At 38.8% G+C, this 72,089-nt stretch overlaps 2 long non-coding RNA genes across 4 annotated transcripts; one reads left to right on the forward strand and one right to left on the reverse strand.

The window, feature by feature from the left end:
• Positions 1–19,281: 19,281 nt before the first annotated feature.
• LOC110938933 lies at positions 19,282–31,356 on the reverse strand. 2 transcript variants are annotated; one of them, XR_004893785.1, is made up of 3 exons: positions 31,216–31,356; positions 20,745–20,827; positions 19,282–19,487 (listed from the first exon to the last, which is right to left on the reverse strand). It is a non-coding gene; the product is annotated as an uncharacterized LOC110938933 (long non-coding RNA). The 2 variants fall into 2 exon arrangements; XR_002591829.2 differs by lacking the exon at positions 31,216–31,356 and adding an exon at positions 29,251–29,391.
• A 5,877-nt stretch (positions 31,357–37,233) lies between these two features.
• Positions 37,234–39,661, forward strand: LOC110940798. Of its 2 annotated transcripts, none has more exons than XR_002593560.2 (2): positions 37,234–38,170; positions 38,597–39,661. It is a non-coding gene; the product is annotated as an uncharacterized LOC110940798 (long non-coding RNA). The 2 variants fall into 2 exon arrangements; XR_004893786.1 differs by having other exon boundaries at positions 37,234–38,166.
• The last annotated feature ends 32,428 nt before the right edge of the window (positions 39,662–72,089 follow it).

Consider the following 72,089-nt stretch of genomic DNA (forward strand, 5'->3'; position numbering starts at 1 on the left):
GACTCGTCAACATTCGAGGGGGAGTTTGTTGGTGCATGCGTTTGTCGACTTCGTCTTGTATCGAGTCTTGTATAGAACTAGATAGTTCAGGGCACGAAAATCTAGAAAGTGGAAATTAGGGGTGATTCCGCTTGAAATGACACCAGGTCAATTTCAAGCGAAATCAATTAGTTCTTATTCTGCTTGAATTTATATGTCTAATTCCGCTTGAAACAATCATGGTGATTCCGCTTGAGACGTGTTCAAGCGAAATCACAATGGCTATATATATGCCATTCAAGCGAAATCATATTCAACAGTTTCTGGTTCTGCAACGAAGTGCTGCCGAAGTGTCGACTCACTGTATTTGTCATCAATATCAATAATATCGACAGTTAAAGTGTATACATTGCTGAATTGACCTCAGTTTGTCTGTTTCCGCCGTTCAAACTGAGAAAAACTCTTCTGATCGACTTGTTCGGGTCTGAAAACGATCCTACAATGATGCGCTCGCGAATGCCACTCCTCCCATCATACTTAGTTGTCACCAGCTTGAGGATAAGGGTACTAGCGTGTGCTTTAGACGTCCCCTTGAATTGTGCCTCCACAGAAGCCAAGTAGGTTTTAGCATCTTCAGAATCAGGAATGGCTCCTCTGATTGCATTGCTGATGGACTGCTTCATAAACATGAGAGACATGCGGTTATACCTAGTCCACTTTTCATGAGTCAACTGCTCAGCAACAGTACTTTGTGGAGTAAGGTCCGCTGGCTTATTCTCTCTTAGAGCATAATCAAAGTCCAGCAGTCCAAGCGTAAGCATGAGAGCTTCCTTCCATTCAGCAAAGTTATCACCAGTCAAAGGTGGAATCCCGCAATTGGGTGCTGATAGTGAAAATAAGATGAGCAAGTTATGATACTAAAAAAGAAGTCCTAATGTGATCTAAGGGCATGTCATACTAAGGCAGGCATAAATAATGACCATTTTAATTATGAAGCTGTGATATTGTCTATTACTAACATCAAAATAATAGACTTAGTTAAAATTCTACTTAAACGAAGACAAATCAGCTTTGGCCAGCAGTGTAATCATTTAAGCATGTGTGCAAAGTGTTTGTGACAAATCATCTTTGGCCAGAAATGAAACAATCACTTTAGTTATGCACTTGTTAAGTATGCTATACATGAAAGAATTAAATCAGCTTTGGCCAGATATTAAAACATTCACATTTGTAATGCACACTTAACATATCTTTCGCAATACTTGAACGATATGTAGATGTATCAAATCAGCTTTGGCCAGAAATGATACATCAGAAGCCCATTCAAGTTAAGCTATTTTGGTTTTGTAAAACATTATCTGATTCTGATTAATTAACTAAGTATTTACAAAACCCAATTATTTAATAGCAAACCACTTGTTAGTTCACATTAAACAGCCTAAAGCAATGAGGTTGAGACATCGAGTTAGTCTTTGGTTTCGAGTCAGATCTCGACTCAGTTATGAGGTCTCTACTCAGTTATGAGGTCTCGAGTGAGATCTCGAGTCGTAACCTTGGTCTCGAGTCAGAATCATGGTCTCGAGTGGTAAAGATTTGAGAACCCTTATGATTTCGAGTCGAAACCTTGTGGTCTCGAGTCGAAATCTTAGTCTCGTGTCGCAACCATGATCTTGAGTCATGAAGGACCGAAAACCCTTAGGATTTCGAGTCGAGACCTTGTGGTCTCGAGTCAAAATCTTAGTCTCGAGTCGCAACCATGGTCTCGAGTTGTGAAGATTGAAAAAACCCTTATGATTTTGAGTCGAGACCTTATGGTCTCGACTCATTAATGATGATCTCGAACCTTCTGTAAACAGGTGTTGTTGTGAAAACATAACTGAAAATTCAAATTCTTAGGAATTGTGATAGAGTTTCTTATTTTAACATTGATCTAATTTTATCAGAATATTTCGAAAATCATAACCGGTTTATCCTTTTAACAGATTTCGAAAATTCTTATTAGACAAAACAAATCAAAATTAGGAAAAACATTCAACAACTCAAATTATATTCCAAAACATAAAGGAATTTCGAATTTTCCTAAGAACACATGATGAACCCTAAAAAAATAAAGCATAATTCGGGAACCCGAAACCTGAAAATTTTAATGTTTCTAAACAGATTTCGGACATAAAATTAACCCATTTGATTTCGAGTAAACATTTAACTATCCTTTTTCTGAAAACAGTGATTTCGGCACATCATACTCGAAACCAGCCGTGATGTTCATTAAATTTTCAAAACTTTTGTTTTCCAGATTTCTATCCGAGAATAATGGATACGAAAACAGAACTGACTAATCAACAGATGCTCTGATACCACATGTTGGTCAGTTCTGTTTTAAGCATGATGGAAAACATGAAAACATACCTGTTATAGCAGACAGTGCAGAGGAGAATCCAGTGAGGGATGATGCCATCGAGTTCGACATGTTTTTCAGTGTGATCTGGTTCCTCCTTAGGGTGCAAACTAATGATGGTGATGATGAAAACTGAAAAGGGTGTCGGTTTAGGAGAAGAGGGCCGATTTTTGATGTTATAATAATTAGGTTATGTGTCTAACCTTAGAACCTCTACATAAGTCTTCTTATATAAGCACCCAAGAGGAAACCTAATTAGTTAATAAGGGTAATATGGTCCATCAACAATTACCAACTAATTATTTAATAGGTTATTAAATATTTTGATCTATATTATGTAAATGATTATAATGGCTACTAGATTAAATATTAAGTCATAATATATTTAATCTTACAGTGAGACCATTTTTAGAGTTATTACATGTGGAAAGTGTGTTACCTTTTTGAAATTGTTCATAAAAAATTTAGTTACTATTATGTTCAACTAGGTTTAAAGAAGTTTGTCGCGTTGCGGCGAATTTCTTTTGTTATTTAGTCTGTGTTTAGATGTGTTTTGAAATCACTACGAGCGTGTTGCGAACGGAAATGCTGACAAGAATAAAAAGAAAATGTAGAAAAAAACACTAAAAGATAACCGAAATAAAATCAACCAAAAAAGTTGTATGGTAACGATGTTGTTCGTATGAAACCCGTGGACAGAGATGAGCAAATTGTTCTGGGTACCGGTACCAAATTTGCCGAACCGGAAGATCTTAAGTACCAATTCGGTACCGAATTTTGGCGTTCATGGTACCGGTTCACTACCGTTTTTTACCTTCATATACCGGTACTGTAACCGGTATTTTCGGTATCAGTGTCGATTCTGTATCGCTGGGCACCGAGCTCATCCCTAGCCCTGAAACTAAAAAAAGAAAGAAATAAAAGTTGAAGAAAATCAACAAAAAAAAGTTATACGATACCGTTGTTCGTACGGTAATCGTGATCAGGGATGAGTAAATGGTACCGGGTAGCAGTACTGAATTTCCCGAACCAAAAGATTTTCAACATCAATTCGGCACCAACTTTTGGCGTTTTCTGTATTACTGCCGGTTTTTACCTATATGTACTGATACCAAACAGAACCCTCCCGGTATTTTCGATACCAGTACTGGTTCGATACCGGTTGACACCAAGCTTATCCCAACCACTGATATTAAAAAAGATTAAAGTTAACAAGCAAAGAAAATAACTATTATTATAATATTAAAATAATAAAAGTATTAAAAAACTATATATTATTATAATAATATTAAAATCACTATTTGGAGAATATGCTTTTGTATTGATGAAACCATTTACTCACTATTATGTCAAGACTTTGATTGCGAAGACTTGTGACAAATGCATTCAAGACAGGATAGGCCAGGACAGGAACCGCAATTTTACACAATACAAAAGAGGACACTCAATTTTACATCAATGGTTCACCAAGTAAAGCAATAATGAGAGTAACAATAACACGAAATTTGGACTCTTATAATTAGATAACTTTAAAAAAAGATGCATAACTCTGAGCCTACTAAAGCCAACCAGCCTTTTAACTAATAAGGAAATTAGGACTCTTTATCATTGAATAACCTAGAAAAGATGCATAACTTTGAGCCATACTAAAGCTTACAGCGAAATAGAATTCATGTATCAGTCAACAGTAACTACTAACAAATCTTAACATAAAGCGACATGTGAAGCATATGTTGATTATATCTTTAAGCATGGGTTAAAAACATAGGACCCTAATCATGTTTATTCAATCATAATCTAAATATAGATACCATGTTAGAGATACTTACTTGTAGGGATGATTATCTTTAAGGATAAAGATGAAGTCATGATTCCCGTTATGGTACCTTGTGTTGATGGATCACACTAGAGAGAATTTCCGTATTGGTCTTCTACAAAAGTTTTTGATCACCACTTATCATCAATATATAAAGATCAATGAAAAATGGTCATCAATAATGATCCGTTATAAAAACTCTATGTATTCTCTATTAATGGTACCTAAAGGGAAATCATAATTGCCCCTTGAACTAATCAATATTTATAATTACTACCATCAAGTAATTGTCGGGAACTAGTTATGTCATATTGGTAATGTTACCAAATGATCCGTAAGGCCACATCAACAGGTCTAATATTCTCCCACTTTGCCGAGTGATCATTTGTGATAAGTATAACTAAGTTTGGCCAAGTTAAAACATTAATCAATGTTTCAAATTGAAATTGCAACAGAAAAATACAGTCATTGAGTTACTTTCAACTCAAGACCCCCATTAATCATGTTACAACCCCAAATCAAAACATACGTAAATTTAAAACCAAAATGACTAAGGTAAGCCCTTTAAAATTAATTTGTATAATTCTTGTCTATACGTCATTAGGTGCACATACGTATTTATAGACAAACAAATAGTATAACTGAGGAAAAATAATAACTAATCATTTATATGTACGATATGCTATTATGTAAGGCCTTTAGTAAAGCCCGTCTTTATTATGAGCTCTTAAAAAGACTTTGGGTGTAGACCTTAGTTATCGGATCCGTAAGCATATCATTAATGTAAATGTATTCGATACAAGTATTTAGGTTCCTTTTCTTGTTCATAAACGAACAATAATTTTGTATCGAAGTTTAATGCAACACCTCTCGAACTATTACTACTCGAGGAAATAAGATAGCTGAATTTTCACAGTAAGTCTTCAATATAGTATTTATATGGAGTTAATAAGTTTATGAGTCCACTAATAAATTTTCAACAACATTTAGTGACAATTGCGTTGTTAATTAACAACATATTATGTCATTATAATTTATGTAATTAACAGTTTCTTACATGAGATAGATTTGTATGCAGACATAAGGTTTACCCCAAATTAACTTTTAGTTTCTTTTGAATATTACAAAATCAAGGTAAGAATAATCAACCTCTTCTTATAGTCTCTCCTGTTTCTTAAAGATATTGTAAGATGCTTCACAATAATCTAGAGTGGTCTAATGTTCATCAATGTGAGCAATATCTAAACGAGTATAGACTTGAACCTTCGTAAGGCTTCTAACTAATGAAGCATAAGTAAGTAATCTCATTTATCATTTTATCCTTTAGAGGAAAGCAATATTGTTTGTTACACATATAAGAGCCCGCTTTAGAGTAAAGCTTATGGGATCAAACTAATGTCCCGTTGGGTCTATCTCTGTATATTTTGATATCTCTAACGTAAGTGGTATCTTCGAGATTCATTATATCAAAATATGTGTGAGAAATTATTTGAATTGTGTAACATATACCTATCAAAAGAATGCGATCACTATAAGGACAAGTTTACATTAGTTGGGACAAGTCTACATTAGTTGCTTCCACTCATCTTGAGGTAGGTACATAAATACACTTAACTCTTGATGAAAAGAATTGCATTAATATTTCATCATATTTTGATGCTTGCTTCAACCTATACATGGAAGTTATTGACATACAAAATAAGTGTTCTTGACCTTCAGCTTAGAACTTTCAGGCTTTTTATGAACATTTAAGTCTTTGTTTAGGGAAAGTTGTTTTAATGTTCATTATAATGTAGCTCTAAATGATTATAAGCCACTAGAACAACAATGATCCTCAAAAAACTTTTTGTCAGAAAGGTAAGATGATTCTTTGATAACTAATTCTCTTCTGAGCATAACCTTTAACAATCAATCATGCTTTTAGTGTCTTAACATTTGCATTTGGATTTAGGTAATTCAACCAAATCCCAAACGTTATTTTGACACATAAAATCAAATTTGCTAATAACAATTTTTTATTCCATTTAGAAAATTGATTGATGCTAATGGCTTAATTAGAAAATGTAGGATCAGTAAACTTTCTAATATCTATTTCAACTTCAGTCAGGGAGGATACATAATCATCAAAGTTAGTAGGCTTTTAAACCTAGATGACCTCCTTAGTTGATTATTAGGTTTTATAAAGAGTTTTAGTTTTATGGATTAACTCTTGCCTAAATTGCTATCACTTTCATAATTCTAAGCGTGTAAGAGTTGGTGCAGTATGTGTGCAAGAGGTGTAATCGGAGTAAAATTTAATAGGTCTTTTCCCCCCGCCTCTTGCACTCCTGGCAAGTCCTAATAAGGACTTTTACTGCTCCCACTGACTTAGAAATCTTTAACAATTTAGCATGCTTATGGTCAACATTAGAAGACCAATAAATTCTAATAGAGAAACAAATTAATGAAGTTACTCATTGTAGTTTCTCTGTTTCAGGATTACAATTTTGGCAAGAAATCTGAGTGTGCCCACGTTTAAGCAACAATGAAACTTTTGTTAGAGTAGCAGTATATTCTTAAAGAGAAAAGTCATGAAGGAGCAATGTCTTGTACAAGAGGTACAAATTGAGGTAACAACAAGTTTTCACTCCCCTACCTCTTGTAACTCTTGCAAGTTAAGATTAAAACACTTAATGCTCCCACTAGCCTTTTAGATCTCTAGGAATGCTACAAGATAAGTTTCATTAATGTACGTGTTGTGGGAACCTGTCATATATGTTAGACTAGATTTCCTTAATGTCCAGATGTTATAAATTTTGAGGGACATATTTAGAAGGAATCATAGTATATATGAATTAATTTCTTTAATACCTTGATCCATAAGGGACATGTTAGACACAACTAAATATTATTTGAAATGATAAATGACTTATGATTGAATATTCTATTTTGGGATAAGTTCCAATGAAATATAATTTCTGATGGAACTTGATTATTCCCCTAGCCATTTAAATATTAAGGCTTTTAACACATGCTCGTAAGTCATTAAAAATGAGATTTGATAATATTTCATCCTTCATTAACCTGGTCCAAATTTCGCATGCAATTTGGTCTTAATGGATGAAGTTTGTAGATCTCATTTTTCTTTTGTTAAATTTTCGTTTTCATGATAACAAAAGTTGTGGAAAATGTAGTATCATCTAGCTCTATCTTATAAGGTTTCTATCCAGATTGTGATGACAAATAATATGAGAGTTTAAGGTAAGAGTAACTTTGTCATGACCATGCAAACCTCACAACTGTCATAATGTAGCTTTCGTATTGATACTAAATTCTGAATAATTTACAGAATATATAAGGTATCATAAAGCCCAATTATAAAACAATTTATTATGGTTCTTATAGTCTTAACATAAAATTTTGCCACTAACTCTCATATTAGTTATTTGTTGATTTCTAGTAAGGAAACACATAGAACTAGAGTCAACTAGTCATGTGTTGGTTAGAATATTACCATTAGCAGACTTAAATATCATAAATATCTTACAACTTATCTTAGCCAGCTGTTCCATTGAATTATGGATAATCTCGATGCTCATGCCTAGTTTAATGGCATAAACCTGCAGTGAGGCTTTCCTTTGAAGAAACTTATAGTTGGAAGTAGTACTTGTACACTATCTTTGAATCTTAAAAGTATCCTCCTTTCAGGTTTAGTGGCGGTGAGATGAAACAATATCTAATTTTCCAATTTCATGCATCCCTTTTCCTGTACATATGCTGCTAATCAACACACTCATTTTCCTATGGTACTCTTGAGTGTAATAATTGATTCTTAAGGCAACTTATGGTATTAGTGGAAAAGTTATATGTAATGCACCGGAAAAGTGTACTGATTTCCATGTGTAAACCTTTAAATTATGGGTCATGGTATTGTACATCATGATGTATTCACCTATGCCACTAATCTTTATAGTAAGAATCTAGAGTAATGCATGCGTCTTAGGAGTTATTTTGATTCTTCAAAACAAAATAAATTAGTCTTAAAAAAATTTAGAATCTAGAATGGCTCACATGATAGCAATAATTTAGTGGGTTCTTGATTATCATAAGAGATATAATGTTTGACTTATCCCACTAGTCATGCTCTAGTTTTCTTCTGTAAAACTTTTATCAGAAAAGAGCACTAGCATTATCATATCTTAAGAAATAATCAACAATCCAACATTCCAACAAGAGCAAATTTTGTAGAAACTCTTTAGTAAGCAAAAATTTTTAGGTTTTGAAATTAGAGTGGATGAAATAGATGAGATCCAAACTTAAAAAGAAGCTTGGAGTGATTTACATTATGGGTAAATCAAGTAAGGCAGACACAAATTATTATATTGAAGATATAGTCTACTATAACACAAAAATAATAGACTAACTTAAGGTTCTACCTGAATTTTGGCTTCGCTTTGGCTTTGACCAAAATTCAGACATTATGAACGTATATAAATAACAGATTGTCTTGATGTTCTACATAAATTTGGCTTCGCTTTGGCTTTGACCAAAATTTATGTATTATGAACATACATAATCGATTGACTTATTGTTCTACGTGAACTTTGGCTTCGCTTTGGTTTTGACCAAAATTCATGTATTATGAACATACGTAAATAAATACCAACTTAATGTTCTACCTGAATTTTGGCTTCGCTTTGGCTTTAACCAAAATCCAACATTATGAACGATATAAATAATAGACCGTCTTTAGTGTTCTACATGAATTCTGACTTCGCTTTGGCTTTGACCAAAATTCACATATTATGAACACACATAAATATAGACTTTCTCATTGTTCTACATGAACTCCGGCTTCGCTTTGGCTTTGACCAAAATTCATGTATCATGATGGACATACATACACAATAAGGTAAAGCACATAAATATAACATAACACTTTTGGGCAAGAAATGCTATATTATGTAAATTAGGCTAGGAATTCACTTTGTGTATAATCAAATGAATAGTCGAAAGTTTCATTGTTCAACAATACACATAATTACATAAAATGGCTAACTTAAACTTCAATATTAAATATTAAATGATACTTTATTGGTTCAATCATCCAATCTTACATAAGTTTCCATGAAAATTTCATACAACAGTTCTAAGGTATGCTAATGTTTAGTAAAATATGGCATTCTATTAGTTATTGCCACTATTAATTTTAATAATAAACAGAAATTACCGCATGAGTTTATGAGTTTGATTGATAATATCAAAATTAATATTCACTAATATTATCACACATATTATTTGTATCCGCATGCGATAACTAAAAGGTTTACTACCAAAGTAAATTACTTAATGTAATTCATATATACTTATCTAAATCTTTGTCACCAACAAAAAATAAGCCAAAAGGAGTTTAGTGACATCTTGTCATATCATCAACATAACATGAGGTAGCTAATTGTCACACCCCCAAAATCCACCATGCGGAGTCCCACCGCTTGGAGGCGTGACGTGACCATGATCGAGCCACCAATCATATTGAATGACGTAATTAAGTAAATAGAACCAAGCACAATACAATTGGTGACCAAAACCTAGTTAACCAAGTTTAAATTAAACAGCGGAAGCATAAACGTAAATCCAAAACATAAGTCCAAAGTTTATAAGTTTAAAGTCCAAAGCGTGAGTTTAATAAGTTCATAAGGATTTAAATATTAAGCACGGAACATAACAGTCTGTATCCCACAACGACTCCTTCCTCGTGCAAGCTCCAAGCATTCAACGACCTGTAAGGCATGTAACAACGAGTCAACAACAAAGTTGAGTGAGTTCACGGTTGGTTGATTAGTTTTAAGTTGTTTTTGAAAACGTGGTTTGTCTTTCATTGGCGTAATTGCCATGGGGGTTACCCCGTAGTTGAAAGCATGATTAACCAGTTCATTCTTTATTACCCAAACATGTCTATGATTAGTGGGGGCTTCCCCATGTGAACTACTAGACCGTATGATATCGACTATTACGCAAGTAAGTTGTGCCCTACATCAGTGTCTATCATCACTGATGGTTTGCCATAGTCCATTAGTACACGCCCGTCCGACTGGCACGGTGTGAGGTTTGTTAAACCTAATAGCGCTATTAACTAATGACCCGCTCGCCATTGGCCTCGGCGATTAAGTCGATATAAAATGAGGGACTTAATGATAGAGTTTTGTCTAGTAAGTTTGAAGGTTGTTGTCCTATCCAAGGAGGACGAACGTACGTAGTTCTACCCAAGGAGAATACGCAGGAATAATATTGGCATCCTACCCAAGGAGGATGGCCGTACATATCCTACCCAAGGAGGATATGTAGATTCAGTTTTAAATTCTTTAACCCATTCCCAAACCACCGGGAATCCCATGCCTTAGAAAGTGTGTGAACTCACCTCGGGTTATTGGCATCCTACCCAAGGAGGATGGTCGTACATATCCTACCCAAGGAGGATATATAGATTCAGTTTTAAATTCTTTAACCCATTCCCAAACCACCGGGAATCCCATGCCTTAGAAAGTGTGTGAACTCACCTCGGGTTGCTCGGTTAGATTCTCAAATATAGCTAACAGTCAAGGTCGGTCAATCACGTCCTAATATGATTACCAGTTAGTCATTTAGTGGTTTTCAAATAGATCACAAAGTTCCTACACGTATTTATCACATAACATGTATTACTTTAACGGTTTATGCCCATGTAAACTCCCCATCTATTCCCATTCACAAATAATCATACGACATTGCACATAACACTTTTATCGACACACAACATGTTAGATCATTCACAGATAACATACTCGACATTTAGACACGCAAATTACTACTTATGTCATTTCATCTTAAATATCTAAAATTGGGCTGTTTTCGAGAATTTTAATAAAATAGTCATCTTATTTCAAAAATTCCCAACTTTTTACAGAAGGTGCTAAACGATCCAAATATTATTGTGTAAAAATCTCAGGATCCGATTCATTACCAATATTTTACTAAAACTCATTTTCCGGACTACACTCAGATTTATCTTTTTCTGACTGCAGTCCACGGAATAATTCATTAAAAATTCATTGTAAGTCGGATTGATGAAATTCTAGTGGGACAATTACTACGACATCAGTGTCCATCAACAGTACCAATTTCATGATCTAACTCTACACAGAACTCAAGTTATGACAGAAAACAGAATGCATATTTTCAGCAGTAAAAATGCAGCTCTAGCTGCTGTTACAAAATGACACTTTAAAAATAGTAAACGAAGTCCAAAAATTACGATTCCAGTGCCATTAGAACCGTATTTCATAATACATAACTCTAGACTTCAGAAAATCAGTTTTTCATTAAGTTACAGTGTGGTTACAGCCAACTGAAGTTGGCTGTAAAAACCAAACAGCCTACTGTTTCAGCTTTTATCTTTTTAACTTGTGTTCGATTGATTCCGTTAACATGTTTAGTGATCACAACAACATCAAACATCAATATTAAAAGTAGATCAGCAAAGACAACTTCAGTTTATCATCACTTCATTATGTTTCATCAATATTTCATTACAAGTTAGTTTATATGCAAGACTTTATTCATGGTTCTTTAGTGTTCATGAATTTTCATCATCAAATAACTATTAACCACTCTAATAACATGAAAAATGAACGGATCTAAGTTCTTACCACTAGTTCGAGACTAGGCAAGGTCGAGTGAAGAAATGTGGTGGTTAAAAGAAGATGAGAGTGGTCCTTGATGATCCATGAGTTCCACCTTCCGTTATTCACCTTTGTGCACCTAGATGTACACTTGAAATGCTTGAACTTGGAACAAGAATGGTGGTAGTGTGGTGGTGAGGGGGCGGCCGAACAAGAGCAAGAGAAGAGAGGAGAGTGCAAGTTTGATTGTGTTGGTGAAAATGAAAGGATTAACCCATAGTGCCTATTTATAAACTAATCAATATTAACCATCATACAATGTGTCCAAAATCCCCCAACATGTACCATTTAAATAATCAAAAGAAATGTGGGGATGTCCCCCATATCCATAACCGGTTCGAATGGGGGGGGGGTATGGGTTGATTTTCAATGATCTAGTTAATTATTACTTATGTTTCAAATGTCTAGTTAGTTTATTAAGGTGTGTTATGTAATATAAGGTGTGTTAGGGTGTTCGGGAATCCTAACTAGCTCAGAAAGGTAAAAACAATGTGTTTGGCAATATTTTTATGTTTCGGGTAAAGTCCGGTTATTCAGTTCGGTGTTGTTCCGTTAAAGTGCTTAATTAATCCGTAACGTGTCTTATATATATATTTTTGTAACACTTTTAATTTCTAACACTTAGGAAATCATAACAGACTATTTGGTAACTTTTCTGTACATTACTAGTATGTTACCATGCACATGTAAGTATAACATAGATATCAGAGAGCAGTTAAATGATTCAGCACAGTCATCAAGTACTTTAATTTTCATTAATAAATTGTACGGAATACATGGAATTTTGGGGGTTGTCACATTCTCTCCCTGTTAAGAAAATTTCGTCCCGAAATTTAGCACGTGGTTACTGAGGAAGCTAGTTATGTTGCGTTGGTTTCCTGGTTTTCCTGGGGTGTCACATCATCCCCCCCCCCCCCCCCCCGTTGATTTGGAATTTTGTCCCGAAATTCTGTTGTAGCTTCAGCCTCAGTAGTGGTTGCACCTTTCTTAAACAGCTGGGGATATTTGAGTTTCATTTGGTCTTCTCGTTCCCAGGTATACTCTGGGCCACGACGGGAATCCCAACGAACTCGGACAAGAGGTATCCTGGTGCGCTTAAGAATTTTAACATCTCGATCCGTAATCTCTACTGGTTCTTCGATGAATCGCAGCTGGTCGTCGATAGTGAGCTCCTTGAGAGGAACTATGAGGGTCGCGTCTGACAGGCACTTCTTCAGATTTGACACGTAGAATACGTTGTGAACTCCGCTGAGTTCTTCAGGTAGATTCAACCTGTAGGCCACCTTGCCAATTTTCTCAATGATTTCAAACGATCCGACATAACGCGGATTGAGTTTGCCTCGTTTGCCAAAACGAACCACACATTTCCAAGGTGAGACTTTGAGTAGCACTCGATCCCCAACCAGGAATTCGAGTGGCTTTCTTCGCTTATCAGCATAGCTTTTCTGACGGTCACGAGCTGCCGCCATTCGTTGTCGTATCTGAGCAATCTTCTCGGTTGTATCTACTACGAGTTCTGGACCAGTGATTTGACTGTCACCAACTTCTGCCCAACAGAGAGGTGATCGGCACTTCCGTCCATACAATGCCTCGAATGGAGCAGCCTGGATGCTGGTGTGGTAGCTGTTGTTATACGAAAACTCCACTAGCGGGAGGTGCTTTTCCCAGCCATTACCAAAATCGATTACAAATGCCCGAAGCATGTCTTCAAGGGTCTGGATGGTGCGTTCAGATTGCCCATCCGTCTGTGGATGATATGCCGTGCTCATGTCTAAACGTGAGCCAAAAGACTTGCGCATGGCTTGCCACAGTTCAGAGGTAAAACGCGCGTTACGATCAGAAATGATGGAGGTTGGCACTCCGTGCCTTGATACCACTTCCTTTAGGTAGATGTCCGCTAGGGTAGAAAACTTATCCATTTCCTTGATGGCCAGAAAATGTGCGGACTTGGTCAGTCGATCCACGATTACCCAAACGGTATCATTACCGTGTTGAGATCTAGGCAGGCCAGTAACGAAATCCATGGAAATTTGTTCCCATTTCCATTTCGGGATCCCTGGTTGTTGAAGTGGGCCTGATGGTTTCTGGTATTCGACCTTGACCCTAGCACAGGTCAAGCATTTACTGACGTAGGTTGCTATGCTGGCATTCATACCAGGCCACCAGTATGTAGTTTTAGGTCGTGGTACATCTTATCCGAACCAGGATGTACTGAATAACGAGAGTTATGTGCTTTATCCATCACAAGCTCGCATAAGTCTCCATAAAATGGAACCCAGATGTGTCCGTTAACATAGTAGGCGCCGTTTTCCTTTTGTTCTAGCCGCTGCCTCGATCCTCGTAAGGACTCAGCCCTGATGTTCTCCGCCTTCAATGCTTCAACCTGAGCATCGCGAATCTGAGCGGGGAGGTTAGATTGGATGGTAAGCTGTAACGCACGTACACGCTTAGGTATAGTATCCTTTCGACTGAGTGCGTCGGCCACAACATTGGCTTTTCCCGGATGATACTTGATCGCACACTCGTAATCATTCAAGAGCTCGACCAATCGGCGCTGTCGCAAATTCAATCCCTTTTGCTTGAAGATATGCTCGAGACTCCTGTGATCGGTGTAAATGGTGCACTTGGTACCGTACAGGTAATGTCTCCATATCTTAAGTGCGAAAACAACTGCTCTCAATTCCAAGTCGTGTGTAGTGTAGTTCTTTTCGTGAACCTTAAGTTGGCGCGATGCGTAGGCAATGACCTTGTCACGTTGCATCAACACGCAACCAAGTCCTTGGATGGAAGCGTCGCAATAAACCACAAAATCATCTGTGCCTTCGGGTAATGAGAGGATAGGTGCGCTACAAAGTGTATCTTTCAAGTGTTGAAATGCAGATTCCTGTGCATCACCCCAGCGATAGGTGACACCCTTCTGAGTCAGTGAAGTGAGAGGTTGCGCAATCTTTGAGAAATCCTTGATGAACCTTCTGTAATATCCTGCCAAACCCAAGAATTGGCGGATTTCTGTTGGTGTACGGGGTTGCAGGCCAGTTCTTGATCAAGTCAACCTTGGATGGATCTACATGAATCCCATCCTTGTTTACCACATGGCGTAGAAAGTGGACTTCGCGAAGCCAGAAGTCACATTTCGAAAACTTGGCATACAACTGCTCTTTTCGAAGGAGTTCCAAAATAAGCCTCAGATGTTGCTCGTGTTCCTCCTGACTCTTAGAATAGATCAGGATGTCATCGATGAACACTATGACAAACTTATCCAGGTAAGGCTTGCACACTCGGTTCATGAGATCCATGAAGACCGCAGGTGCATTCGTCAATCCGAAAGGCATAACCAGAAACTCATAATGGCCGTAACGAGTCCTAAATGCTGTTTTAGGGACATCCTCGTCTCGGACTCTCAGTTGATGGTAGCCTGACCTTAGGTCAATCTTGGAATAGAAACTCGACCCTTGCAACTGGTCGAATAAGTCGTCAATGCGTGGAAGAGGATAACGATTCTTCACGGTCACCTTGTTGAGTTCGCGGTAGTCAATACACATTCTAAAGGTACCGTCTTTCTTTTTCACGAATAACACTGGAGCTCCCCATTGCGAAGAGCTAGGACGTATGAAACCCTTTTCCAAGAGTTCTTGTAGTTGTGTAGACAATTCTTCGAGTTCTGATGGAGCTAGACGATAAGGTGCTCGAGCTATGGGCGCTGCTCCAGGAGCTAGCTCGATCTGAAACTCGACTTGTCGATGAGGCGGAAGACCAGGTAATTCTTCAGGAAATACCTCTGGAAAGTTGCGCACAATAGGAATGTCTTCTATCTTCTTTTCTTCTAAGGATGCATCAGAAACGAGGGCTAGAATAGCTGTGTGGCCCTTTCGCAAACACTTCTGGGCTTTAAGGAAAGAGATGATGCCTACAACAGCACCACTCTTGTCGCCACAAATCATGAGGGGTTCTTTACCAGAACGAGGGATGCAGACAATCTTCTCGTTGCAAAGGATTTCCGCTTGCTGACGAGATAACCAATCCATCCCAATAATGACGTCGAAACTACCCAGAACGATAGGAATAAGGTCGATGGAGAAGGTCTGATCGGCAAGGACAAGCTTGCAACCCTTAACTACTTGTGTAGCCTCTAAACTTTTACCATTTGCTAACTCTACGATGTGCTTGGTGTTCAATTGTGTTGGAGTACGCTTAAGCATCTGACTAACTTTTAAGGACACGTAGCTAGTATCGGCACCCGAATCAAATAAAACAGTAACAAAGAAATCATCTAGAAGAAACTTACCCATCACAACGTTGGGATCGTTCCTTGCTTCACCCTGACCAATCACGAACACCCGACCTTGGGCACCATAGCCATTATTGTTACCTCCGTTGTTGCCTCCGTTGTTGTTTCCATTGTGGTTCCCGTTTCTTTGGTTGTTGTTCTGGTTTTGGTTCAGCTGGGGGCAGTTCCTCTTAAAGTGGCCTTCAGCGCCACACTGAAAGCATCCTTTATTGCCCTGCTGATGCTGCTGGTGGTGGTCTTGTGGAGCTTGTTGTTGTTGTTGGCGATTCTGATTCGCAGGATGTGGGCTCCTGCAATCTTTGGCTTCATGACCCAGCTTGTGACATCTCTGACAACGGCCTTTGTTGCACTGCCCGCTGTGATGCAGATTACATCGATTGCACTTAGGGTGATTTCCCTTGTACCCACCCTGACCTTGATTCCCAGAAGACTGCTGACTGGGGCTCCTGTACTCGTCTGTCTTTCGCTGCTAGGATTGAGCTGAAGCAGAACCCTTGCCTAAATTTCCATCCCACTTGCGCTTATTATCGTTGGGAGCATCAGAAGTAGTAGCGCTAATACGCTTGGGCAACCTGTTCTGCTCAACTTCCTGATCGGTGAGACGATGAGCCAACTTGACGACTTGCTGAATGGTGCCAAGATTAGCTGAGGTTATGTGGCTTTGAATTTCTGGCACCAAGCCCTTAAGGTACAGTTCGATACGCTTGACAGGAGGATCCACCATAGTAGGGCACAAGATGGCTAGCTCATTTGACATCTTCGTGTATGCCTCAATCTCAGACCCCATCATCTTCAAATTGAAAAATTCCACCTCCAGCTTGTGGATGTCGTCACGACTGCAGTACTCCTCTTTGATCAGTTCTTTGAAACCGTTCCATGGGGTGGCATTAGCAACCGCCAACCCAAGCAGTTGAACCTGTGCCTTCCACCAGGTTAACGCAACACCTTCAAGTGTTCCAGTAGCACATTTCACCCTACGATCTTCAGGGCATTCGCACATCTCGAAAACAGACTCCAGCTTCTCGAACCAGTGAAGAAGGCCTACAGCTCCTTCTGTGCCGCTGAAAGTACTAGGTCGGCAGTCCATGAAGGTTTTGAACGTGCACACAGGAGGCTGAGCATGTTGACCTGTGGTGCGAGAGTAAAAGACAAGGTTAAGCACGAGGGTTGGTTTGCGAAGGTAGGATCTAAACGTCCTAAGATGGGTTGATATGGCAGGTTATACCTCCTGCAGGAACAGCTGCGAGTGCCTCAGCAATTCGTTCATTGATCAGAGCTGTCAACTGGGCTTGAGTTAGGTTGATACGTCCTCCGTGTCCGTTCATGATCTTCACAACGAAGCAACGTAAGTGAGGAAAGTGTCGCGAAAGTGCGTAAGTGTGGGACGACAGGAGAGAGTAAACAAACAAGGTTCAAATAGCAATTATCACGTTAACTAATGTACAGTGTAAACAATCTAACCGACAATATAACATAGATCATACCACCTATTGTGTCGAGTCTTGCACATGGAGCGAAGCGTCGTTGTGGATCGTTGAGCACTGTACCGGTTATAGTCTGGTTTTATCAAAAAGCTTTTCCCTTTTTAAAACCAAGTTCACTATAACCAATGGCTCTGATACCAATCTGTCACACCCTCAAAATCCACCATGCGGAGTACCACCGCTTGGAGGCGTGACGTGACCAGGATCGAGCCACCAATCATATTAAACGACGTAATTAAGTAAATAGAACCAACCACAATACAATTGGTGACCAAAAGCTAGGTAACCAAGTTTAAATTAAACAGCGGAAGCATAAACGTAAATCCAAAACATAAGTCCATAGTTTATAAGTTTAAAGTCCAAAGCGTGAGTTTAATAAGTTCATAAGGATTTAAATATTAAGCACGGGACATAACAGTCCGTATCCCACAACGACTCCTTCCTCGTGCAAGCTCCAAGCATTCAACAACCTGTAAGGCATGTAACAACGAGTCAACAACAAAGTTGAGTGAGTTCACGGTTGGTTGATTAGTTTTAAGTTGTTTCTGAAAACGTGGTTTGTCTTTCGTTGGCGTAATTGCCATGGGGGTTACCCCGTAGTTGAAAGCATGATTAACCAGTTCATTCTTTATTACCCAAACATGTCTATGATTAGTGGGGGCTTCCCCATGTGAACTACTAGACCGTATGATATCGACTACTACGCAAGTAAGTTGTGCCCTACATCAGTGTCTATCATCACTGATGGTTTGCCATAGTCCATTAGTGCACGCCCGTCCGACTGGCACGGTGTGAGGTTTGTTAAACCTAATAGCGCTATTAACTAATGACCTGCTCGCCATTGGCCTCGGCGATTAAGTCGATATAAAATGAGGGACTTAATGATAGAGTTTTGTCTAGTAAGTTTTAAGGTTGTTGTCCTACCCAAGGAGGACGAACGTATGTAGTTCTACCCAAGGAGAATACGCAGGAATAATATTGGCATCCTACCCAAGGAGGATGGCCGTACATATCCTACCCAAGGAGGATATGTAGATTCAGTTTCAAATTCTTTAACCCATTCCCAAACCACCGGGAATCCCATGCCTTAGAAAGTGTGTGAACTCACCTCGGTTTGCTCGGTTAGATTCTCAAATATAGCTAACAGTCAAGGTCGGTCAATCACGTCCTAATATGATTACCAGTTAGTCATTTAGTGGTTTTCAAATAGAGCACAAAGTTCCTACACGTATCTATCACATAACATGTATTACTTTAACGGTTTATGCCCATGTAAACTCCCCATCTATTCCCATTCACAAATAAACATGCAACATTGCACATAACACTTTTATCGACACACAACATGTTAGATCATTCACAGATAACATACTCGACATTTAGGCACGCAAATTACTACTTATGTCATTTCATCTTAAATATCAAAAACTGGGCTGTTTTCGAGCATTTTAATAAAATAGTCATCTTATTTCAAAAATTCCCAACTTTTTACACAAGGTGCTAAACGATCCAAATATTATTTTGTAAAAATCTCGGGATCCGATTGTAACACCCGTCTCATTGTTTTAGGATTTTAAACTAAAAACACGCATTTTTTTTAATTTCAAAATGCATCATTTCAAAACTTAGTTATAAAAACTAAGTTTACATGGTTATGGTATTCTAGTTTACAAACTAACTAGTTTAAACATACAACATTGAGTTTAGTGTTTACAAATAAACATTGTCTCAAACAAGATTAGGTTAGCGCGGAAGCTTCAAAACTTTGTGTTCGGTTCTTGAATTCTTGCTTGATCGGCATCCGAAATGAGACGAACATCACCTAAGGTCAAAACCACATCAATTGTTAGTTTTGACAACTTTATAACATGTAAAAACAAGTTCTTGGTATCATACAAATAACAAAAAAAATAAAATTTCAAATTTTTGATCTGTCGCGCCACGCGACAGATTCCTTTCAATCCTTAGCGGGCCGCGAGCACGCCCGCGTGTCGCGCCAGAACAAGTGACTCCCTTCGCGTGCCGAGTGGGAGACCGTTTTCTAGCAGGTGCAGGTTAAAATCCTGCACTTTTGCCCATCACCATTTTCTTTCAATTTTTCAACTTCTAAGGTGCATAACTTTCATTCTACAAGTCCGTTTTTCGTGATTCTTTTTCCTACGCGTTCGTAATTTAATTCTCCATCTTACGGAGTGAAAACCCGACATCTAAATTCACAAAATTTTAACTTTCAAGCTCTCGGCTAGAAATTCAATTATGACACTTTTTGACCCGTTTGTGATTTATCGAACAAACTTGTTAATTACCCTTTTTAAAATATCATGCATATCACGTTATATCAATTTACTAATGTGCAAGGTTCAAATTATGGGTTTCTTATGAATTCTGAACCCATTTTACCTATCTACTCCTTTTGACCCGTTAAGGGAAGTTAAACACTTTTAACTATAAATCTATATATAAGCGTACCTGGCTCGAGTCAACGTATAGACCCGTTTATACCTTGCTATTATTAATTCAATATTTTATGATGACCCAATTATCCAAATTGCTATTCGTTCCTGTAAACATGTGACTTAACAACCAACATTAGTCGATATGGTCATATGATGTTATCACCATCATTTGACCCATTTGGTCTATACGACCAAACAATTATATTTATTACAAATCATGGTTTCTAATTACTCAATCACGCATCCGGCCCATTACGGATTTTACCACAAAAATTTCCCCTTTTTTTCTTACATATTTGACCCAGTTCGGCTTACGCCGTGGGTATCCTTTTAATCTCGATTACAATTAGTCATCACGTGACTAAATTACCATTTTGCCCTTTTTTCCATTATTAGTTAAGCTATGAGGTAACTTTAAGAAAAATCATAAATTCTTAGTCGATTTATGACTAAATTACAATTTTACCTCTTTCACCATTAATCATGATTTTAAACGTTTTTATTCGTTCCGACCCATTTCGTTTCGTGTCGGAACCCATAATTCGAACATGATCTATTATTGTATTTATCACCTATAGAATAAATATTGTATGCTAAAAAAAATAGGTGTAAGGTTTACTTACCTTTCATCCAAGCAAGTCTTACTCGTGCCTTTATCCCGTTTGATCATCTCCTCCAAGCTTCACCTAGTTCGTCAAGAGTCAAACTATCATATTACCCATAAAATGGTTAGTTTAGTCATTTCATATTATGGCTACCATTTCCTATGGGGTTTCTTGCATATAATTTACTTAACTAAGTCATAGGTCAGTTTTACTTCTTAGTAGTCAAACTACCCATATGTATTATATGCTTTAATCATTCTTTTTATCATTTTCACAACTTCGTTGACAAGCTTATTTGTAGGTATTTTAAATACTTGAAATAAGCAAAATAACATGCTTAATATTCATGAAACCATTGTTTTATAAACAAGGCAAAGTATGAACAAAATACAACTTTCCTTGGATTAAGTTTATCAATAAAATGTGCAGCAACTTTACAATGTAGCTGTTGAATCAACTCTTTTGACCACTTTGCGGTCTTATTTAGCCCTTCGTGATCAAAGATGAAATGAAGAATACTAAAATATCTTTCCATCCCAAAAAGAATCAGCTCAATCCGAGCATCCTAGAATTAATTATGATTTTTGCAAAATCAACTCCGAAGTCAAAATGCTTCCAATCAGCTTGCTGTCAAAACAGTTCAGCCGACTTCGGACACTGTTTTGACCCGTTTGTTCAAACATAAAACGTAGTATGTTTCAATAGCTTTCTGAGCATATAAGGCTCAACCTCACAGGTCGTTCCAGTGATTTTATATGATTTTTTAAAAACTGCAGCCCAATAATTTTTAATCCCAATCAGCTTTGTTATATTTTCTTGTTCAAGCATTTCATCAAGCACCTTGTGTGCAACACGAAACATCAAATTTCTCCAGCCTATCTAAGTGTTCTTGATGTGTGTCGGTGTGTATATAATTTAGATATATAATTAAGCCCTTTTTTACACCTTTAGCCAAGTTTTAAATTTATAAAACACGATATTCACTAACACTAAACACACATATGGGCAAGTGCACCCATCGTGGACGTAGTATAGTGTTGGTAAGATACCGAGGTCGTCCAAGGACACAAGAGCTTTTAGTACCGGTTTATCCTCAACGTCTAATCAAATCAAAAAGTTAGAAAAATGTTTTAAACTAAGAAAATAAAAACTAACTAAATGCTGAAAATAAAAAATAAAATAAAAACAGATAGACAAGATGAATCACTTGGATCCGACTCGTGTATTAGTATAACCTTTGATTATTTTCGCACTTTTGCACTTGTTTAAGAGATTATCTTAGTTATTGTAGTAGGCCCCTCTTTTGAAGGCGACGTTACCCTCAACCCAGTAGTTTGAGTCAGCAAGGATACAATCCTAAAGGGTTGGATTATTGGAAGATAATGAATTAAGTTATTAATGCAAATTATGGTAGGCCCCGCTTTTGGCGGTGACGTTACCCTCGGCTAAGTAGTCTGAGTCAGCAGGGATACAGTCCTAAATAGCCGGGTTATAGTATTAATAGTAGTTAACTTATGAGGGGGTCAAAGAGTTTGGATCCCCGCCATCCAATACCTATGGGCATTGAAGGAGATCCTACTAAAATTGACCCAGGTCCCTTGAAGGACCTCTAAACGCTGAACAAGGGCAAGACCCTTACCAAACCGTTCCCTTAACCCCCGACCAGGTAGCCAACATACCTCCATATAGACCGTGGAGATATGAATGGTGAAAATCTTTTATTTTATATAGACAATAAAATAATGCCAAGACACCACGGACAAACGATAAGGAAAGATCACCTTCAACATAAGCAACTAGTTATTAAAGTCATTAATACAAAACCAAATAAAAAGTGTAAAAGATTAAAAATAAAAAGTATTATACTAAACACTTGTCTTCACCAAGTGATGTAAGAGACTTAGGAAAACATGGCCTTGATTGTCAAGAACTCTTACTATCAATCTTGGATCCCGAGACGACTCACACACTCTACGATAGACAATGGATGATGGTGGTGGATGATGGTGTTATGGTGGTGGTGGGTGGTGGATGAAGTGTGAGAGAGGTGGTGTGCCAAGGGATGATTTGGAATGAAGCCAAGCACTCCTATTTATAGGCTGAACAGAAGGCTGGGCACGGCCCCGTGTCCGCTGGACACGCCCCCGTGCCCGTCTGACACTCTCTCTCTTCATTAATTGTAATTCGCAATTACAATTAATGCGCCTGCTGTACTTTCGCCACGCCCCCGTGCTCACTGGACACGGCCCCATGGTGGGCAATAGAAGCTTCTACAGGTTTGTCTTTTCTGCTGCTTCTTGGGCACGGCCCCGTGCTGGCTGAGCACGGGCCGTGTTCAGGCTTCTGTTTTCTCTTCTTCGCTTGGGAGGATGCCGTTGAGGGTTCGGGCAGTCTACTTTTATTCCTTTTCTTGTATTTATGTTAGAATTAGCTGTCTTTTTGCTTCTTTTGTGAATTTGAGCTCATTTCATCCTTAAAATACAAAAGGAAGACAAAAACACTCTTTTTCCAACATTAGTACTTAAAAAGGGTTAGTTTTATACCTTATTTGATGTAATTTATATGTTGCATTTTACACACATCAAATACCCCCACACTTGAACTTTTGCTTGTCCTCAAGCAAAACTCTTTAAATGTGGCTTACACTCCCAAATGGAATGGGTAGAAGAGAAGGTTTTTGGCTTGTCATAGAGTGTCGGGAATCCAAGATCTTTTTGGGTTTTATTTTTATTTATTTACAATCCTATTCGTTATGATTTATTTAGAACGTTTCATAGGATAAATTACTTATTTGGGCATAACATGCCTTTTTTAAAATTCCATATATATACAAGTTCACATACCTCACTGGAGAAATCACTCAACACTCGGCCGAAGGTGTATTTTTTTTTGTGAATCACTCGAGAGCGGCATGGAACTTACGCCTTCCATAGGCTTGCCAAGCAATCAATCCTCCTCCTTTTTAACTTTATACCTTTGTAAATATCAAGAGGACTTTTTGGGTGAAGGGTTAGGCTTGGGCTAAAGGTGGGTGGTTGGGTTAGTGGTTAGTAAAAGGGTGAAAGGCGTAAAAAGCGTCGGTTTTCGTAACACATTTTGTTTTTAGTGACTTTTTATTTTGAAGTATTTCTCCAAACAAGCTTTTGTTTGCATAGCTTTGTTTGTTTTTAACTTCATCATCATTTTTTTTAGTCACATAAAAGAACGAGCTTGCGAAAAACCGAGCTTATTACTAAAATAAAGGGTGAAAAATAAAAAGGGTTTTTGGTGGGTAAAAAGGGTTTAGGGTAAAGAAACGAAAGGTTTAGGCTTAAAGGGGTTAACTAGGGGGATTTTGGGTAGGTGGTAAAAAAATTGAAAAATAATGGTGTAGAAAGAAAAATGGTTAGTCCTAATGCCTCCATCATTTACTTACTTGGGTTTAAGTTGGTAAGGACCGGGAATGAATCGTCGTGGCAAGTTCTAGAGTTGTAAGAACCAAGCGGCTATTCACACAAGAAACGAAAGATGAGCATTTAGTCTAAAGATGTAAATTTGTATGCTCAATAAAGGCTCAAAGCTCACTTTTGTGGGAATGGGTTTTTAATGTGATCAAGTATATATAATCAAATTTTAACTAGACTTGATATGCCGTTTCATAATTTTCTTATGTTGGTTCTTGTTATCACGACGCTCTCGGTTGTAAATTTTATAAAAATATAACCTTATTAATCTTGGGATTCCTAACTTAAACTTCAGACAAGTAAAAAGAAAAAAATGAAAAATTTTTGAAAAATTTTTTTGGGGTGTTTAGCGGTTCCAATAGAGTTTTGTGTAAGGCTTGTTGTTAGGACTTGCAAAATTTCAAAGTGTTAGCTCCCCCCCCCCCCCACACACACACACTTAAATTACACATTGTCCTCAATGTGTCCCAAAAATAAATTTTTAGGTTGATTGGATGTGTAATGTGGTGTTAAAAAGCAAAGATTTATGTTACTGGCAGTCTGGACACGGCCCCGTGGGGACCGGACACGGCCCCGTGTTCAGGTGCCAGTAACAGAAATTAAAGAAATGAGACAGAAGCCTGGACACGGGGGCGTGTCTGGTGAACACGGCCCGTGTCCAGTTACCTGAACTGGGCGTTTTTCTGCAGGTGGTTCAGCACGGGGCCGTGTTGGTTGAGCACGACCCGTGTTGAGCCTTCTGTAATGGAGATTTGTGTCTGGTTGCTTCGTTCTTTGTGCATGGGGTCATTTTTCTCGTTCCCTTTTCATCCATTATCACCACGAGTGTGTTTTATTTATTATAAACCATCAAACCTTAGAAACCATCATTTCATTGCAAACATAGAGAGATACATATAGTTTCAAAATAAACTAAAAACTTAACTAAATAACTAGGGGGATACACGAGGTCATCATAAAGGGTTCTACTTATTTAAGAAAATTTCGGGAATAGTTTCCCGATGTAGTAAGACCTCTAGCCGATTGTTCCTCGGATATTGTTCAAAGCCACTCTTCTATCTCCCTTGGAAGGAAGAAAGCGGCTTCGTTTTCCTCAGTGGCTTGAGGAGGAACATTCACCGGGACTCCTTGCACCACCCTTTGCGGAGGCTCTTGGTGCATGGCATACCATTCGGCCGGAATGATGACCTCGGGCACTACATTCCACGTTTTTTGGGTTATGATGGGAACCAAAGGCGGGGAAGTGAGAAGGTTTAACCTCTGGTGCAAGAGGTTCACTTCTCGAAGACAGCCTTCCAACCCCACCGTCAGATGGTTAATACGGTCCACTAACGCTTCTTCTACTCCCGTCATTTCGTCTATGGCCTCCCTTAAGGCGTAAACGTAGTTCACTAGGGAGTCTTCTGCTGTGGACGACCTTCTCCCATTTCGGTTACCTCTTGAAGATGATCCGCTTGTTCTGCTGGCCATTTTCTGTGAAAGAAACCGAAGATAGCTAAATTTTTGCAAAACAGTTCCTCGAACACGGCCCCGTGCTCGCTGAGCACGGCCCCGTGTTCAGTTGTCTGCAGGATTTTTGGCTAAGGATTCTTGGGGTTTTAAATTATTTTAATGATTTTTTACTGTGGTTTAAGTCTAGATAATTTAAAACGAAGTTATACAACTAACTTTAATCAAGAATCCGTAGCAAATAATCTTACAAACTTTACATAGAAGGTTGGAATCATGGAGTTTCCAAGCTTCCATGGAGGAGATGTTGAAAAATTTTGAAAGAAGGGGAAATGAACAAAAGTGGAAGGGACAAGATGGTCCTTGGGAACCTTCTTTTAGCACTTACCTAGGATGGTATATGTGAAGATCCCAGGAATCTCTGTCTAGTGAAGTGGTCAAAAATGAGCAGGAATCAGGCTGCATTTAAAGAAAACGACAGCATGCTGGACACGGCCCTATGTCTGCTGGACACAGCCCCGTGTGCAGAGAAAATCCTGACACATTTTGTCCGTATTCTGACAAAATCAGCAGAAAATCTTTTGGGTGAGCACGGGGGCATGTTGGCCGGACACGGCCCCGTGTCTGGAGACTGTCTTATGGGTTTTTGTTGTTCCTAAGGATCTTATTCATATCGGGTGGTTCCTTACTGGATGGAACAACCCCAAAGTGCCTAAGATACCTTAATTGTCCTATACTAAGGCGAGAACGCAAGAGGTTGTCGGTGAGGGTGATTCCTATTTTTATTCTAGGTGGACAAGTCCAACCCTTTCCCGGGCTCTCGTTAAAGAAGGTGTATGCCGAATCGCTCAGGTCTATGTATGCACCGAACGAAGTCGATGGAGAGTCCTTCATGGCACAATCGGCACAGGGACGACTATCGTCCAAGTCTTTTCTAGGTATGAAGGTATTTTCGGGAGCAACGAGGTTGTCGGAATGCGGCTCCAACATTTCTTCATGGTCATCGTCTTGGGGCGGATCAATGAAATCCTTCCTAAGTTCTTTTGACCAATTTAGAATTAGTTCTTCTAGTTGAAATAACTCGTCAAGGAGCATTTCCCCTAGAATATCTGGCTGGGCGCATTCGAGGGAGAGATAGTGCTTATTTTTACTTTCGCCCCTCTTAAGGTTATAAGGAATTGGTGGGTCTATATAGTGGGGCCTATAATTTAGAAAATAACATTTTAATTCTTCATGTTCGCCTCCACATAATTGACACCACATACCATAAGAGTGCCGAAAGTAAAAAGAATTACTATCACTCATGTTTGTGTCAGAAATTACCAACCGCCGGGATCTAACGGTTCTGTTTTCAGTAAGAGAATCTTGGGCACGGGGGCGTGTTGAGTGAGCACGGCCCCGTGTTCAGCTTACTGTCTGACTTAAAACAGGATTGCCAGTTCCAATGATTGAGCACGGGGGCGTGTTCAGCGGGCACGACCCGTGCTGAGCTCTGCAGAAGCTGAAAAACTAAGAAAATCCTAAAAAATAAAAAAGAGAAATAAAAGTATGATTAGGCCGTTGATTCCTAACTTTCTTAAAATCCTTGTGTCCCCGGCAGCGGCGCCAAAAACTTGATGTGTGTCGGTGTGTATATAATTTAGATATATAATTAAGCCCTTTTTTACACCTTTAGCCAAGTTTTAAATTTATAAAACACGATATTCACTAACACTAAACACACATATGGGCAAGTGCACCCATCGTGGACGTAGTATAGTGTTGGTAAGATACCGAGGTCGTCCAAGGACACAAGAGCTTTTAGTACCGGTTTATCCTCAACGTCTAATCAAATCAAAAAGTTAGAAAAATGTTTTTAAACTAAGAAAATAAAAACTAACTAAATGTTGAAAAATAAAAAATAAAATAAAAACAGATAGACAAGATGAATCACTTGGATCCGACTCGTGTATTAGTATAACCTTTGATTATTTTCGCACTTTTGCGCTTGTTTAAGAGATTATCTTAGTTATTGTAGTAGGCCCCTCTTTTGAAGGCGACGTTACCCTCAACCCAGTAGTTTGAGTCAGCAAGGATACAATCCTAAAGGGTTGGATTATTGGAAGATAATGAATTAAGTTATTAATGCAAATTATGGTAGGCCCCGCTTTTGGCGGTGACGTTACCCTCGGCTAAGTAGTCTGAGTCAGCAGGGATACAGTCCTAAATAGCCGGGTTATAGTATTAATAGTAGTTAACTTATGAGGGGGTCAAAGAGTTTGGATCCCCGCCATCCAATACCTATGGGCATTGAAGGAGATCCTACTAAAATTGACCCAGGTCCCTTGCAGGACCTCTAAACGCTGAACAAGGGCAAGACCCTTACCAAACCGTTCCCTTAACCCCCGACCAGGTAGCCAACATACCTCCATATAGACCGGTGGAGATATGAATGGTGAAAATCTTTTATTTTATATAGACAGTAAAATAATGCCAAGACACCACGGACAAACGATAAGGAAAGATCACCTTCAACATAAGCAACTAGTTATTAAAGTCATTAATACAAAACCAAATAAAAAGTGCAAAAGATTAAAAATAAAAAGTATTATACTAAACACTTGTCTTCACCAAGTGATGTAAGAGACTTAGGAAAACATGGCCTTGATTGTCAAGAACTCTTACTATCAATCTTGGATCCCGAGACGACTCACACACTCTACGATGGACAATGGATGATGGTGGTGGATGATGGTGTTATGGTGGTGGTGGGTGGTGGATGAAGTGTGAGAGAGGTGGTGTGCCAAGGGATGATTTGGAATGAAGCCAAGCACTCCTATTTATAGGCTGAACAGAAGGCTGGGCACGGCCCCGTGTCCGCTGGACACGCCCCCGTGCCCGTCTGACACTCTCTCTCTTCATTAATTGTAATTCGCAATTACAATTAATGCGCCTGCTGTACTTTCGCCACGCCCCCGTGCTCACTGGACACGGCCCCGTGGTGGGCAATAGAAGCTTCTACAGGTTTGTCTTTTCTGCTGCTTCTTGGGCACAGCCCCGTGCTGGCTGAGCACGGGCCGTGTTCAGGCTTCTGTTTTCTCTTCTTCGCTTGGGAGGATGCCGTTGAGGGTTCGGGCAGTCTACTTTTATTCCTTTTCTTGTATTTATGTTAGAATTAGCTGTCTTTTTGCTTCTTTTGTGAATTTGAGCTCATTTCATCCTGAAAATACAAAAGGAAGACAAAAACACTCTTTTTCCAACATTAGTACTTAAAAAGGGTTAGTTTTATACCTTATTTGATGTAATTTATATGTTGCATTTTACACACATAAGTTCTAAATCCTTAAATTCTAGCATAATTAACAAGTACTAACATCAAACTTTAAATTTAAATTCAAGGAGTTCTATTAACACAATTTAACCATTATGATTCTAGGGTTCATCATGTTTCTACAAAACCCATTAAACACCTAGTTAGAGATCATGAGTTTTACTAACATGCACTCAAATTCCTTAGTTTATTAACTAGGGTTTGATTCTAATCATGCATACATCCTATTTCCACCCAAATATCCATCATTCAGGATCAAATTTCGAATTCCTAGAGTTCATCAAGAATTTGAGATGGAACAAAATAGTGAAATTTGACATACCTTATGATCACTTCACTGAGGTGATCACTAATCCGTGCTTGGATTTCAATTTGGGTGTGATTTGCCCTTCCAATTTGCTTGAATTTATGCTAGTTAGGGTTTGAACAAGGGAGTTCTTTGGCTCCTGTTGAAAGTGACGACCAGAACACACACTCAAGGTGTGTGTTTTGGTGTTTGATATTTTATTTATTACAAATTAGTTTCTAGTTTATCACTTTCGGCCCCTTTACTTTCCCCAAGTTGCATATAGTGTGTTTTAACCAATTCCTTTATTACTACAAGACTTGTGACTAACTAGGTTATTTATTCCTAGTTATTTTATCTTTGTTCATAACCCGTTTTATTTTAAGTCCCGTTAACTCGGACCTTTTATATACTTTGTTTTCTCAAAGTATATTTTTTCATCCTTTTAATAAATATTAGATTTATTTATTTAAATCCTAATATTCACCGGGTTTACTTTTACCACATACAGTATTTTACCCGTTTATTTTTGGTTAATCTAGTATAATTAACAAACCCATTTTTGGGGTGTTACAAGTCTACCCCCCTTAAAGAGGTTTCGTCCCCGAAACCTTTCTTACGTGTTTCCTTGGGTTTATCCCCCATGGACTTAGTCTCGGTAATTACTTGAGCATTGCTCGAATTCAATAATCTTACCAGAAGAGTATGGTAATGTCTTTTTGGTTTCGAAGCGTATGCGCTTTTCCCGTGTAAGGCCCCGTTAGCCGTTACTTTCATCTTATGTCCCTTATCTCTATTAATTACTTATCTTGGCGATTAGACTTATTAACCTTATACCCCTTCGCTCAGGTATATCCATTTTGCCTTCTCCAGGCTTACGAACTTTTATTATTTTCATTTCATAGTTCACACTATAACGTGATTATATTTCATATTACTTTTCCTTGACTGTACCCTTTTTATTTATTTGACCCGTTTAGTTTTGCATCATACCTTCTTACTACTTACAATTTATGACTTCTAGACATACCTACCCATTCCCTGGGTTTGTGGTCTTTGGCGTATCATTACCATTCCATGGTTTTACGCCCTCATGATCCATAATCATCAAGTGACGTTCAAGTCACTTCTATATTACCAAAACAACCTTTGTTTGACCCATTTGGTTATCTAATAGTACCCACCATTTCAACGACAACCAAACATGCCTTAATGAATCTTTTGACCCATTTTGATTATCTAGTGAACTTCGTCACTTCTACAACACACTACATTTTCTCATAGCATTATTTCGAGTTACTAACTACATTCAATATCTAAGTATAATGTATCAGAACTAAAGTTACGTACTTGCATAATTCATCAACATTGGTTTCAATCCATAATTACCCATTCCCAGGCTTGTCAATTTTAGCGTATCACTCCCATCTCATGTTTTACGCTTTTTATAACTCAAGTTTAACGAGTGACTTTCATGTCACGTCATGTTTAATAACCTTTCATTATCAAGAATCTTCTTTTCGAACATTTCGTTTTTACACCTATCAGTGTTAAGACCGAAGTCCTTTAATATTAATCCTTTTCTAGTTTTTCTCATAATACCCATATTTGCTAAAACGTTGTTTCTTACTAAAATTGAATTTTAGTTTAACGTTTCCTTTTCACCTTATCTTACCTCCTCTTTTTTTTCTAGGAATTTTAAGTCTGAGGATTTATTCCTTTACGTCATTATTTAATGTGTGGAATTATAAATATTTCCCACACTTAACCCATTATGATTTTAGGGTTCATCATGTTTCTACAAAACCCATTAAACACCTAGTTAGAGATCATGAGTTTTACTAACATGCACTCAAATTCCTTAGTTTATTAACTAGGGTTTGATTCTAATCATGCATACATCCTATTTCCACCCAAATATCCATCATTCAGGATCAAATTTCGAATTCCTAGAGTTCATCAAGAATTTGAGATGGAACAAAATTGTGAAATTTGACATACCTTATGATCACTTCACTGAGGTGATCACTAATCCGTGCTTGGATTTCAATTTGGGTGTGATTTGCCCTTCCAATTTGCTTGAATTTATGCTAGTTAGGGTTTGAACAAGGGAGTTCTTTGGCTCCTGTTGAAAGTGACGACCAGAACACACACTCAAGGTGTGTGTTTTGGTGTTTGATATTTTATTTATTACAAATTAGTTTCTAGTTTATCACTTTCGGCCCCTTTACTTTCCCCAAGTTGCATATAGTGTGTTTTAACCAATTCCTTTATTACTACAAGACTTGTGACTAACTAGGTTATTTATTCCTAGTTATTTTATCTTGTTCATAACCCGTTTTATTTTAAGTCCCGTTAACTCGGACCTTTTATATACTTTGTTTTCTCAAAGTATATTTTTTTTCATCCTTTTAATAAATATTAGATTTATTTATTTATTTAAATCCTAATATTCACCGGGTTTACTTTTACCACATACAGTATTTTACCCGTTTATTTTTGGTTAATCTAGTATAATTAACAAACCCATTTTTGGGGTGTTACACCGATTCATTACCAATATTTTAGTAAAAATCATTTTCCGGACTGCACTCAGATTTATCTTTTTCTGACTGCAGTCCACGGAATAATTCATTAAAAATTCATTGTAAGTCGGATTGACGAAATTCCAGTGGAAAATTACTACGACATCAGTGTCCATCTACAGTACCAATTTCATGATCTAACTCTACACAGAACTCAAGTTATGACAGAAAACAAAATGCATATTTTCAGCAGTAAAAATTCAGCTCTAGCTGCTGTTACAAAATGACACTTTAAAAATAGTAAACGAAGTCCAAAAATTACGATTCAAGTGCCATTAGAACCGTATTTCATAATACATAACTCTAGACTTCAGAAAATCAGTTTTTCGTTAAGTTACGGTCTGGTTACAGCCAACTGAAGTTGGCTGTAAAAACCAAACAACCTATTGTTTCAGCTTTTATCTTTTTAACTTGTGTTCGATTGATTCCGTTAACATGTTTAGTGATCATAACAACATCAAACATCAATATTACAAGTAGATCAGCAAGTAATCAGTAACATAATCAAGACAACTTCAGTTTATCATCACTTCATTATGTTTCATCAATATTTCATTACAAGTTAGTTTATATGCAAGACTTTGTTCATGGTTCTTTAGTGTTCATGGATTTTCATCATCAAACAACTATTAACCACTCTAATAACATGAAAAATGAATGGATCTAAGTTCTTACCACTAGTTCGAGACTAGGGAAGTTCGAGTGAAGAAATGTGGTGGTTAAAAGAAGATAAGAGTGGTCCTTGATGATCCGTGAGTTCCACCTTCCGTTATTCACCTTTGTGCACCTAGATGTACACTTGAAATGCTTGAACTTGGAACAAGAATGGTGGTAGTGTGGTGGTGAGGGGGCGGCCGAACAAGAGCAAGAGAAGAGAGGAGAGTGCAAGTTTGATTGTGTTGGTGAAAATGAAAGGATTAACCCATAGTGCCTATTTATAAACTAATCAATATTAACCATCATACAATGTGTCCAAAATCCCCCAACATGTACCATTTAAATAATCAAAAGAAATGTGGGGATGTCCCCCATATCCATAACCGGTTCGAATGGGGGGGGGTATGGGTTGGTTTTCAATGATCTAGTTACTTATTAGTTATGTTTCAAATGTCTAGTTAGTTTATTAAGGTGTGTTATGTAATATAAGGTGTGTTAGGGTGTTCGGGAATCCTAACTAGCTCAGAAAGGTAAAAACAATGTGTTTGGCAATATTTTTATGTTCCGGGTAAAGTCCGGTTATTCGGTTCGGTGTTGTTCCGTTAAAGTGCTTAATTAATCCGTAACTTGTCTTATATATATATATATATATATATATATATATATATTCGTAACACTTTTAATTTCTAACACTTAGGAAATCATATATATATATATATTCGTAACACTTTTAATTTCTAACACTTAGAAAATCATAACGGACTATTTGGTAACTTTTCTGTACATTACTAGTATGTTACCATGCACATGTAAGTATAACACAGATATCAGAGAGCAGTTAAATGATTCAGCACAGTCATCAAGTACTTTAATTTTCATTAATAAATTGTACGGAATACATGGAATTTTGGGGGTTGTCACACTAATAATCTTTCGTGTGATTTCACAAATTAAATATGGATTTATATTGATAAGTGATCCACTAAAATACAATCTTAATGGAAGAATGAACCTTCCAAATTCCAACTTTTCAAACAAATTACTCAATTTGATTTTCTTTTATTGCAAAAACCATTTGCTTACTAATTTAAATTAACCAACAAAAGTTGATGTATGGTTTAAGTACTGGATTGCATGCTATGAAGATAATAATATATGAAATTAGGAAACAATGATTTCTATATACATTAACTTGCAATGAGATTTAATCTACCAACACCAAAAGAAAATAATTGTTGGTGACATTTTATTTTACAAAATCACAAATTGGTTTACAATAAGCGACTCGTGAAGATTGAATTGATATAATCAACATCATGCTCTGATACCACATGTTGATTATATCTTTAAACATGGGTTAAAAACATAGAACCTTAATCATGTTTATTCAATCATAATCTAAATATAGATACCAAGTTAGAGATACTTACTTGTAGGTATGATTATCTTTAAGGATAAAGATGAAGCCATGATTCCCATTATGGTACCTTATGTTGATGGATCACACTAGAGAGAATTTCTGTATTGGTGTTCTACAAAAGTTTTTGATCACCACTTATCATCAATATATAAAGATCAATGAAAAATAGTCATGAATAATGATCCGTTATAAAAACTCTATGTATTCTCTATTAATGGTACCTAAAGGGAAAGCATAATTGCCCCTTGAACTAATCAATATTTACAATTACTACCATCAAGTAATTGTCGGGGACTAGTTATGTCATATTGATAATGTTACCAAATGATCTGTAAGGCCACATCAACAGGTTATTTCTAACAACATACAGCTAGCTAGCAAGAATTTAAAAATTAGCATAGAAATTTTACTTTCATAGCATTGTAATTGACCATGAATGTGTGTCACCTGTGTTAACCATCATAATGTATTCTCTCAAAGTTGAGCCAGTGAAGAACCACAGCTGAAACGGGACACTTATCATGCTCACGTGACATGCCCATTAACTTAAAGTAAAACATGTAACCGAACAATCCCAATTAACTAATTAAATCAAATCGCTATAAGATTTACCGCGTAGAAATGAAGCTGCATTTCCTTCACTTATTACGTAGGTCTTCAACCTCCGCTTGCGGCGGGGGCGGACCTAGGTGAAGCCTAGGATGGGCAGACGCACTCCTTGAAATACATCTAGGTAAATAAATTATTATATCCAACTGATTATATTTCTTAATTATATAATGAGTCCCTGCTTGGTTTATTGTTTTTACAATCTATCTGCCAATCTTTATTAAATTTAGGGTTTTGATTCGACATTATTGCTTAAAAGGCTGGTTGGCTTTAGTAGGCTCAGAGTTATGCATCTTTTTTAAAGTTATCTAATGAGAAAAATGTCTGGATAGTCTTTGTGGTTTGTCCATTTTTCACCTTTAGTCCCTAACTTTCTAAAGTTACAGCTATAGTCCGCAACTTTTGCAATTTCGTTCCTGGATAGTCCTTGGTGCGGATGGAGGTTAGTTTTTGATGTTAGCTGGATGTGAAATTACAAAATTACCCTTACTATTAAAAATCACAATAAAATATTAAAAAAATCTGAACCACTGAAAATATGCTTGAACTACTCATCCACACCCCCAGCAAATAATTTTCAAGTCCACCACTGGCTTGCGGATCAAATTCTTGTCTTCTACATGTTCCTGGAAAAGAGATTGGCAAATAGATTGTAACTATGTACCCTATTTCTAAACGACATTATCATCACCCATCTAGCCATTTAGATTCGTTTTAGCTATACTTATGTAATTATGTACCCTATTTAATTTACTCTGAATAAGAATATGTGTGTTGTTACTTCTGTAACTTTATTATTCAATAATGTCGAATCAAAACCCTAAATTTAATGAAGATTGGCAGATAGATTGTAAAAACAATAAACCAAGCAGGGACTCATTATATTTTTTTTGAACAATGACTTTCTTTTTGAGTGACCCAATGTCACATCGCCTAAACGGCGGCCATAGCCAAGATTTGCCCAGACTACGTTGTCTTAACCGGGCCCGCCCTGGGTTGGTCAGACTTGGTTACGGCGTTCCCCGGGAAACCGTACTGCCTCCACACGAGATGCCTCGCTGAAGTAACAACCGAATGAAAACCGGGGTGCGGCTCAGGATCGAATCCCCCTCCGTGGGTTTGTCACCATCATTGCCTAATATCCACCAAATATGACACAAGTGGGAATTAAACTTGAGTCTCCATTGGAAAACCCAAGAAATATAATCAGTTGGAATTTGGATATAATGATTTCTTTCCTACTTTACCTAGATCTAGTTTCCTTTTTTGGTCTTGTACTGTAATTGAGGTGTGAACCTAGAATGAAATATATAAACTAATCATATATTTCAGGAACAACCAAACTCAAATCTCAGTGTAAAAACAGGAAGGGGAAGCACACAGGTACGTGTATCTTCTCAATAATAACGAAAAACGTAACTCCATCTATGTTCGGTTTCGATTATTGCATACTCAAGAGCAAGTAGCCGATTACATCGAGATAGTTGGTAAACGGGCAACAAGCTGCGCCGCTACCTCTTTTTAAATGGCAAAACTAAGTCTTTTAAAAACTACGTCCATAGATCTCGGATCATAACACTATTATGCATGACCCTTTGAATTCAACTATTGCATTAAAGATAGGCCTTGGTTTTAAAGAGCATGAAGCACTTAACGTCCTACATACTGAAATACCATGTGAAGGCTCGAGCCTCAGATATGCGAGTCGCCTGCACATCTAGATAAGGATTTCTACAAAATTGCACACACAAAAAAGAAAATGTTAATTTCTATATTTTTTAATTCCTCGAACACTAAAATGTTAATTTCTATATTTTTCAGCTCCTCCAACACTACACAGATTAGAGACTATACAACCACCTAATTGTTCTCTTCTCTCTTTTTTCACATCCGACATACTCAAGCTCGTTCTCACTCTCCTCTTTTATTGCTTTTCATAGTTTCTTTTTCTTACCAAAAGAAAAAGATTGTTCCAACTCCCACTCTTTCTCCTCTTACGTTAATATTCACATAATACGCAATTTAAATACAGTTTATATACTTTATAAAACCAAATTCACAAAATGCTTTATATAAATACAACTATTATTTGACAGACACTCAAATTGTAGCCCCTTTTCAAAGACGGGGACTTAGAAAACGAAAATTTCATGTTTGAAACTCAAATGGACACCACCCTCAAAGCACATAGACGGAAATTACATTTTACTTTATAATAATATAATTATTAGTAAAATATAACACAGGGGTGCAAACGAGCCGAGAATCTCGAGATCGGCTCGAGAAAAATGCTCGATGCGAGCCGATCCTTATCAAGCCCGAGCAACGCTTGAGCCTAAAATAAAGCTCGTTTATTTATCGAGCCTGAGCTCGAGCCTATCATGTGAAGATCGTCAGGCTCGTCGAGTTTTATCGAGCATTAGTGTAATATTAGTTTTTATCAATATTTAATACCATTCACCCTTTATTTCAAGTTGTCTGGTAAAACGAATTTAGCCGAGCTTATTTAAACTTGTTTACAAGCCAAACCTGGACCTAAAAATAAGTTTATTTAGTAAAAGAGTCCAAGCCCGAGCTTGAGAAACTATTAACGAGCTGAGCTCAGGTTTTGAAAACAAAGTTCGAACCAAGTCAAGCTCTCATAAGTTAATCAAGTTCAAACTCGAGCCTGGTCAAGCTCGGATTCGGCTAGGCTCGTTCCGAAGAGGTAGAATCCTAAAGAGTTATTTACAACCGGAAGGGCAGGAGGGGAAATTTAGTCGGGCAGTATAAAAAAGCGATCATCTTGTTGGGTCTAGGGTTTGGGGCAAACACAAAAACTCAGACAACAAAGAAATGAGGCAACAGAGGGAAGGCATGTTTGTGAAGGGTGGTTAATCCCCCTCAGTCGCCTATGATTTTCGATTTTGCCCCTTCTTTTTAACCGCCCTTCAGCTTTTAGATCTACATCTATACATATATATATAGGGAGGTTCAGAAAATGCATACAAATCCACCCTGAAGTTATGATTTCTCTGTGTTTGTAACTTAGGGGGTGTTTGGCCTAGCTTTTTTAACAAAGCTTTTTTTAGCTTTTTTTTTTTTTTTTTTTTTACTCTGTTGGGGGTGTTTGGTATTGCTTATTTTACTCCAAAAGTGATTATAATAAAAAGGGGCGATGATGATGAATGTCTAGTTGTCTGAGTGAATCGGTGGCTGAGATATACCAAATCTTGGCGGGGCAATTTTCCGGCGGTGGATACATTAGATGCCGCTGTGATTATTGCAGCCATGGAGGTTTAATCCTTTTTCTATCGGTTCTTTTTACAGATTTGAGCCTCATTTAAAAAAAATCCATTTTTTTCTTGATTACTCACGGATCTGAGTCTTCTTGACCCTGTTGCTTTATATTGTTTCTGTTCTATTCTGTTGACATTTTTTAATCTATTGTGTTTGTATTTCATGGGTATGTAGCAACATTGCAACAAACTCTAATGATTTGTGCAGTATGACTATAGACAGTTAGGATCGTTTACAGCTCACGGACTTAAATGGATAGGTAATTGACCGGAGTAGACTTGGACCGTTAACTGATGAGTGCCTGGTCTTTGACCTTTTGGTTATGGTGATGGGTTTGACAACTGCTGGACCGCGGCTGCAATAATGGGTTGAAATCGCACGGCTGCCATGTAAGGGTCTCATGTAGGTATATCACAGTAAATGCTTGTTTATCAAACTTGTTGCCACAAACATATAGGGTAAAGTTCTTGTACAAATAATCTTAACATACTAAACATACAAATTGAAGGAAAACTCAAAAAGACAAGGTGACATTTTTGTAATTATCAATAACTATCAAAGTTACTCTACAAATATACCTAAAAAAACTTAACCACTCCCCCCACCCCAAAAAAAACCTAAACCCCCCACCCCCCACCCCCGAAAACCTAAAAAAACCTACCCCACACCCCCCAAAAACCTAAAAAAACCTAACCCCCCCCCCCACCCTCCAAAAACCTAAAAAAAAACCTAACCCCCTCCCCCCCCCCCCCCCAAAAAAAAAAAACCTAAAAAAAACCTAGTATGTTAAGATTATTTGTATTTGATCTTTTGCCCAAACATATATTGTTAGGAAGGTTGAGGGGTTAGTTTGATGAGTGAAGATGGATGGATTTATAGCCATGTCGGCCGCTTTTTTTCTAAACTTAACGAGTAGTAGGCTTGGGACAAGAGATTGCCTTCTGGAAGGATTGCTGGATTCTTGAAGTGCCCCTGTGTGTTAAATTCCCAGCATTATTCTCTTTGGAACAAAAGAAAAATGTTGTAATCTCAGATAGGATTAAGCGTGTAAACAGGCTGTGCAATTTGGATTTTTGATGGACTCGTGTGCCGGCTTGATCGGATGAAATAAGGGAGCTACAACAGTTGTCGGCCTCCATCTCTTCTGTTTTGCTCTCGGATAGAAGGGACGGTTGGACCTGGGCTCTTTGTCCAATCGGGTTGTTTTCGGTTAAAAGTCTGAGGTCCCAAATGTATTCAGTTGGTGCAGCAGGGGTTAGGTCCACTTTTGTGTGGAATAGATGGACTCCCCTTAAAGTTAATTTTTTGTCTTGGAGGCACCACTTGGATAGATTCCCCACGAAGGCAGCTTTGGCAAGAAGATGGATAACCGATGCAGCATGTGGGACGTGTTGGATGAGACTTTGGACCATTTGTTTGTGGAATCTTAGTTTGCGCAGCAACTTTGGGACCGAGTGTCTCATTGGTGCAGGCTCCCACCATGCTTATTTTTTGGAGCTAAGGACGTATTAGAGCTTCAGGAGCATAGTTGTGGATCGGAGAAGTGGAAGAAGGCCCTGTACACAGTTATACAAACTGCGATTTGGAGCATTTGGAAGGCACGCAATGATGTGATTATCAACCGAAAACGGTCGACAATGGATACCGTCTTTGAAGAAATAAGAGTTCTATCCTTCCTGTTGTCGAGAAATCGCGCAAAGGTACCCGCTTTGACATGGAACGACCGGAAGGATTTCAACCTAGCTTGTATTGGTGTATGAACTTAACTCTTGGTGGCTGTAACCATTTAGGCTAACAGTTGTTGGCCTTGTTAAAATCAATAAAATTGTTTGTTGGCCTTTCAAAGAAAACGAGTAGTAGACAAACCAATAATATATTGAACGACAAACTTTGACAAGAGTGTGGGAAGACAAACTGAAGAATGAGTTGGGTTGAAGTCCTCCCGAAGAACTATGTGTTACACTAGGAAGTGTGTGGATTTTACAGTAGAAGATGTCACTCTCAAAACTGTCAAACTTAAAATGTCAAATAGGAAACAAAATCATATTTTTGGTTTAGTTGTAAAACCTGGTTTCAAGGTTTAAAAGAACGGAAACGACTTTCGTGGCGTTTTCCTTTCGCCTCACGAGGCGTATGCCTCGAGGCGAACCAAGGCGGAATTAAAAATAAATATAAAAATAAGAATACTAACTAAATTCATCATCAAATTCATCAAAATCATATAAAACTAACAATACTAAGTTCATCATCATATTCATCAAAAACACACATAAAAAAGACCTAAATTGCTTAAAATTGACATAAAAAGTCAAAAACAAAAACCCCTGAGACCACCCGTAGTGGGGCATTATTTTTGAAAAAAAATTGAAAAATAACGCCCCCCACCCATTACACTAGGCGTTTTGGGGGGTTATTTTTGAAAATTTTTTTTTGATTAGCGTTATATTTAAAACGCCATGTTGCACTTGTGGAAGGTTTGACTTGGGTTGACCCACCAATGAGAAATCAGTTTTTTTTTTCTTTTTTTTGTTTAAGGATTTAAAGGGACATTATTTGGGCATTATTCCCACTACGCCAATTTTGCAATAACGCCCCATGCTGACTGGACTGCCACATGTCGAATAATGCCCCATGGTGAGGGCATTATTTTCCCCTTCCACTACACATGGTTTGAGGCGCTTTAGGATCGTTTTTTGGGTGTTTCGCCTCAACAGTTTTTTACAACCATGCCTGGTTTAACTGTAAACTGCCAAAACCAACCGACCAAATAGAAGCGGTTCATGGGTACTTAATTGGATCGTTTGTGCATATGCTTCTTGATCTGACCAATCTTGTCCTAAATATATTTATCCGATTAACCAATGTAGCCTGTATAGTCGTGAAGCCGAGAACCTAGTGAATGAATACAACAAAAGACTAAAATATACAAACCTACCAGAAGGTTTGGAAGTTATATAGATTATTTGAAAACACTAAGGATCTGTTCTATGCATAACAGACCAAAGTAATAGTTCCTTCTATGCAAAATCTTAAAATGCTTGTAGAGTGTGCTTTGTAATTGCAAAAGATATAATGGATGTTACTTGTGTATTACATAATTTCACTTGACATGGCATGTATAAAGTTATGATAAAGACCATTAAGGTTAATGTCTTATTAGAGACATTTTCCGTCACATAAGTATCATAACACCACTTAAAAATGAGTAATAGTTAACGCCCCTTAATGTCTTTTCACTCATTACTTCCCATTTTTTTTCCTCCTCATTTGACGTTATACAAGAAACGCCCTCTCTTCGTGCTCCTATAACGTCCAGAGACGATGTTGAGAGCGTTATCAAGCCTTTTCTCGCTTCTATAATGCACATTACACGTGATCTAAAGTGAATGAATAATATAAGAGGGTATAGATACAAATATATGGTTAGAAGTACTAGAGAAAAGAAAAGAGAAACAACTTTGGGTTTACCTATAAAAAGCTTTATGATTAAGACATGTTATTTCAGTTAGACTATACGAAGTGGAGAGCTTGAAAAGGGGGCACTGCGCGATATGTGGACGTCACGTTAGTACGCGTCAGAATAGTGGCGAGGTTAAAAAACGGGAGGAGTGTGAAAGGGCGTGTAAGGATGGCGTTATTCGTCACGTGACACACACTTTTATTATTATTTTATAATTATAATTATAAACTATAAAAAATCTATTGAATTTTAAAACTATAACAAATAACATTAATAAAAAATTACATAATTAATTTTTTTTACATAATTTAAAAAAAGAAATGAAAAAAGAAATAACTGAAACTGATAAATAAAAATAGAAACCAAGTACGATATTTGTCCATTATTTATTTCTTCACTTTCTCGTACATTTCTCGTTCTTCTGGTCCAAGGTGATCGGTTTTCATAGCGAGTCGCTTTTCTTTCGCCAAGTCCTTCTAGTTTTTCAAATTTACTTTTCGTTCAAAACCTTGAGAACTTTTATTTTGTGGGTGTTTCTTTCTTGTTGGATGTTATTGAACATAGTTGTTTGTTCTTCGATGCTAGCCAAAGCGGGGTTTCTTTCATCACTCGTTATGTATGATTTTTGCGCCCTCTTTTTTATTTATCTCTCCCAATTGGGCATTCGGCTTCAACATCATCAACGCTTAAGTTGATATCATACTTGGTACGAGGATCCGATCGATTAGTAGAGAAATAACTTTTAGACCTTTTGGACAACGATTGTCCCACTATAGGTACTCATGCATAAATTTAAAGGTGCCCCCTTTTTTTCCTTCTGAATACAAGGCCATCGCAATTTTAACAAGTCGGCGTCGTTTTCGCCACTTTTTGGGTTGTTCTTTAGGTTGTTGTGGTGGTCGTTAAACGCGGTCATGGCGGTATTAATTTCACGCCACTTTGACGAGAGACTCATTTTTTGCGATCGTAATCTCACCCAAAGGTTGTGTGATAAAAGTTGTTTATTCGGTTCCAAAAATCGTCAATATGTTGGTTGGTACCTAAAAATATTATAAATATTAAATGTATTTTTTTTACAATAAATATAAAATAAATTACACCTAGAACCGAATTCTCCGAAACTGAAAGCTAAACTTTCGTCAACACCAACTATTCGTCATTTGTCCATGGATATACGCGGCGATCCTCCTTTGCTTTTTCTTCTCGGCCTCGGTTTTCTTTCTATGGTTTTGTTTTTTTTGCGCGTAGAGGTTTCAGGTGTAGGTTGAGTTTCCTGTACGGATTCGGGTGTAGGTGTTGGTGCAGTTGTCTGTCGACTACATCTTCGTTCGAGTCCTAAGAGTCTTAGAATAGGAATGATTGTAAATGATTGTAAATATGAGAAACAGTGATTGTATAGGTTTAGATATTGGATCGCTCATTAGGGTATTATTGGGCTGAACCGCTCGAACGGTTAGAAGCTGAACCGTTCGAACGGCAATCAATCTGGGCCGCTCTTGTGACAAACTAGCTGGATCGCTCGTATGGCAAACCAGCTGGATCGCTCATTTGTCAGGTTACATGAACCGCTCCAGTGACATATATGGGCCGCTTATTGGGCCTGTCCAATAAGCGGTCCCAGATCTCTATATATACCCTAAAGGCGATTTCAGTTGTAACAGTTAGAATATTGTGTAGAAATCGTGCCGAAGCTTTGCCGGTGCGAGATTTGAGCTGTAAACGTCTGATATTAGTAAAACAAGTAGTTAAAGTGATTTGCCTGCTGTTTCTACCTTAGTTTCTTGTTATTCCGCACCTGAAACCAAGGAGAAAGCCTCTGAACGACTTGTTCGGGTCAGAATACGATCCTACAAGTGGTATCAGAGCTCAGGAGGAGGTTCTCTGCAGAAATTAGCCGGATTTCATCACTTTTTCTTACTTCTACACCTTCTTTTTCTGATTCGAGAAGATTTCACGGTCGGAATTTGCTCAATTTTTCACAGATTGTGCGAAATAGTATCGAGATAAACCCTAGAAAGTTTCAGATCTAAATTCAAAGTCTAAGTGGATCAAAATTGGAATTGAAGTTGAACCGCTCGATCGAATAGGTTGTGGACCGCTTATCCGGACGAATCAGGAACTGCTCATTCGATCGGATTACCCTTGAATCGCTCATTCGGACGGTTGGGAACCGCTCATCCGAACGGTTGGGAACCGCTCATTCGGACAATCTGATCTTGGACCGCTCCAAATTCATTGTTGTGAATCGCTTATTCAGACTTATTTGGATCGCTCATCCGGGCCATTGTGAATCGCTCATTCGGTCGAATTGTTCCTGGATCGCTTATTCGAATTGATTTGGACCGCTTATAAGACTGATTGTGGATCGCCTATTTGGATCATTTCTGGATCGCTTATTCAGACAATTTTTGGATCGCTTATTTGTCATTCGGATCGCTTATCTGGACCGCTTATTTGGCTCAATTGCTGTTTGGTTCGCTTTTCTGTCACATTTAGATCGCTTATTCGTCAACAAACACGTGTCGTTCTGTTTTGCGAAACATGGCAATGATGTTTGATGAACAGGAGAACTATTATTTCGAAAGATTTAATAACTGGAATAACGGATTTCTAGATGAGGGTTATAGAAAAGTGAGCAAAGATGGTTGGGCAAAAAGGTTCAAATATTTTGTGTGTCTGAAAGACGAAACGTTGGATGATCTTAAAGACCGATATAGTGTTTTACTGAATTATATGAAAGATCATGAGATATATCCGTCAAATCTTGAAAAATTGGAGAAATTTGCAGATGCATTACCGATTGAATGGGGTGAATGTTTGAAGAATTTAAGGGAGAACTCAAATTTTTCAAAACTACCTCTAAATCAATTCATCAGCAAACTTAAAGCTCATGAACTTGAAGTTAGAAAGAAAAAGAAAGATTTGATCAAGGTTTTGGAGTATAATGTGCTAGATCTAAGTTCAGATGTGATTGAAGAGATACACAAAAGGGTTACTAAATGTATCAGGACAAAACATGTGCTGAAATACGATTTCAAACGAGGTTGTTATATTGATAATAATGGAAATCCTTTTGATTTCGTTAAATTGTTTTGTGCAGGTACATTGATAGCAAAGGAAGAAGAAACTTCAAAAGCTGAAGAATCGGTGAAGAATGAAACAATGTGCTTAACATGCGATAACTTTAAGACTGACAATGACAAACTCGTGAAAGACATGGCAAGTTTGGCATCTGAAGTCAAAAAGTTGAAAGACGAGAAGCACGTTGCTAAAAATCAGATTCTTTCTCTGGAAAAAGATTGTGAGAAGTTGAAAGCTGAAAATGACAAACTGTTGGTTGATTTTAACAGTTTGACTTTGAAAAATCAAGAATTTGAGGGGCAAGTGAAAATTCTTGAAGATGGGAGAAATGTGTTTAGTAAAAACAACATTGAAAAACAAAAGATGATAAATTCCCATCTTCAGAAGATTGTCGAACTTGAAAAAGAAGGTGAAAGCGCTCAAAAGAGAATCAAAGAGTTGGTAAAAGAGCTTGAAAGCAAAAAGAAATCGTCAGAAGATGAGGATTTCTGGATAAAGCTTGAAAACAAAAACCTGAAAGCGAATGAATCAAAATTTCAGGAACAGATCAAAATTTTGATAAATGAAAAGTCTGTTCTTGAAAATTTAAAGGTTGAGAATGAAAATTCCATCAAGTCTCATCTTGAGAGAATATCTCAGCTTGAGGAAGAAGTTAAGAATTCCAGGATCAAGATAGATAAACTTGAGAAGAAATTGATCAGTTTTGCGACTAAATCTGACAAGTTGAATATTCCTTGTCCAAAACCGATCAATTCAGTTCCTATAATTAAAAATGCTACAAACTTTGACAAAGTCAAAGTCGAAGATTGTAATGAGAAAACTGATGAGGAAAATGAGAAATTTTATTCAGCAGATGAGTCTGAGACAGAGTCTGATGATGAAAATGTTAAAAAAGAAAAACAAAAATTGTTTTTAAAGTTGAAAGAAAAATTTCAGAAAACTGTTCTGCAATCAACTGAAAAAGGTGAATGTTCTAAGCAAAAACCTGTGAAGAAGATTGTAGAACAGAAACAAAAATTTAAAAATGAAAGAAAAAACTCATCAGTACGATCATCCAATCAAAAGAAAAAATTACAAAAAGTAGAAAATGAAAATTCAAAAATTATTGTGTGCAGGAGGAACTACAGTGCTAAAGCGTCAAAACCAGCAAACCTGAGGAAGGAATATCACCAAGCCAGACAATGCTATGATCTGAGCATTTGGTGTGAAAAAGGTGGTAACTGGTATGATAACAGGGTGTGCTACAGCTGCGGATATCAGGGGCATATTGCTGTTAACTGCCAATACTGGAGTTATGAAACCAGGAGGTGCTATAATTGCAATATCAAAGGTCACATTGCCCGAGATTGCCCAAGGAGATCGCATGAAAAATTGAGGGCCAATTCTCAGAAAATGGCAAAGAAGATACCAGTCGTTGTCAAGCCCAAAGAATTGAAAGTTTTGAGCCCAAACGTCAGAGAACAGTCAATTCAGGAAAAGAAAGTTAAACTTTCACAGGGGCAGAAAGACAGACTGAGGAAAAAGAGAAAGAAAGCGAGAGAATATCTCGAAAAGATTTTGTCCTCGGGTTCACCCGACAGATCGTATAAGAGTGCTGATAAATCGATTCACTCGACAACAAAGTCAAGTAAACCGAATTCATCAGATACAAATCTGAGGACTAAAGAGGATAAGAAGAAGAAGAAAGTGAAGTTTTCACTTCCTGGCGATGAATCTGTTTCTTCGGAAACAAAGGAGCCACATGTTGGCAATGAATCTGATTCATTAAAGTCAGACAAGCCACATTCAGGCAATGATTCTGGTTCGTCAAAGCCAGAGGAGCCATTGGTTGAGGTAAAATTGTCGAAAACACCCAAGGCTGGTCAGGCTTGGGTGAAACTTTTCAAATAGAAAAAACCTGATTTGCCGGAGCTCCCAGGTTTGTAAGAATGGAGCATGAATCGGCATCTTTTTAAATCTGTGTTTGAAGATTTTGCAGGAATTGCCGGAGATCCCAAGATGGTATCGTGGATCATGAATTGGCATCTTTCTTGAATTTTATTCGGTAACGTCAATCATGCAAACGGTAAAGAGGTTTGGTTGTGTTTGTGAATGTTTTACAAGTGGTACAGAGGATTCTGGACTGCATATGGTAAATCAAGGACATTAACTTGTACTTGGATTTTCCTACTTTTGTGTAGAAAACAAGATGATGAAGTAACCCCGTACCTAAAATGTTTGGTAAACAAACTAATATTTTTCGGAAAAGCCATTTTGATTAAAACAAACTTAAGTGTTTTGAAATCACAATGGGAAAATAGTTTGTTGTGAGGGGGAGTTCTGATTGTTTATGCCAGGTGGATGGAGAATTGAAGTGATTCTCATCAGGTTGTCAAGTTTGTACAGTTTGTTTCAAATTTTCCCAGAAAATCAAAATTGAAACATATTTTGATTTTAGGGGGAGAAAAATTTTAAAAAAATTAGAAAATTTGAAAATGTCAAAAACATTAAAAATTTAAAAATGAGTTTTGTTGTGAAAAAGAGGAAATGATTGTAAATCAGTGGACTATCACAGCATGCTAAAGAAATGTAATGTAAAATGTGATAAACGGTCTCACTGATGATGTGACGATAGGTTTTTGTACATTTAGTAGATTTATTCGGGATATAAACCTAAAATTTCAAACTTATGAAATTCGTGGGGAACACTACTTGGATATATAGGTAACCCCTGAAATCTCGTTTGAAAGGTCTCGTATTCTGATATACTAGGTGTTTATACTCTATGATGTCTGGGGTATTATTCCGGGACTTCTGCTGAACGGTAGTTCTGACCTAGTCCTTGGCTAATACTTTCCACAAAATGCTTGAAATATAGCATAAAGCCCTCAGTTGATTAGACAATAAAATTGATAATCATCTGTTGTAGCTGAAAAGATCCTCTAAAGGAGACACACTGCTAAGTCGAAGCTGATATCTCTCTGCTGAACGGAAGTTCTGACCTGAGATCCCTCAGTTCTCGCATCTTTCCCCTAATTTATGTACAAACATCATTGTAGTGTTCATACCTGTAAGACTGAATATTGGGATTCTGGATACGGGAGTATATTCAAGAGGTGGGACACATGAATTGAACTAAGTTCATAAAATACCTAAATAGTATCCTGAATAGAAAATTGTATGAAAATTTAAGAGGACAATTATATCGTCAATCTACGTGAATCGTTTAGAACTTAAAACGATTAAAAGCTTAACGGTGCTTGTGTTATGTCTCAAAAACTGATATGATCCTCTTGCACAAACTCACAAAAATATGTTTGTTTTGCATTTAAATTTCTGTCTTTGCATTTATGTTTCATATTTTCAAAAATCCAAAAAGATTTTCGACAACTGATGTTGGAGAGCTGATTTTCAAAATCTCAAAGGCTAAACATGATGAACAGACAGGTTGGTTAAGTGGTTTGAAATGTTTAAAATGATTCATTAGGTTGAATCAGAAATTGGAATGTTTCGAATTTTTTAATCAGTTTTAATTGTAAAAATTCTCAAATGATTAGTTGATTCATTAAGTTGAATCACAACTTTATTTGTTTGTGATAGAGTGTTTGAGATATATGCAGATGGTGCAGATGATGAGCTGAACAGAGAGAAGCCAGGAGATAATTTCGATGGTGGTAACAAAATCCCAGACGACTATCCTAGCAGAGTGATAGGGGGAGTCTGATGAAGGTTATAGCCAAAGAAAGTTAGATCCAGGCAGAATTCTTGAAGAAGACCGAACTATATCCGAGAATGTCTTGTTGAAGACTCTCACTGAAGATTCCGTCAACATTCAAGGGGGAGTCTGTTGGTGCAGTTGTCTGTCGACTACATCTTCGTTCGAGTCCTAAGAGTCTTAGAATAGGAATGATTGTAAATGATTGTAAATATGAGAAATAGTGATTGTATAGGTTTAGATATTGGATCGCTCATTAGGGTATTATTGGGCTGAACCGCTCGAACGGTTAGAAGCTGAACCGTTCGAACGGCAATCAATCTGGGCCGCTCTTGTGACAAACTAGCTGGATCGCTCGTATGGCAAACCAGCTGGATCGCTCATTTGTCAGGTTACATGAACCGCTCCAGTGACATATATGGGCCGCTTATTGGGCCTGTCCAATAAGCGGTCCCAGATCTCTATATATACCCTAAAGGCGATTTCAGTTGTAACAGTTAGAATATTGTGTAGAAATCGTGCCGAAGCTTTGCCGGTGCGAGATTTGAGCTGTAAACGTCTGATATTAGTAAAACAAGTAGTTAAAGTGATTTGCCTGCTGTTTCTACCTTAGTTTCTTGTTATTCCGCACCTGAAACCAAGGAGAAAGCCTCTGAACGACTCGTTCGGGTCAGAATACGATCCTACAGTAGGGACATTTGGGATAGTGGAGTGAGCGGTTGTTGTTGGGCTTGCATTTCTGGCGGAAACATAAAAGGTATGTTCGCAAGAAGTTAGTCCTATGCCAATATGTTCGGATCAAGATAACGGGGTTGACTCCCTTGAGACGGTGGAGGCAAGGTAGTGTTCGATATTTCGCCATAGGGTTGTTCGGATCAAAGTTGCGGTTATGTGGACGCATTCTTTTTTATAAAAGGTAGAGATATTTTAGGTAACGCTTCGTATTTCTGTACTTTCGTTATGCAGAATTTGACACGGCCCTGTGTTAGGGTAACACGGCCCGTGCTGTAGTCTGTATCTGGCAGAAAATAGAGTTAATGATACTAGAGAGTTGACATGGCCCCGTGTTAGAACAACATGGCCCCGTGTCAATTCTGCAGAATAGTGAAAAATTCAAAGAAAAAGAAGAAAAACCTAAAAAGAAAAGACAAAAAGGATTAGACCGTTAATTTTAAGCTTTCTTAAAATTCTTGTGTCCCGGCAACGGTGCCAAAAACTTGACGTGCGTTGTGACATCTGTGCTTGTAATCATTGTATAAACTCTGAATAGTCGAATTATCAATAAAACAATGTGATTTGATCCCAATATTTGTTTATTTATGTTTGACATTCTGCACGTTTTGATTTTTTGTTCAATTTCAAACTCTATATCGATTTCTGGAAAGTTATGCGCAAACTGATGCGTAAACGTAATCAGTTTAACGCGACAAACACTCCGGAACATCAACATATGCTTAACATACCTTAAATAACCTTTACATAACTTAGAAATAAGTTTTGAAGGGTTTGGTATGGCAAAAACAAGTTTATTCGATCGCAGGGACTATTTGCGACAAACTGCAAAAGTCTGCCGATTCGTATAGTAACATAAATTCTGGAACATGATCAAAAGTCAAACATACCATAAATATCCTTTACATAGCTTAGAAATAGGCTTCGAGGGGTTCGGTGTGCAAAAATAAACTTATTTGATCAATAGGGACTAAAAGCATCAAAAGCTGCATAAGTTTGCATTTACGCGCATATCTTATGTTCTGAACATATCCGGACATCCAAAAATTTTTGTAATCATTAAAATATTTTATTTTCATGATTGGAATGCTAAAATTTCATTCGTCGCGTAATTTGGATCGTTTTTCGCGTCCGTTCGTGTTTCGTCGTAATTAACCGAATAACGTGACTGTACGGCCAAACGAACCGACATCCGAGATGTTTTCAAGCATATTTCATGTTCCCTTTACTTTGACATCATTATTGAGCCTTGAAAATGGGTTAACGGGGCTTAAACGTGTCAAAAATGGGCTTAAAAGCTTGCAGGGACTGAAATTGTAAATTTCAAAACTGTTGATGAACTGTGCTCGCTCGCGGGGTGCGTAGACTCTTGCTGAGTCTTACGCGGGGTGCGACAGCCCCCTATCTGGGCCGAAATCAGTTTTCATCAAACATCAGTTGTTCCTTGGGTTTTAGACATGGTTTTTCAATGTTATGGGCTTGTTTTTGGACTCCTATGGTATTCTAAACCATGTGCTACACATGTAGGGCCAAGATCAATCCTTGAAACAAGTGGAACGATCCTAACGGTTCTTGAATTTCTATATAAACCCACCAAAATTTCATTTTCAGCTTGCTCACTTCTGAATTCTCTTCTTCATCTGCTAATTTGGAGCTATCCCTTATGGTTGAGGGCTCCATTCTTCAAGTTTTCTTGTTCTTGATCCAAGCTTGGACCCTTTGTAAGTCTCCTTGATGCTTGTTTATGCATTTCAAGCATGAAAGTCAAACAGTGTTTGACTTTCTGCTTTGACCAGGTTATGGTCAACACAAAGTTCGTTTGAACTTTGCAACATGAGCGTAATCACGATGGTTATAGTCCCTTGAGACTATACCTACTGATTACCACATTGATTAGGCGTAGTGTCGAGTCAAAGTTTCGGTCAAAATACGTATTTATGCGTATTTGCAACGAAGCTATTTTTGGGTATGAAAACACTTTGTTTTGATATCAAACTTGTTTTCTAACTTAGTTAAACATGCTTTAACATGTTTAACTCATCACTTTTAGACTAGTGCTTATCTAGGGTCATAAGTTAAGCAGTCTAAACAACCGCTTAGACTTTCGAACCCTACCGGTTTGGTCGATCATTAGGATCCGACCAAACATATTTTTGTGACCATAGTTGTATAGGGAATAACCTTCCGAGGTTATACCTTATGGTCACTTCGTTTAGTTAGTTGTATGATAGGTAGTTTATACGCCTTAGGAAAATGACCAAAATGCCCTTTTTGCGCATAATTTCATTTTAAGCATATGTAACTTAAATTTTGTCACATAAACTGATTATTAAACATGTTAGGGCATATAATACTTGTCATAGGACTAGTTAGGCTATTCGTTTGTGCTTTTGCGCAAATGACGCGTTAAAGTAGCGTAAACTACCTAAACGGGTCATAACGGGTCATAAGCACTTAGGTTAGGTTCTGATTTAGAATGTAGGCTTTGTTAAACCATATCACATGAGTTCCAATACTCATTTGGTTTACGAGACCTCATTTTATCCGATCTTCCGATTTAGGTCCGGTTTATTAACGTAGTTACCTATATTAGATGTCGATTGATTCCGTGATCCTTCAAGCGTTATTTGGTTATTATTTCAAGACTTTTAAGCAATATCAAGTGAGTACATAGCCCCTTCTTTTACTGTTTTCAAATATTTTGGGGTGATACACATGTGCCTACTTGTTACTTTCGTGCTTTCATGACATATACTTGCTATGTTCATTAGTACGCATATAGTACATGATTTCATTTATGCTTTGCTATGTATGTTGACTGAGCATGCTAGCACATTGATTTCATAAACACATTTGTTGCATATGTTTACTTAGCATATGAATACATTGATTTACATTATATTTCTTCTATGTATGTTTACTGAGCATGCTAGCACATTGATTTACATAACATTTCTGCTTCGTATATTTACTTAGCATACTTACTATATTATTTTCACATAACATGCTTACATTTGGTATGACATTTGGTTTGTTTAACGAAACTAAAATACGTTCATTAACACTGATCATGCCGCTTGGTAGTATGTAGTGGTACCATAGGAATTAACAACTCCCATCCCTGGAATCCTAGGTTTGTTTGGACGTAAGGGATGACTGAATCCGATATACATAATTGATAAACCTTTGATTTGTTTGAAGGTTTGTCCGGCAGTCGCAAGGCTTGAATGTAGACGATAAACATACCGCATAAATGTTTGTATCAGTAAAAGCATTGATTTTGCAAAACATAACATTTGACTTAAACTATAATTTATTCAAATACATTGTTTTGTACATTTTACCTATGGGATTGAGTAAATACTTTTTATTCACCATACATAACATTTGATTACACATTAACATTATACATATGGTTTGAGTAGATACTTTTTACTTGCCATACATAACATTTGATTATACAAGACATGATTTACATTTGACATTAGACATTGATTACACATAAACATTTTGACATTGGTTTAAACAAGACATTTTGATGATTATTGATAAGTGATTTACATAAAAAAGGCGACGTGTAATATGATAAAAGCATGGTGGATACGCCGCTGGTAATTCCTATATATATAAGTGCTTTTATGATATTACATATCGTAGCGTTATTTAAATCATTTCGACAAAGACATGATACATTTTATACAAACAACATATTTTCACAAGACATTGTTTTACAAACAACATAACTTATACAAATTCATTGTTACTTGGTTATTTGTTTAAACATGCAATATTCTTTTATATCATCTGATTTTCTTATCGATTTTCGTATGATTTATAAAAGAAAACATTTTCATAAGGTTCATGACTACTATTATGGGCCATTTTCTGAGCGTATATATCCTGACTAATATCTTGCTTTTGACTGTTTGCTTGTGATCAGGATACTGGATCGGGATATTGGTGACATCCTAGGCGATATCCTGGTGTTAACTAAATAATCCACGTGCAGGTAAGAAGCTGTAGGTCACTAACGGTCAGATAGACTTCTTCTCCTAGAGACTCGGGCAAATCAGTTATTTGAGAGACGTTGGACCCGAAAGACCCAAAAGACCCAAAAGACCAGGTCTACAACGTTCAAGTGGGGAATATCCACCGGATCCCGGTTTAATAGGATAGTTTGTTACATTTCTTTTACTATAAATAGATGGGGCGGATCAGATTAAGGCACACAACTTTACACTCACACTCTTTCGCACACTTTAGCTCTCTAGCTACTAGCAACCACTACACACAAACACTTGTACTCGAATCACATTGTAACACCTAGTTGATCCGCATTACATCCTGCACTGTATCCTGACATTTGAAGCAATAGAAGAACAAGGCAGCTGCGATTGCCAGCTCCCGAGGTTTTGTGCCGGCGATCTAGATTGATCAAGGGCTTTCCTCGTACATCACATGTCAACCTTTACTTTTTTGCTCATTGTTTGATCACAGATACAGCTCTATATCCTGAGCCGTATCCTGAAACTGTTTTTGCAATTAATTTGATTAACATTTTTCCGACACTCATTTCTAGCACACTATCTCACTTAACTAATTTGATCACTTAATTGCTTCGGTAATTTTTGACCAAAACAATTTGGCGCCCACCGTGGGGCAAGCGGTGATATTTTTGCTAAAAACTTTAGTAAAATCATTACTCGGTTTTCTATTGTCAAAACTTTTTGCTACACTGTTTTCAATGGCCTCGAGATCAAACATGAGCTCTTCCACCATGTCTGCTACAACCTCTGCAACAGTTGGTTCGGTGCTTCCACCTCCTCCTCCAAGAATGCAAGCTTCTTCACATGGAACTGAGAGTCATGTGGCTCGGGATGTTATCCCCGCTCCCAGTACCCAGGGATCTGGTCCTGTTTTGGCTTCTAATGATGAAATTCTGAATTTATTTGGTAGTGTACAGGAACAGATGAGACAGCAACAGGAAACTAATCGGATGCTGATGAGAGAGATACAACTCTTGAAATCCGGCCCAAGTAGATCTGCTGAAGAAACTGTCGCTCCTTTGCAGCCTAGGGCTTTGAACTTCAGTTCTGCAGTTTACACTGAGGATAACCGGGTGAATATCGTGCCAAGCCATTCTCAGAATCATACTCCTGAGATACCCTCCTTGGTCAGAATGACAACTGTGAGGAGCTCAGGATATGCTTCAGAATATGGCCAGAATCCTCAGACCGGTAACGTGTCAAATAATAATATTCTTGCTACTAACAATAATGGCTCTTTGCAGGATGCAGGTATGACGTCAACATTTACTAGGGAGCTTCTGAAATTGAAGGACATGATATCCAGTGTACCTGGAGTGGTCCAGCCAATCCCGGAAGTGTCCCAAGACAGCCATAGGATATCCCGCTTTGCATATCCTATCTGTGATGCTGAAATCCCAAAGAGATTTCAAACCCCCAACATGAAACTGTATGATGGGACTACGGATCCTGAAGAGCATATTGCTCAGTATAGAGAAAGAATGGAGATTAACCCTATCCCTCCGGAGCTCAAGGAAGCATGCTTGTGCAAGGGTTTCGGTTCTACTTTGACAGGATTAGCCTTAAAATGGCTGTTAAACGTTCCTCCTCATTCAATTACTTCGTTTGCTCATTTAGTTAATTTATTTAACAGTCAATTTTCTTGCAGCCGGAGTTTTGAAAAACTAACAAGTGATCTCTACAGGATAACCCAAGGACCTCAAGAATCCCTAAGGGATTATGTGAAAAAATTCAGCAGGGAATCCTTGGATATCCCACACCTTGATGTTGCTACAGCAGTCCAAGCCTTCAAGATGGGACTACAAAAGGATTCCCAGTTTTATCAGGATCTTGTAATGAATCCTTGCAGGAACTTGGACGAAGCTCGAAACAGGGCTTTGAGATATATCAGGCTGGAAGATGATAAGAAAATGCAAGAGAGGATGAATGCATCCTCAACATATGAATCAACCAACAGGAAGTCAGAATCCTCATACAAACCATATCGCTCCAAGCCATATGGTAGAAATGACAACAAGAAAGTGAATGTCGTTGGAGACGAGGATCCTGAGGAGTATCCTGAGTTATCTGAATACTGTTTTTCTGTTAGTATACATGAACTGATGTATGCTATGCAGGGTTTAAGAGACAAAGCTAGGTGGCCTCGAAAGAATCAACAAAAAGCTGATTGGAAGGATAAATCCAAATGGTGTGCCTTCCATGAAGATTTCGGACATGTGACTGAGGATTGCATTGCTCTAAGGAAAGAAATAAGCTACCTATTAAGCAAGGGATATCTGAAGGATTTGCTGGGAAGAAAGAAAAATAAAGGGCAGGATCCTAAGAAGGATCCTGAACGAGCAGCATCACCCCCAGCAGATGCCAAAATAATTAACTTTATTTCAGGAGGATCCGACATTTGTGGGACTTCGTATTCTGCGGCCAAGAGACATGCAAAGGAGGCTAAGACTGAAAGGGGAGACAAACCAGCCAGAATGACTACCCTCACAACTGACAAAGTGATCACTTTCGACAGTGATGACAGAGATACTGTCCAGGATCCTCACCATGATGCCCTCGTAATAACATTATATGTTGCTAACTATTTTGTACGTAGGATATTAGTGGATAATGGCAGCTCTGTCAACATAATTCAGCTGGAAACATTAAAAAGGATGAACGTATCTCCGATGGACATTACTTCAAAATCCACCGTGCTCGTTGCCTTCAGTGGAGAAGCTAGGAATACCGTAGGGGAAATAAAGTTACCAGTATATGTTGAAGGGGTCAACTCGATACAACGTTTCTGTGTGATGGACTCCCTATCCTGCTATAACATCATACTAGGCAGGCCATAGATCCATGATATGAAGGTTGTGCCATCGACTTATCATCAGTGCATCAAGATCCCTACCCCTTGGGGGGTTGTCAAGGTTGATAGTGATCAGCAGGAGGCGAAGGAATGCTACTCATCTTCAATGAAATCCTCAACCAAGCCTAATGCAGCATAGCAGTTAAAGATGCGGGCCCAGGATATCGCGGAAGCTTCGGAGCAGGATGTAAAGAAAGTTATCCTGGATCAGGATAATCCGGATATCTCGGTGCTCGTAGGAACCAATATCCCTCAGGATATTGAAAATCAATTGACTAATTTTTTGAAATGCAGGATGTCAATATTCGCGTGGAAGCACGAGGATATGACAGGTATTTCCGAGGATATTATAACACATAAGCTTGGTATTGACAGGTCGTTCAAGCCGGTCCAACAAAAGAGAAGGAAATTTGCTCTGGAGCGAAATGTGATCATCCAAGAGGAAGTTGAAAAACTACTAAGGAGCAAGATGATTAGAGAAGTGAAGTTTCCTAAATGGCTTGCGAATGTAGTCGTGGTACAAAAGAAAAATGGGAAATGGAGAGTTTGTGTAGACTACACAGACTTAAACAAAGCCTGTCCGAAAGACCCGTTTCCTCTACCTCATATTGATTCAATGGTAGATGCTATCGCCGGCCACGAGATGTTGACCTTCATGGATGCCTCTTCAGGATTTCAACAAATCCAAATGGAACCCTCTGATCAGGAGGATACTGCTTTCATAACACCCACATGTATTTATTGTTATACTGCTATGCCCTTTGGTTTGAAAAATGTAGGTGCAACATACCAGAGGTTGGTAAACATGATGTTTAAAGACAAACTGGGGGACACCATGGAGGTGTATATCGACGATATGGTGGTAAAATCTAAAAAGGCTGAGGATCACCTCCAGGATATTAAGGGAGCGTTTGATATCCTGGATCAACATAACATGAAACTAAATCCTGCTAAGTGCCATTTCAGAGTGGGGGCAAGAAAGTTTCTAGGATATATGGTGACCAAAAGAGGGACAGAGGCAAGCCCGGAGCAGATCAAAGCTATTCTGGATATAAAATCACCTTCAAATATGAAGGATGTTCAAAGATAAACAGGCCGAGTGGCAGCGTTGAACAGATTTATTTCAAGATCCTCGGAGAAGTGCAAGGAAGTTTATAAGATCCTCAAGAAGAATAAGAAGTTTGAATGGGGAGCAAAGCATGAAGCAGCTCTGCAGGATTTGAAGCAGTATCTTTCAACCGCACCCTTATTGATGAAGCCCGAGGATGGCGAACCATTATCCCTGTATCTCGCAGTATCAGGGAATGCAGTAAGTGCCGTCCTTGTAAAGGATCATGAAGGTCAGCAGTATCCTGTCTATTATGTTAGTAAAAGTTTATTAAATGCTGAAACTAGATATTCTCATCTAGAAAAATTAATATTAGCCCTAGTTATGGCATCAATGAAACTTAGACATTATTTTGAGACACATAGGATCCATGTTAAAACCAACTATCCTGTTAAAAACGTGCTAAGGAAACCCGAGATGTCTGGTAGGATGGCTAAATGGTCAGTGAAATTAAGTGCTTTTGATCTAGTATATGAGCCTAGAAATGCCATAAAGTCTCAGGCTTTAGCTGATTTTGTGGCTGATTTTAGTAGTGATGTCACACCCCGGCCGCGTATAACATGCAACCGCGGCGAAAACGCCGGGGAGTGTTGTGGACAGAATTAATTGTTTCATAACCATGGAAATTTAAGTTACATTTTTATTTATCAAACAGAAGTGTTACATTGTCTTAAACAGGAAACAAAGAGTTCATAACATAATTAAACTAGTCTATCTTCATTTTTAGTCTCTAAGGCACAGGTCCGCCCTAGTGTCATGATCATCATCCTATGGAACAACTCCTGAAAACACATGTGAAAGTAGGTACGTCAGCATAAAAATGCCTGTGAGATACACAGATTTAGTGAAAATGGGATTCATGACTTGAGTTTAAAGAATGTTTAATAACAGTCAGTCATGAACCTTGTAATTTGTCTTGCTTTGTAAACCATTTGAAAAACGATAATATCAGATGATATGTATAGATAAGTGTAAGGTTAAACGAGTAACCAAGTAAAATGAGTTGAATAAGATAAGTTGTTTGTAACAATAATGTCTTGTGAAGAGTATGTTATTTGTGTAAAATGTAATGTGTCTAAACTGAAATGACTTAGATAACGTTACGATATGTAATATTATACAAGCATTTATATATAGGAAGTACCAGCAGCGTATCCACCATGTTTGTATCATATTACATACGCCACGTTACTCCAACCATTTACCCAAACCAACCACCATGTAAATTGTTCATGTATAAATCAATTGTCTAGTGTTATTGTGTAAACCATATCGAAATGTCTATGTTCAATGTAAACCACCAAGTATGTATATCAATGTCAAAATGTTCATGTTTAATGTAGATCATGTAATGTGTACCCAAAATGTATCTTGTATGGTAAGTGAGATGTATCAACTAAACCATATGTAAAATGCACAAAACAAGATGTTGAAGTAAAACATGGTTTAAATCAACGTTATGTTTTGTGGAACAATGCATGCTCTACTGATATAAACATTTATGCGGTATTGTGAAAATGCATACATCCAAGCCTTGAGACTGTGGCGATAAACCCTTAAACAAATTAAGGGTTTATCTAAGTTATGTATATCGAATTCGGTCATTCCTTCCAATCCAATCAAACCCAGGATTTCAGAAACGGGAGTTGTCAATTCCTATGGTACCACTACCTACTAACGAATGGCATGATCAATGTTAATGAATGTATTGTTCCATGTTAAATAAACCAAATGTCATACCAAAATGAAGGCATGTGATGTAAACAATTATACTAAGTATGCACACAATGGGCATAAATAGCATGAAGTGTAATGTGAAACAATGTACTAAGTACGCACACAATGGGCATACATAGCATGAAATGTAATGTAAAGCAATGTACTAAGTACGCACACAATGGGCATACATAGCATGAAATGTAATGTAAAGCAATGTACTAAGTACGCACACAATGGGCATACATAGCATGAAATGTAATGTAAAGCAATGTACTAAGTACGCACACAATGGGCATACATAGCATGAAATGTAATGAAATCATGTACTATAATGTACTAACAAACATAGCTGGTATATGATGTGAAAACATGGAAAGCATGAAAATAACAAGTAGGCACATGTGTTTCACCCCAAAACAGTTTGGAAAACAGTAAAAGAGGGGTTCAATGTACTCACCTAAGATTGCTTTGAAGTTCTTGTATAACAACCAAATAACGCTAGAGATCACGGATATCAACGGCACCTAATATTGGTAACTATGTTAATATACCGGACCTAAATCGGAGGATCGGATAGTATGCGGGTTCGTAAACCAAACGAGTATAGAGGCTCGTGTAATATGGTTTAACAAAGACTACATACTAAAATGAAACCTAACCTAAGTGCTTATGTCCCATTACGACCCGTTTAGGTAGCTTACGCTACCTTAACGCGTCGTTCGCGTATAACGCGTTTGGAACGCCTAACATCGTGACCACAAGGTATAACCTCGGAAGGTTACAGCTATAGTCACCTAATGTGTTTGGTCGGATCCTAATGATCAACCAAATGGGTCGGGTTCGAAAGTATAAGCGATGGTTTAGATCGCTTACCTTACGACCCTACATATGCACTAAACGAAAAGTGACGAGCTAAGCATGTTAGAACATGCTTAACTAAGTTTAGAAAACAGGTTTGGTATCAAAACAATCGGTTTTGATACCCACGAGTAGTTTGGTTACAAAATACGCAAGAATGTGCATTTTGGCCGAAACTACGACTCGTCACTGAGCCTAGATAACGTGGTAATCAGTAGGTGTAGTCACTAGGGACTATAACCATCGTGATTACGCTCACGTTATGAAGTTCCAACGAACTTCGCATCGACCATAAACTGGTCAATGCAGAAAGTCAAACATAGTTCGACTTTCGGACTCGAAAAGCGATAAAACAACGAAGAAACACTTACAAAGGGTCCCCGAAAGCTAATCTTGATCCAAGGAACTCAGGTATGAAGCAATGGCTGCAACTTAGAGCTTTAGATCAGATTCTTGTGGGTTTTTGCAAGAATGAGGGGGGGGGTATTTATAGGAAAAGCAAAGCCGTTAGGATCGTTTCTCGAATATCGTGCCATGATCTTGTCCATACACTTGTTGCAATACTTATGGAGCATCAGTTTTGCCCCTCATTGTCCAGAAGAGGCAAGTAGAATTTGACCTTTCACTAACTTGAAGAGGCAACAACATTTAAAACTGAATCTGCTGTTCTGGGGACGCCTTACGGACCGTAAGCAAAGGTCCATACGGACCGTAAGGACCTTGCAGGTCAGCAACTTTCAAAATTGGCAGTTTTGGTCCCTGCAGCCCCAAAACTTGGTATTTGATGCATTTTTGACACGTTTAAGCCCCGTTAAACCCATTTCAAAGCTCTAAAATGAAGTTAAAGTATAGGGAACTTAAAATGTGCTCAAAAATATCCCGGATGTCGGTTCGTTTGGCCGTACGGTCGCGATGTTCGGTTAATTACGACGGAATGCGCATAAGCGCGAAAGACGATCCAAATTGCACGACGAATGGATTTTTCTCATGCCATACACTAAGGCATAATATAATGATGCTTACATAAATTTTTGGATGTCCGGATGTATTTAGAATGTAAGTTATGCGCAAAAGTGCAAACTTGTGCACTTTTTGACACTTTTAGCCCCTGAATGATCCAAAAGTCTGTTTTAGCATACCAAACCCCTCAAAGCCTATTTCTAAGCTATGTAAAGGGTATTTATGGTATGTTTAACTTATGGACATGTTCCGGAATGTTTGTTACAGTTCAAATTGGCATACTTTCGCAGTTTGTCAAGTTTAGTCCCTATAAGCGAATTAACTTGTTTTTGCCATACCAAAGCCTTCAAAACTTATTTCTAAGTTATGTAAAGGTTATTTAAGGTATGTTGAGTATATGTTGATGTTTTAGAGTATTTGTCACACTAAACTGAGTACGTTTACGCACTAGTTTGCGTATGATTCTCCAGAAGCGATGTAGAGTTTGAAATTGAACAAAAGTCAAAACATGAAAAATGTAAAACACAACCAAACAAACATTGGGATCAAATAACATTGTTTTATTGATAATACAACTGTTCATAATGATTACAAGCACAAATGTTACAAGTGACATTCAAAATGAAGTAGACTTAGAAGTACAGCAGCTAGGTGCAAAACTTAGATTCCTGGATATTATATACTAATGGTGCATCTAATGTAAGAGGTGTAGGTCTAGGTATACTACTAAAATCGCCACAGGGGGACATATTACCCCAGGCTATTAGGTGTGAATTTCCTGCTACTAATAACGAAGCAGAGTATGAGGCTTTAATTGCAGGGTTAGAGTTGGCTAAGAATATGACTATCAAGAATTTGCAAGTATATGTTGACTCCTTATTAATCACTAATCATTTTAATGGATCCTATGCAGTTAAAGGTGAGAAGTTAGTCGAGTACCTCGATATTCTCAAAAAATTAGCAGGATATTTCGATATTTTTACACTTGAACATGTACCAAGAGAGGAAAATGCTGAAGCTGATGCCTTGGCAAATCTGGGATCATCGGTCAGGATACCGGAAGGAACCCGAATACCAGTATTACATATCCTATATCCTGCGACGAATCCTCAGGATAAGGAAGTAATAAGTATTCTGGATCCTGATGATGAGTATCCCGAGCAGGATCCTAAGTTCTGGACGGCACCAATCATGAGATATCTCAAGGAAGGACACATCCCAAAGAATGAGAATCCTAAGCCTCTAGAATGAAGGTATCATGATTCACTATTATAAATGACGTTTTGTATAAGAAATCTCTTGCAGGACCATATCTGAGGTGCTTGGAGGATCCCGAAACCAAAGAAGTGCTTCAGGATATACACGAAGGGGATTGTGGCAATCATACTGGGGGCAGGTCGTTATTCTCAAAAGTATTGAGGACATGATATTATTGGCCGACGATGAGAAAAGATGCCACAGAATATGCTCGAAGATGTGACGCATGTCAAAGATATAGTAACATATTACATCAGCCTGTGAACCGCTGTATCCTATTGTTTCCCCTTGGCCGTTCATGAAATGGAGTATGGATATAGTGGAAAAGCTTCCAAAGGCTCCAGGAGGAAAGGTTTTCATATTGGCAATGATGGATTATTTCTCCAAGTGGGTTGAAGCAGAATCATTTGTTTAGGTTAGAGATCAAGAAGTGGTATCCTTCATAAAAAGGAATATCCTAACTAGGTTTGGAGTACCAGCTGAGATAATTTGTGACAATGGATCTCAATTTATAAGTAAAAGGACTACTGACTTTTGCAAGAGTTGGGGAATTAAAATGATCACGTCTACTCCGGTCCTGTAACACCCTATGTTTTCGAATGTCAGAGTCAAAGTCAAAGTCCAAGTCAACTTTGACTTTCTTTGACTGTAGATAGTCTATTTTATGTTTTAGTTGTATTATGTGGAGTAAGTGTTGTAATCAGCAAGAATCGAAGTAATCGAATGTTTTTAACGCAAACCGATCTACGACTGTGAATGGTAGGAAGTAACAATGCGATAAAGTTAACTAATCAGTAATCAAATCGACCTAACAATCATCGAACTCGAGACTCGAATTATGCGAATTTTGGTATTGTTATACGTGTGTGTGTGCCTTATGTGTTACTTGTGCGTGTTTACTTTATGTTTGATATGGTACTGAAGCGAATCAATCGAAAACCAAATCGAAACTCGAAAAGCAATCACAATCGAAACCGACATCGAAACGTGACTTATAGAAGATTGTATGTTAGATATAGTAGTTGGGACTGAAAGTAATTTGACTAGGAACTCCATCGTATTCGTATCATCATCCATCCTGATCGAACAGGCCAGCTGATCGGCTAGCATCTTGCCAGCCGATCGAGCAGCCCACTCGATCGGAGCTCCTGGCCGATCGGCTGCCACTTTCCTCTTTTGGAAGCCTATAAATAGGGCTGTCCTTGTCTTCATTTCCACTTTTGGAAAGTTCTGACCGGCCAGCTCCTATTTGTTTTGGTCAAAAATCGCACAAGGATAATGCAACCAAACTCTTTGTAAACGGGGAATGATGCTTGGTGTGATGAACAAAGTAAAGGATCACTTAAATATGAATTGCACAAGTGACACAAGGATTTATACGAGGAAAAAGCCCTTGATCAATGAATGATATCCGGCATAAAAAACCTCAGGTGATGGAAACTACCGATCACCAAACTTCAATATAACAAACAATGTTTACAACTTCGGATGGTAACGAGCTAGGTACAAGGATCACTATGGTGTAGTATGCTAGAATGTGTAAGAAGTGCGTTGTGTCTTCCGAATGCTCAAGAGTGCAATTTATATAAGCGTGTGTGGTCGAATTTTAGGCAAGTCACCTAACTACTAGCTCGTTACCCCTTTAGAAATAGAAGTAAATTTGCCTAACTAATTGCCCGTAAATTGTGCTGAGTTTCCATATTCTCCACAACGTCTATTTCCGGTGATGTATGTGCGAGATTTACGTGAAAGATTCCTTAATAACGTTGCCAAGACCAGGTCCAACTCGTGATTCCTGCAAAACAACATTAAATTCAAAGAGAACAATCGTTAGTATGAGGATCCTTAGGATGATCCATGATCCTGATCCTGAAGCTCTTCTGAGGATCACTATCTGCCAAAGAAACAAGGATCACTCGTTAGGATATCATGTAAGGATCATAGGTCATTAAAATCTTGCCCTAACAATTGCCCCCAAAATATAAGGAGTAATTATGTAATATTAACGAGTTATATTTTGCCAATCTTATCTATAACTAACTCAACGGATATATAGCCGTTGTGACTGAACTATCCGTTGCAATCCTGACGTCATGGAAGTGACAATCCTGCACAATCATGATTATAAATATGAGATATAGATAGGATCGTTTGCATTTAAATTCAAGGACTCTTCCCTTTATAACCGCGACCAAAGGATTGAACAGGTATTCCCCTTCATCTTCTCTCTTGCTTGCTCTGTTTTTCTTATTTCTTTCAATATGTTGCTCCGGAACTCTCCCAGCAAGGATCCTAAGAAGAACAGCCCCTTGAAGGGTCAAGGGATCATTAAGGATTCCCCCACCGAGAGGTGTTGTTTTACTGATCCTCAAATTGACAAAATCCGTCATTGTTTTCCGGCGAACACCCTCTTTAAATCTTTTAGCCCTACCGCTCTGAGCGATTACATTTCTGAGACTTGGGTAGCTTTCCCGGTCACTCCTTTCATGATAGGATACTCATATCCTTTCCCTCAGTTCACCGAGTCCTTTTTCTCACTTACCGGCATCTGCTATATCCAGGCTATGCCGATGATCTGGAGGGTTTTATACACCCTTGAAAGGATCATCGAACAAGAAGGAATTGATCTGGGTATGGCGGAGTTGGCTGAGATGTATGATCTTACAACTTTTGGATCCCACCGATACTTGTTCAAACGAAAGGCTGGAGAAGAGCACCCTGTTCTCAAAGTTACCAAAAATGACATGAACTGGAAGCGGCGATTCTTTTTTGTGAGGAGAGATACCATCCCTGATGGGAAGGATTTGCCCAAGAAGTGGGCTACCCATGGTAGGATAGAGGATCCTGGAAGGATCACCATAGAACTTATTCCTTAGCATATGGATCACTGACTTTTTTCTGTTTCCTTATTGTGCAGCTATATCCGTTTCTCATCTTAGGTTGACTCCTGCTGCAAAAGAGAGACTCCTGGCCTTTAAGAAGCTTGATCCTGAAATAAGAACTTTCCAGGTTACCACCCAGGATTCTCAGGAAGTATCCTCTGCCTCTGCCACAATGTCAAGTAAGTATCCTTATTAAGAAGTAACTCTATGTGGGAATTCAAATTAAGTTAAAATACTTATCTTATTTTGGTTGTGTAGGTGCTGGGAAATCCACCAAGTCAGCCTCGAAGTTCAGCATCACCGATCTTACTAATGTCAAATCCTCAAGGAAGAAGACTCCTGCTGCTAGCCCAACTGCTTCAGCCCCTAAAGCACCTATCAGGGGAAAAGGAAGCAAGAAGAGAAAGGCCTCTGAGGATTTGCAAGGTCTGCCCTTGCTCCGCCAACAGTGTCTCGATTACATCAACGAGGTAAGGATCACTGTCCTGCTTGTGTATCCTGCTAGTCTAAGGATCACTTGATTTCTGAGGTCATTCCTTGTCTTCCTTGCAGAAATTTGCTGAGGTAGAGACATATGTTGGCCATGTTGAGGATCAGGATCGCCAGATTGCTGACCTTCAACAGGTTGGGGTGTTGAAGGATCTCAAGATAGCCGATCTTCAGAAGGAGCTCCAGGCCACCAAGGGGGAAGCCGCCAAGATGCTGATCAACTTCGACTATGAGAGGCACGAGATCACCCAGGATGCCAAGGTCTCTGCCGCAATAGCTATGTACAAGATCCAACTGCAAATGGCTACGGAGGCTCAGGATCCTGCTTTTGACAAGAGCACCTGGGATGTCGAAGGCTGGAGGGCTAGGCTGGCTGAGCTGGAGGATGATGAGGAGGCTGAGGAGATCCCGATTGTGACAACTCGTAATTTGAACCTACTTTGTGTAACGTTACGTGCTTACGTGAACTACGTTGATTGAATGTTATGTTTATTTTTATGTGAATGTGTGTTTATACAAGTGACCCGACCACACAAGATTCACGAACGCACAACACAAACCCGAACGCACAAGGCCATTTGGGCCACATCATAGCAATCGGATCTTAGGGGCAGCCCATTAGGGGTTTCGGCCACTCCCCTTATACGTACAACACACACACCATGAGGGGATTATTCCTCATTTGTTTGCAAAACACTTAACACACAAAGAAACCCTAGCTCTCCTCCTTCCTCTCGAGAAACCAACGGCAATTACTTCCCCTCCATCGAAGCTTGTTCGGATCCATCCTCAATCCTTGTGCACCTCTCAATCTGGTTAGTGTTTTAGTGTTTATTTGTTACTTGATTGTATGATGTGTGATATATATGTATGTGTTGCATGATAGTCTTGGAATGTTATCGGATGGGTGTTGATATGAATGTTAGTGATAATGTGACCGGTTCATATGTGTGGTTCGGAGCATGTTTATGTTAATCGGATATTGTCATAATTCGGGATACATGTCATTGATTTAGAACCGTGTAGATGCGAATCGGATTTGCATATTATTCTGGAAACGAATGCTTGTTAACCGGCTGCATGTGTGAAATCGGATTGAATTATAAGAGTTGTTTAGATATTGTTATGTTTTGATCATGTTAGGGTTCATGAGATTTGGTGTTAAAAATGCTTGTTTGATTCGTTTGGATTATAGCAAAACTGTTAATTGATTTGATTTGTGAAACTGCCATATCTGTTTGCTAATGTTACGGAGATTATGAGATGCAAATCAGGAAATCAGTTACACACCTAGTCTCGACACGGGTTGCGAGTCGAGAACTCTCAGTCTCGACTCGAGACCAACACACCAACACAAAACAGCACAAACCGAGACCACGGTTGCGGGTCCGGTTGCGGCTCGAGACCGTGTGATCTCGGCTAGAACATGATGACTCGAGACTACCCTGTTGCGACTCGAGACTGTGAAACCAGTACAACCCGAGACCGTCTAGTCTCGACTCGAGATCTCTGGTCTCGACTCGAGACCATACACACGTACACACTGTTGGGCCTGCACACTGTTATGAGTCCATCTGATTGGGCCACATATTTGGACTTTGTTTTTGTGAAGCTACTGTTGAACTGCTATGCTTATACGTGAATATAATGGTCAATATCTGTACACAACTTGTTGCAATGTGTGGAACATACGTGCGATACTAGTATATGAATCTGATTGGTATGATAACTGTGATAGGACGTGGTTGAGCACTTAGTAGCTTAATTGAACTGTTGTGTATCATACCGAGCAATCCCAGGTGAGTTCATTGCATTTTCTCAAGCATGCGTCCCGGTGGTTTGGGACAAATGGTAAACATTTGGAAGGGAAACTTTGGGTAAACAACTTAATCGGTTTTGGTTATTGAACATGGAATCTATCATCGGATTGCCTGGAGGGCAATGGGGTAATTAGTTGATAGCGCTATTAGGTGGGAGACCTCACACTGGGCCGTAAGGACGGGCGTGAACTAATTATCTGGGTTTCACTATGGTTGTTAAGAGGCACACTCCTCGGTTACGTAAGGGCGGTCCCTAGGGTAACTAGCGTGAACAACATAGTGGGTTGCTAAGAGGCACACTCCTCGGTTACGTAAGGGTGTATTCCCTAGGGTAACTAGCATGAGCAACAACGTAACGCAACATTGAATCGCATTAACATACAACTGGTAACAATACACGTTAACAAAACCTTGAACTCACCAGCGTAGTCTGACACACTTGTTTGCATGCTTGTAGGTCATTAACGTTTGGATCATGGACTTGCTATCTGGGAGTGCTGGAGTGGTCATGGATCGAGGATCTTGGATTAACTTACATTTGATACATTGGTTTTAAGTATTATTATGAAACATTTACTAAACGATTATTTACATGCTTCCGCTACACAACACTTTGGGAATTGATATTATGTTTTACTTGAGTATTTACCACTGGTTCAATGTGATTGGTGGCTCGAACTCTGATGCGTAACACGCCTCGCGGGATTTCCGCAGGTGGGATTTTGGGGGTGTTACAGTTTGGTATCAGAGCCACTGGTTATAGTGAACTAGGTTTTAAAACGTTTTGTAAAACCAGACTATAACCAAACAACTTCGAAAATCGATCATGACACTAAGCTCCAGATTGCAAGGTTCGTCTCTCTCTCACTTTATACATTACTTGCTTAGCAGTCACACACTCACAACGTATATGAACTGAAACATTTAACAACATAATGACCTGATAGTGTGACACAACTCTTCGACTCATGTGAACCATAGACCTGTGATACCATCTGTTGTGTTGTTTGAACGGGGGAAACTTCGAGCTCAAGCTAAGAGGCACTGAGATAAGCATGCAAATTGCCTTATTATTATGGGTGCACACTTAATAATAATGCGGGGTGCATGCAAGTCCCAGTAAGCCTTATCGAGCGTGAGAAGGGTTCTGCCTTATTTTGTGTACGAACTTGGTAGTGTATAGATATTAGTGTGATACATGAATTCCACCTTGATCGACTCCTAAATCAGTTCATTTCCAACTATAGAATCATGAGTGGACGAGGACACGGACGTGGCAACATCAACATGACTCAGGCTGAGTTGACTGACTTAATCAATACCCGTGTGGCTGAGGCCTTAGCAGCCTATCAAGCTAGTACGGAATGTACCAAGTACTCTTACTCTCATATCGCGTACACGTCTTTTTCACTTCTATAATGTGTTTCCTTCCGTCATTTAGGTCAGCAAGCGCAACCCCACAACAACCAGCCTGCGTGTACATTCAAAATGTTTATGGACTGTAAGCCACAGACCTTCACCGGGACTGAAGGGGCTGTGGGGCTTCTGAGATGGTTCGAGAAAGCAGAATCCGTGTTTGCTATCTGTAACTGTCCCACCGGGGACAGGGTGAAATATGCTGCGGGTACCTTGGCAGATGGTGCCCTAACGTGGTGGAATGCCCAGGTGCAGTTGTTGGGCATCGAGGCAGCGAATGCCACAACTTGGGAAGACTTTAAGGAACTGATCAGGGAGGAGTACTGTCCTCGGGATGAAGTCCAGAAGTTGGAAAATGAGTACTACGACTTGAAGATGGTTGGATCTGAAGTCGAAGCATATGTGAAGCGATCGTATGAACTGGCCGACATGTGCCCGAACTTGTCCCGGCCTATGTCTCGGAGGATTGAGTTATTCATCAAAGGGTTGCCTCCGCGTGTGAAGAGTTTGGTCACTGCAGCCCATCTCAATGATTTGACACAGATTGTTCGACTGACTCATAAGATTGTGGACAAAGAGGTAGAGAGCAATTCGTTACCCCCGCGCATTTCAGCCACTGCTGCTGCGACACCCACTGCTACTACATCTGCTAATGATAACAAACGGAAGTGGAGCGACTACGACAAAGCACCCAGTGCTGGTCAGACTCAGAAAAGGCCAGACAACAACAACAACCGCAGCATCAGCCAGTCGTCTTCTGTCAATCACGGCCAGGGAAGTGGCCACAGCCAGGGTTCGTATGCAGGGAGGAAGCCACGGTGTAACAAGTGTGGCTATCATCATTTTGGGCCGTGTGGTCGGATGTGTAACAAGTGTGGTAAGCCGGGCCATGAGGCCAGGGATTGTAGGACCTCACAACCCAAGCACCAGCAGCAACAGAACCAGCAAAACCAGAGACAACAGGGGCATCCACCCCAGCAGAACCAGGGTTTCAGGAAGGGGTGCTATCAGTGTGGTGACGAGGGCCACTTTAAGCGGGATTGCCCTCAGTTAAGCCAGAACGCCAACGACAACAACCGCCCGAATAATAACAACGCTGGAAACAACAACAACAATAACGGCAACAATGGGGGAAATGGTGCTCGCGGTAGAGTGTTCCAGCTTGGAGCAGGGGATGCCAGGAATGACGGCAACGTTGTAACTGGTACGTTTCCTGTTAACAATCGTATTGCTTCTGTATTATTTGATTCGGGTGCCGATTGGAGTTATGTGTCCCTAGAGTTTAGTCAACGATTAGGGATAACCCCAACACCTTTAGAAGTTAAACAAGTAGTAGAACTAGCAGATGGTAAAACGATAGAAGCCTCGAATGTCCTTTTCGGGTGCAAACTAGATCTTGTGGGTCAGGTGTTTGATATTGACCTCCTTCCCGTTACGCTCGGTAGTTTTGACATAGTGGTAGGCATGGATTGGTTGTCTAAACACCAAGCAGAAATTTTGTGTAAAGAGAAGATCGTGCGTATCCCTCTCCCTGATGGGGAGACATTATTAGTTCAAGGGCATCGTAGTGGGACGATGGTTGGTATTATCTCGGCCATACGTGCACAGCAATATCTGCAAAAGGGGTATCCTGCAATGTTAGCGTTAGTTACCAACGCTCAGTCTGAAGAAAGTAAGATCGAGGATCTGCCAGTGGTGCGAGAATTCGCTGATGTATTCCCAGAGGAGCTACCAGGGTTACCTCCTCATCGTCAAGTAGAATTCCAGATTGATCTTGCGCCGGGAGCAGCTCCGATTGCTCGAGCTCCATACCGGTTAGCACCTGGAGAGTTGCAAGAACTGTCTAATCAACTGCAAGAGTTGTTGGACAGGGGCTTTATTCGACCCAGTTCTTCGCCTTGGGGAGCCCCAGTACTATTTGTAAAGAAGAAAGATGGGTCATTTCGTATGTGTATTGATTACCGAGAGCTCAACAAGGTGACCATTAAGAACCGCTATCCGTTACCACGCATCGACAACTTGTTTGACCAGCTGCAAGGGTCAAGTTTCTATTCCAAGATCGACTTAAGATCGGGTTATCACCAGGTAAGGGTTAGAGAAGAAGATGTTCCTAAGACGGCTTTTCGAACGCGCTACGGGCACTATGAGTTTTTGGTCATGCCGTTTGGATTGACCAATGCACCAGCGGTTTTTATGGATCTCATGAACCGCGTATGTAAGCCATATCTCGACGAGTTTGTTATAGTGTTTATTGACGACATCCTAGTCTATTCGAAGAACAAGGAGGATCACGAGCGTCACCTACGTCTCATCTTGGAACTTTTGAGAAGAGAACAGCTGTATGCAAAATTTTCTAAGTGCGACTTTTGGATTCGAGAAGTGCATTTCCTTGGCCATGTTGTTAACGAGAAAGGGATACATGTGGATCCTGCGAAGGTGGATGCAGTTAAGGATTGGGCGGCACCAAAGACTCCGTCTGAGGTGCGACAATTCCTTGGTCTCGCAGGGTATTATCGAAGGTTCATTAAAGATTTCTCGAAAATCGCGCAACCCTCACCTCGCTGACACAGAAGAACACGGCGTACTCTTGGGGAACGAAGCAGGAAGAGGCCTTCCAGTTGTTAAAACAGAAACTTTGCAGTGCACCGATCTTGTCATTACCAGAGGGTACCGAAGATTTTGTGGTTTATTGTGATGCTTCGATTCAGGGTCTCGGTTGCGTGTTGATGCAACGCGAGAAGGTGATAGCTTATGCTTCTCGCCAGCTAAAGGTGCACGAGAAGAACTACACGACACACGACTTGGAGTTAGGAGCGGTGGTATTTGCGTTGAAGATTTGGAGGCACTATCTGTACGGTACCAAATGCACCATCTACACCGACCATAGGAGTCTCCAGCACATCTTCGACCAGAAAGAATTGAATATGCGACAACGACGATGGGTGGAATTATTGAACGACTATGAATGTGCCATCAAGTATCATCCGGGCAAGGCGAACGTTGTAGCTGACGCCCTCAGCAGAAAGGATAATGCACCTAGGCGTGTGCGAGCATTGCAACTCACGATCCAGTCCAACCTTCCTTCCCAGATACGAGACGCTCAGTTAGAAGCGTTGAAACCAGAGAATGTTCGAGCTGAAGCTTTACGTGGCTCGAGGCAACGACTAGAACGAAAGGGAGACGGTGCTTACTACGTAACTGGACGCATTTGGGTCCCATTCTTTGGCAACTTACGAGAACTTGTAATGGAAGAGGCACATAAATCACGCTACTCTGTACATCCTGGATCAGATAAGATGTACCACGACTTGAAAACTACCTACTGGTGGCCTAGCATGAAAGCCCACATAGCAACCTACGTCAGCAAATGTTTGACTTGTGCTAAAGTCAAAGCGGAACATCAAAAGCCCTCAGGTCTACTGCAGCAACCAGAGATACCCACATGGAAGTGGGAACAGATCGCCATGGATTTCGTGACAGGACTACCAAGAACTCAGACTGGGAATGACACCATTTGGGTGATTGTTGATCGCCTCACGAAATCAGCACACTTCCTGGCAATCAAGGAAACAGACAAATTCTCTCAGCTGGCAGCAGTGTATCTTAAGGAGGTGGTTTCTAGGCATGGGGTGCCAACTTCTATCATTTCAGACCGAGATCCGCGTTTCACTTCAGAGTTATGGCAGTCAATGCATAAATCGTTCGGTTCCCAACTCGACATGAGTACCGCTTATCACCCGCAGACGGATGGTCAGAGCGAGCGCACCATCCAGACATTTGAAGACATGTTGCGGGCGTGTGTGATTGATTTTGGGAAAGGGTGGGAGAAACACTTGCCATTGATAGAGTTCTCCTACAACAACAGCTACCATACAAGTATTAAGGCAGCTCCATTCGAAGCATTGTACGGACGGAAATGTCGTTCACCTCTCTGCTGGCTTGAGGTGGGTGA

This window comes from Helianthus annuus, chromosome 5 (assembly GCF_002127325.2).
Source record: "Helianthus annuus cultivar XRQ/B chromosome 5, HanXRQr2.0-SUNRISE, whole genome shotgun sequence".
Classification (NCBI taxonomy): domain Eukaryota; kingdom Viridiplantae; phylum Streptophyta; class Magnoliopsida; order Asterales; family Asteraceae; genus Helianthus; species Helianthus annuus.